General features: G+C 47.0%; 2 protein-coding genes across 2 annotated transcripts; both read right to left on the reverse strand.

Moving 5' to 3' along the window:
* Window positions 1-35,731: 35,731 nt before the first annotated feature.
* LOC143961620 (E3 ubiquitin/ISG15 ligase TRIM25-like) lies at window positions 35,732-38,274 on the reverse strand. Its single transcript, XM_077470943.1, has one exon. The coding sequence runs from the start codon at window positions 38,253-38,255 to the stop codon at window positions 36,690-36,692; it is 1,566 nt and encodes a 521-aa protein (XP_077327069.1). The 5' UTR covers window positions 38,256-38,274; the 3' UTR covers window positions 35,732-36,689.
* Window positions 38,275-54,795: 16,521 nt separating this feature from the next.
* On the reverse strand, window positions 54,796-60,668 carry LOC143961621 (E3 ubiquitin/ISG15 ligase TRIM25-like). The gene is made up of 2 exons (XM_077470944.1): window positions 58,290-60,668; window positions 54,796-58,258 (listed from the first exon to the last, which is right to left on the reverse strand). The coding sequence occupies exon 1, from the start codon at window positions 60,633-60,635 to the stop codon at window positions 59,073-59,075; it is 1,563 nt and encodes a 520-aa protein (XP_077327070.1). The 5' UTR covers window positions 60,636-60,668; the 3' UTR covers window positions 54,796-58,258; window positions 58,290-59,072.
* Window positions 60,669-64,116: the final 3,448 nt, after the last annotated feature.

A 64,116-nucleotide genomic window follows, 5' to 3' on the forward strand; every position in this document is an offset into this window, starting at 1 on the left:
TTGTCACTGAAGGCGCTAGAGCGATGAAAGCTGAAAATTGGGCTGGGAAGGAAGGGGGCGAAAGTGCCCTGTATTGAAGTGGTTAAGCACCTGCCATTCTGAAAGTTGGAGGAGTTAGAGATATGGGGCACTGAGACCCAGATTTTCCCCTGTGGTGGCTATCTGCCAGTGAAGCTGACCTTTGACCCTTTCATGGCAGGGAAAAACAGAGACTTGTAACACATTGGCAGGGGTCTGTCCTCACCCCCCAGGGGCCAGCAAGAGTTCCCTGATTATAGGGACCAATTCTGATCTTGTCAGAAGATGCTTTTTACTTTTATCGACAGTGCTCATGCCAGTCATTTATGTGTGCCCGGCACGGCTAAGATTCCCCTTCATGAGGACTCTTTGGGAGGAAGTTGTAGGTTTCATCCTTTGCCACTTCATTCCCACCTGTATCCAGGTTGCCGTGCCGGTGGGACGCTGACACTCCATGTTGCGTGGCATCATTGCGCATGTGCCGTGTGATTGACATGGCACACGCGCGTGGCAGCGCTTGCGCCATGTGGTGGCATGACATGACATGTAATTGATGTCCCTGCTTTACTCAGGTATGTTTAATTACTCTACTGGGTTCCATTAACTATGACTGCAGTTTGAACATCTTCCTTATACATTTTATTTTATTATACATGTCCTTTATTCTAAATTTTCCTTTTTCTGGGCCTAAGCACACATGTGACCCTTGCTGTATTTGAGTTTCCAGACTTCAACTCTCTTTGGCGTGATTAAGGATTGGATCCCCACACAGCATTTGATTATTCCCCCCATTTAAACTGACTTTAAACCAAAGTTACAACCGTGTGAACGGGATACGCAAGGGATTCCTATGTGACAGTGTCATTCTCTTTTTTAATCAATGTGGATACTCCTATGTACATGCAAATGGCTATGATGTAAGTGTTCAACACCCTCAGTATTGTATATATAATTATCCAGTAGTATTTGGAAGGGTTGTACTATGATTGATCATTTTGCATTTGAATTTTATAGATATTATACTTTCTGTGAAAATCCCTGATGAAGGAGGCAGCATTAATCTCTGAAATGCGTCGGGTTCAGGAAATTATATCGTTCTTTGCATTTTTGTATAAATTGTTTCCACAGTTATGTGCAATATTTTATATATGTTCTTCAATAAATGTGTATTTCTCTATTATTTCTTACTGTTTATGTGGTAGTGCTTTTAAAGTCCCACCCTAGGGGGTACTTTCCTCTTTCTTGGGACTTCCAACAGTTGTCGCCCAAGATAACTGAGAGGTATATCTCTGTATTGCAAACCTGGAGCTTTGGTCACAAAATTAACTCAGACAGTGTGATTATCCGCCGGGCCTAACATGAAAGACATTCGACATTACTACGGTAAATGCTAAAGGAGAAACCCTGAAGTTACGGGTCCCAGATATTACTGGTGAATGCTCTTGGATTGTGTTTCATTGACACCATACGGATTACAAGTGTGTGCTTTGTGGAGTTAAGACGCTATGCTGGAAACCACTCTACCTCTTGTACAGCAAACTCTTGTTGGCTGTATGGCCACGACTGTGTTGGACTGTACGCTGCTGACAGATACAGGGAGTTCCCACTTAAGTCATGCTGGCTAGGGCTCTGGAATTGCCAGTGTGCCTCCCTTGGAAAGTAGCACGTTGATCGGACATTCAGCGTGTTTGTTTCTTCAACCAATGAGGAAATTAATTCTCAGTCCCTGGCTCTTGTGTGGTCAGAATGAGATTACCACCGCAAGGGGACCTGTCTCAAGAAGTGCGGTCTCTTGCACCATGGCCTGGCTGCTTGTTGCCTGATGGCAGCCATGCCTTCTCTCTCTGGAGTTGTCCCGGAGAAGAAGGGAAGCTGCTGTGAAAAATTTTGCTCTACCCCGGGTGGAAATTTGATGGACTTTGAGGCTTTAAGGACACTGGGGTGTTTAGTTAGTTAGATAGAATAAGCTGTGGCAAAAGGGGCAAATTCTCACCTTACAATTTGAATGATGGACTGTCAAGTGTACCAGGATTGTTTTTCACAAGCTGGCTACCAGGTGGCGTGAGCCGTGCCAACCTGCATGATCCCTTGTTCATATTATGTACTCATCTGATAGGAAATGCTAAGAAGGTTTTCGGTAAGATAGCCATGAAAAGGGGTGGCATGCTCGGATGGGGATGGGGCCCAATTTCACTTGTATATGTGTTTAGATATAGAGATCATTGTACTTTAGGCATATTTTAGGGTGTATTTACACGACTTTGCTGCTCTCGACTGAGGGTAATTAACATTTACTCAAGACTCACTTATGTATATATTGCACTGTTATCATAGGCATAGGATGCATTTCTTTGCTGTCTGTTTTTTCTCTTTTAGGTGTTCCTGCACCCATTGCATCCTCCTTGGACAAGGAGAGACAGTGATTCGATGTGGCTAGCAATGCTAAACTTTTATGTCCCCCCACTACTGTATATATTAGATATATAGTTAGAATATAAGTCTACTGCTTATATTTTTCCCTTAACTCTTTGGGTGGTACGCCACACGTAAAATTGTATTTAATGTCTGCTATTTATCTGCCCTTGTGTGAACAGCTACTTGCTCATGTATATGTTATGAATATTTACTACATGTGGTACAACACATGTATTCTTATTGTTATTATTGTTCATTTCCTGTTTCCCAACTCATCCCAGTTTTTGCCAGGACATTCGCTCTCAGGCTTGAGAGTTCAAATTATTTTTCTGCAAACTCCAAGACGTAGTTTTCCTAGGAAGGGGGAGGATGTAGCAGCCTGATGTTTAGGCAGGGCTGCAATCAAATTTAGTTGCCAGGCCATAGTTGCCTTGGCCAATTGTTAGAAGATCAATTGATTTCCTCCTAATTCTGGAATTGCTGCACTTTTCTATTCTGTCACTAGGTGGTGCTGTAGCTGGTGACATTAGATAAGACAAAGGCATTGCAAGGACAGATTATGAATGAATGGGGTGTCTCAGCCAATTGGCAGGGGTTTCTTTAAGTCCCTTGGTCTGCTGGGAGAGCCTATTTATTTGGGTGTAGTCAGGTGATCTGTGTTCTGTGTTACCTGGATGGCTGTCTAGGTGGACGTGTGTTGTACTGCCCCGGGCTGCTAGGCCAGAAACCTAAGGCCTATCCCAAGGACATCTGGCTGCTAGGCTGTCTGAGGGCCTATCCAGAAGCAGGATATGTAGTGTAGGGTGGGGACCGTGGGCTTGTAGTCCAACCCGAAGTAACGGTTCCGTACGCCGGGGGAACCAGTCATGGTCGGAGGTAGAGGGGAAGCTGTTGCCACTAAGGGACCATCCACCTTGTTAATGGAGACCACTGTGAGTAAGCTGAGGCCAGTACCAGAGCAGACCTCTCGCCATTCAGCACTTGGGAAAACTTCAGCAAGTGCCAAGTCAGTGACCCAGCGGGACAGCAGAGGTGACGCTTGTGGAACATCAGTGAGTGCCAAGCCAGGGACCTAGCGTGTCAGCAGGGGTAATACTTGAAGAGTATCTGTGAATGCCAAGCCAGGGACCCAGCAGGGTGATGCTTGAGGAAGATATCGAGTGCTAGAAGTGGAAGATCTCAGGGGATCCAGTAGCTATTGGATCTGAAGTCTAGTGAGAGACTGGGAGCTCGTTGAGTGAAGACCCACAGTGAGTGATTGTGGGGTAATCTGAGAACTGTTGGTGTTGCAAATAGTTGAACACAATTACCATTAGTAACTGCTTTAAGAATGTTGCCATCGGAGACAGCGGTCCTACCTATACAGAAGTGGTGTCCGGCTGGAGGCCTTCACCTGTATAGCTGTCTGCCTATAGAAGTCTCGGAGTCTGCCAATTATCTTTGCATTTACCTAATGGTGTCCTGGCCCTAACCCTCTGTCCCACAGTTCTGTTCAAGAGACAATATATCTCATTCAAAAAGTGTCTGCCGTCTATCGTTTCATCTTATAGTACACCCACTATGCCTTGTAACCCACTCTACACTGAAGGATGTCAGCTCTCTCTAACTCTGGAAGTCACCATTAGGCCTCAAGGGACCCGGGACTTTGCTACACACAGGTTCAGTTAGGAATGGAATGTTTTTGCATGTTATACGTGCTTGCCAAGTTACAGTACACAATGATTCAACTGCTCAGAGCCTTATCTGAAGTTATTCAAGAGGTGGCATATCATCAAAGAACTTGGGTCCTTAACCACAGTATGAGGTATGTGTAACATCCCTACGGTAGAGGTTCATGAGTAACTGCAAATCAGCAATCGATCATTGACATGGTACCTGATAGGTGACAGGTTCTCTGGTAGCGAGGAGGTCAGTGCCATGACTCCCTCCCTTGTTGTCCATCTCCATCCACCACCAGGAGTGGAATGCCATTATGTAGATCTATGGCCTGGTCACTTGGTACAAAAAGAGAAGGGTTAAGTGAGAGCAGGTATAAGGTCCAATTTATGTGCTTAGCGGGAACCCATTCTGTTACTGGGAGTGAGGTAACAGAGGTACACTGACTGGGCCAGCCTGTCCCTCTGAATGCAATACAAACATCAGTACAAGTATATAGGACATAGGACGAGGAAGCTTAAGGGGGAACTTTGTACCTTGGGTACTGCACACGTGGCATGAGATGGGAGACCACCTTAACATTTGACTTTTCACTTGACCACAGCTTCTGCCTGGTCCCCGGGCATTGGTGAGCATGTCTTTGGACAAAGTATATCCCCACGTGCAAGGGTTAGTGATCTCGTTCTATGGCTGGCATAGTCCAAAAATAAAACACCCTGAGAGGGAACCTCTTAGGTAGCCCTTGCTTGGCACCCAACAAGAGAGGGAAACATGGAGAACGTGATGGACAACCTGTCTATCCCCCTTACATGCTTCCTGCCAGAGGTGCTAGAGGTAGGATTTTTGTGATAGCTGTTAGGCAGGTAAATTTAGGCAGGCCTATTCTGCATGGTAGGCCTGCTTGTTTTGATCTGGGGGCAGGGAGTGGTTAGTGTAGCAGTGGGTGTGACCACCTGTACTTCAGTCCTTGTGTGCCTTCCCTGCTTCCGGGGATAATGTTCTGGAAGAGGGGCAAGGCTGGGGTCTGGAGAGACAGGGAGCTCATGTGAGGAGCACTGACCAATCCCCACTTGGTATTGGCAGGGGGCAGGTCTCCCATATAAGCTCCGGTCCAGCCCACTGGAAGGGAGTTGTTGGCTGGGAGAAGTAGAAAATGGAGTGCTAGATTGTAAGCAGGAGACCTGCCCCCATCTGGGGGGGTGCACGCCTCGGCCGAGGAGCCAGGGAGAGCTGGGATGGAGCCTTGCCCATACACAGTGTCCCGAAACAGGAGGGCTATGGAAGCGATTGGAGCGCATGACCGGTTACGTTTTCTACCATGGACCCAAGGCAGGAGAAGGTCGGTGAGTGAGCCACAGTGGATATCTAGAGTAGGCATGCCAGGGGAGCTGGGTACGAGGCCAGAGGAGAGACTGTGGGGTTTGTATCAAATCAATGTGTCCTGCCTCCACAGGATTTGCAAGTTTGGGCTAGCTGGGATCAGTATCCACCAACCAACAAACGCTGCTGAACTACTAGGCCGCTGGGGAGGGGTACTACAGACCCCTGGCCTACTACTAAGCCAGCAAATTCATCAATTTCAGTAATTCAGTCAGCACCTGGGATTATTCAGAGTGATCCCTGGTGTAATAGGAAGATGATGGGGCAGAAAGACTAATGCTGCGTACACAGAACAAATGTTAGATGTGAGCTTGTTGTTAGAAATTTCGACAGTGTGTAGGCTCCATCGGACATTTGCCGTCGGAATTTCCGACAACAAAAATTTGAGAGCTAGATCTCAAATTTTTCGACAACAAAATACATTGTCATAAATTCTGAGCATGTGTAGACAATTCTGACGCACAAAAGTCCATGCATGCTCGCAATCAAGCAGAAGAGCCGCATTGGCTATTGAACTTAATTTTTCTCGTCTCGTCGGAGGTGTTGTACGTCACCGTGTTCTTGACGTTTGGAATTACTTTTGGCATTAGTATACCTGTAGTATGATGGGCTGCAATCAGCCAATCAGCAGGAGTTTCTCTAGCCACTGAGTATGCTGGGAAATAGTATAAATATTTGGGGTGTCAAGTGATCAGGGTCCTCCCACCCAGACCTTGGTCTGGTGTGGATGTGTAAGGAACAGCTGCTGTTCTGCATAGGCCTAGCCATGTGCTCAAGGCTCTGCAAGGGAGAGCCTGCTTATGGACTGGGGGCATGAAGGAAAGTATGGAGACCTGAGAGGAAGTACCAGCAGGGCCGGTGTTGTGAAGACGTGTCCGCCGTCTAAAAGTGCCCATGCAGGCACAGAACGGAAAGGCACTCCAGCTGAGTTGCCGATCAGCTGTAGTGAAGTCCCATAGCACATCGTAGGAGCCTTTTTTCAACGGGCAATACCATTTCTTGACCAGAATTTAATGCAAACAGCGGTGGGACACTGTATTTGTCATATTGTGCCACGCTGTTGCGTCACGTGTTTACACCGAGGCACAATCTGAAATCTACGGTGTCCCTCTGCTCTTTGCATAACTTTCAATTAAAAAATAATTGAAATGGTATCGCCCGTCGAAAAAAAAACGACCGGCAACTCAGCTGGGGCGCTCTTGCGTCCTGTGCACACGCGGTCACTTTTCAACGGCGGGCACATATCTATAGAACACTGGGGCTCCCCATAGGTGAACTAGGCTGCCACCTGTGGCACGTTGCTGCCTAGGGGGCACAGCCACGGCCGCTGACTTCCCCATTAGCCTGGCCAGGGGGAACATGGGGGGCCCTACAGAGGGCTGGGATGCTGACTGGCTCTCCAGAGAAAGCAGCAGCTGTGGAGGACATCCATCATGGTTGTTGCAGAGGAGGTTAGCAGCAGCTCAGCCTGTGAGGAGGGTACTAGGGCAGCAGAGGGGGTGGGCACGAGGACAGCTGGTAAGGCTGAGGAGGTGGGCATGAGGACAGCAGAGGAGGCGGCACTATTAGGATTACCACCTCATCCCTTTAAACCCAAACACATATGAATTACACAGGTTCTAAAGCAAATTTATTGCAGATAAGGCACCAAGTGAGTTTAATTACCACCTAAATCAGCCACAGATCCTGTATAATTAATATGTGTTCAGTTTTAAAGGGATGAAGTGGCAACCCTAGGCACCATGTCTCTGGACGTAGCTGCCGCCCCAGTGAATCCCCTGATCCTTTTGTAGTCACCTGCACGGCCCTATGCAAGACTAACAACACCCACACCCACTCAACCCCCCAACTAACACCCCCCCCCCCCACCTTGCAGGGGGGGTTTAGTCTTGCTTAAGGCACAAAATGGTCAAGCACTGGCCCTGAGTACCAATAGTTTCTCTGCCATGGGCCGAGGAACCGTGGAGAGCCTGGGAAAGCATCTGTACTGCTGTCTACCTTTTCTATTTTTGTCTAAGGAAATTGCTGGTCTTCTAGTCTGCTGCTTTATTTGACTAAAGCCTCATACACACGATCGGATTTTCTGCGGACAAAGCGTAGAACTTTTGTCTGAAGGGCATTGGCCAGGAATTTGTCTTGCATATGTAGCACTGACCCCCGAAGGAGCTGCTGGTTTTATTGGGCTTACCGTTACCTTCTTGACCTCTTCTCCATCTAGGGGTTCCTGTGAAAGATGGCCCAAAGAAATGTGGAAACTGACACCGAATCCTCTTTTGGGTTATTTATTTGAACCAGAAACAGAGTCTTTAGACAAGGGTAGAGGGTTAGGATTACTGTAAGTTCAGGTACTTTAGACTGCAAAAAATGGAAAGTCTCTTGTAGGAAAAATCCAGAGAATAGCGACCGTTTCACAGCTGTAGTTTACAACCCCCAGATAGACCTCCTCTCACTAGGCCTAGTAGCTGGCAGGGTGCTAAGGAAAGTCTCTGCTACAGACTTGAGCATAGAATACTTGAGTAAAAGTCTCTGCCACAGACTTGAATGTAAAATACTTGAGTAACTGAGGGACATAGACAAATTTAAAAAGCTATCATACGGTACCAGTAACTCTCAGCCAATCCAGAGATACTGTATGAGTGTAGATCCATGTAGTGTCCTTCAACTGAGCCTCCAGGCTCCTTGAGAGAAGCCAGCCTTGTGCACGGCCTTTTCCTGAAGAGTCCTCCCCAGTTTCTCCAGTTGTTGGGCCTCTCCCTTTGACGAGACGGCACCGGACCACCTTTGAATAAATAGGACCCGAGATCCATTCAGGCCTGTCCCTGCAGTTGCATTGCCTCGGGCTAGCCAGCCCAGAAACTTGGAAATGCATGGTTTCCGCACCCCAGGCCAGAAGGGCCATGGGGCTGGTCAGGAGGACAAGAACCAAACAGACAGAAAACAATCTCCGGAACCCGGAAGCATGTGATGTCAGTACCTTAAATACCAACTGCCAGAATGCACAGCTTGAGAACACTCCCACTGGGCTGGTTTCAAAAGAAACATGGCATTCAATACACCCAGCTAGACTGCGTACTTACCCTTGCCGGTGGTGACAGCGACACCTGCGGCCAAGGTGTAAACCCAGCTGGACTGGTACTGAAACCATAAATTTAGTAAATTAGCCCCAAAACCAAACTGTGGTTTCAGGAAAGTTAACTTTGAAAAAACCATAGCGCCTGCTCGTCAGGAGCCAGCGCTACACATACAAACGGCAAAGAATTGTTGGTCAACAAACACAAAACTATGTGGTTTTACAGCTCTTTAGCACCACCCTTTGGGCAACTTCTGCGAATGCTGTGTTATGGTGAGCATTGCTTCCGAGCATGCATGTTTGTACTTTGCAGTTTTCTCAGACGGACTTGTGTACACACGCTCGGAAAATCCGACAACACACAATTGTTGGCAGACAATTTTAAAGCATGCTATCCCACATTTGTCCATGGAAAAGCCAACAACATTTGTCTGATGGAGCATACAAAAATGTCCGGATTTTCCGACAACAGCCCGTCATCACACAATTCCCGTCCGATAATCCAATCGTGTATACGAGGCTTAAGGGGGCCCTGTTTCCTACCCCTCTCTCCCTGAATTGTTTGCTGTTCTGAGCTCTAAACTCAGTTTGTTCAATCATAAAAGTGACTGGCGCCCATCTTTTCTACCTTGTACACCACCCACCATGCCTAGCAACCTGCACCCAGAGGTGAAACGTCAGCCCTCGCTGTCTCTGGGGGTCGCCATCACGCCTCTAGAGGTCGGGGGTGCTACACGAAAGGCCCGTACACACGATTGGATATTCCCACAATAATTGTCCGATGGATGTGTTTTGTCGGATTATCCGACCGTCTGTATGCTCCATTGGACAATTGTTGTCGGAATTTCCGACAACAAATGTTGGATGGTCATGCTCTCAAATTGTCCGACAATAAAGCCTCATACACACGATCGTACTTTGTACAAACTTTCCTGTGGATTTTTGTACAAAGGGCGTCGGCTGAGAACTTGTATTGCATACACACGGCAGAACCTTTTCAGCCAACTTTCACCAAATCACGTGGTGTTTCTGTTCTTTTCCGCCCTGATCTTTTGCATTGATTCTGAGCATGCGTGTTTGTACTTTGTACAAAAGTCCTATTGTTTTCTGTACACACGATCGGACTTTGCTCCATCGGACTTTTGCTGCCAGAAAGTTTATCCGTTCGCACAGCCAACAAAAGTCAGATGTAAACCAAAAAAAATTGTCAGATGGAGCGTACACACGGTCGGATGTTGCCTTAATACAGATAATTTGTATGTTTGTTGTCAAAAAGTCTGATTGTGTGTATGGGCCTTAAATGTGTCCTGTCGGATTATCCGATTGTGTGCACAAAAATCCGTCGGACTGAAATCCAAAGTACAAAACACGCATGCTCCTAACCAATGCTAAACATCAGACAACAATAGCAGAAGTTGCCCAAAGGGTGGTGGTAAAGAGCAAAAAAAAACACATTGTTTCGTGAATGTTGGCTGAAAAAGTTCTGCCATCTGTATACAGAACAAGTTCGCGGCCAACGCCCTTCGGACAAAAATCCACGGATTTGTCCGATGGAAGTCCGATCGTGTGTATGAGGCTTAAGAATCTGAAATATTTCTGTGTGTGAGAGCCTACAGTGGCAGGAGGTGCCCATTATTGTCCTTTCAGGAGGTCATAATACACCCAATCACTGCGATTATTTCTCAAACTGGGAGCACCATTTGTAAAAAGAAATAAATGTCCTCCATAAGATGCCACCTATAGTCCTTCTCCCTCAGAGGAGGCAATGTGGTGGGTTCTGATTTGTATTATCATTGTGTGTGTGTAGAGGCACCTGGAAGGAACTCTGAATACATTACTGGTATTTTGTGAACACTGAGGAAGGGTCCGCTGAACATCTGGAAAATGCTGGAGGTGCGAGACAAACTATTGAAAGAAACTGAAAAAGAAACGTGAGGGTGTATGGAAATGAGAAGGTGAACTTTCTCCTTAATGTCCTCAGAACCATCACATTGTGGTGAACACATTACTGGGGGGGTGCCAGTTCTAGAGTAGGACCAGCCATCTTCATGTAGTTGGATTTGGAGTCAAATTAATAGTTGTCACAAAAATCTGAACACTACTAGGGATGGCCTTGCGGTTCGCCCGGCGGTCGGTTCGTGGCGAAATTTTCTCGTTCGCGAATCGCCAAAACGGTGGACTTCTGGCGCTGTTCGCGCGGCGGACATATGCATTTACATTGTGAAGAACTTTGATCCATGATGACACATCCATCATGGGGTACAGGACAGCCAATTGAGACATTTCAGCACATGGACAATTGGACATTCCCCCTACCTTATCAATAGACCTGATCTGGCGGCCATTTTACATTCTGTCTTTTGTCAGTGTAGGGACAGGATGCTGTGTTGAGCAGGGACAGTCAGTTTAAAGCGGAGGTCCACCCTAAAGTGGACCTTCCGCTCATCGGAACCCTCCCCCCCTCGGCGCCACAATTGGCACCTTTCAGGGGGGAGGGGGGTGCAGATACCTGTACAGTACAGGTATCTGCACCCACTTCCGGGATAGCTCTCTGCGGAAAGGGGCGTAGATTACGCCCCTTTCCGCAAGTGCCCGCCCCTTTCCGCAAGTGCCCCGCTGCCTGCTGGGAAACACACAGATCCCAGAGGAAACGGGGACCGTCCTTATTGCGCAGCGCGACTCGCGCATGCGCAGTAGGGAACCGGGAAATGAAGCCGAAAGGCTCTATTTCCTGATTCCCATACCCAAGATGGCGACGGCAGCACCCGAGAGACGATCTAGAGATCGGCTTCGGGTGCCGACATCGCGGGCACGCTGGACAGGTAAGTGTCACTATTTTAAAAGTCAGCAGCTGCAGTATTTGTAGCTGCTGGCTTTTAAAAAAAAAAAAAACGCGGAGTCCCGGCGGACTCCCGCTTTAATCACTAGCTATTACTATTAGGTCCACAAAAGTCCTTTTAAGGACTGGTATAGGTGTACAGTATATAGGGTTGTAACACACTTAGAATATACTTTCTTTCAAATATACAAAGTATATTCTGGTGCACTGCTGCTGACTGCTGTGCTGCTGAGTACACTGCTGACCGATTCTGCAGCTGTCTTTTGTCAGTGTAGAGACAGGACGCTGTGTGGAGCAGGGACAGTCAGTTTATTCGCTAGCTATTACTATTAGGTCCACAAAGGTCCTTTTATAGGTGTACAGTATATAGGGTTGTACACGTATAATATACTTTCTTTCAAATTTAGAAAGTATATTATGGTGCACTGCTTACTGCTGTTCTGCTGAGTGCTGACCGATTCTGCAGCTGTCTTTTATCAGTGTAGGGACTGAGGGACAGTTTGGTGTTTGGAGCAGGGACAGTCTGCAAATCACTAGCTACTAGGTCCACAAAGGTCCTTTTAGGGACTGGTATAGGTGTACATTATATAGGGTTGTACACGTATAATATACTTTCTTTCAAATATAGAAAGCATATTATAGTGCACTGCACTGCTGTGCTGCTGACCTATTCTGCAGTTGTCGTTTCTCAGTGTAGTGACTGATTGGCAGTTTGGTTTTTGGAGCAGGGACAGTCTGTAATTCACTAGCTACTAGCCACTAGCTAACTACTATTAGGTCCACAAAGGTCCTTTTAAGGACTGGTATAGGTGTACTATTTGGTGTGCAGTATATAGGGGTGTAATACACGTATAAAATACTTGCAAATACAGAAAACATAGTATAGTGCATTTCCACTGTGCAGCATTGTGACTGCTGAGCGGTTCTGCAGCGATACTATAAAGAGTGACAAACGCAATTAAAAAAAAAAGTATTATAGGGTGTGATAGACCAGTGGCCCCCCAAAATGACCGAATGAAGCGGGGTGTTATATACCTTCTTCCACATACATACTGCACTTCTCTAGAGACTTTTGTCACAGGGTCATTTAAAAAATGACAGGCAGAGGAAGAGGCAGGCCCTTCCGCAGGGGTGGTAGGGGTAGGGCAGGAGCAACAGGCTTGAGCCAAAGTGGTAAATTGCAGAAGGTGCGTTCAACTACGTCAAAGGACGCACCAGACTTGGTTGAGTGGCTCACTCAGCCTTACTCTTCTGCACCCTACTCATCCTCTCGATCTGCACCCTCTTCTTCACTCTCTGCTGTGTGCACCCCAGAAGACACTACCACCAACACCACCACCATATACCTTCCGCTTGAGTCACAGGAATTATTTTACATTCCATCACAAGACATTGCCAATGCGCAGTCACTCTTGGCATTGGATCAGGAAGAGGAGGTAGCAACAACCGCCACTCAGCAGTCTGACGACAGTACCCAGATCAGTCCAAGGAGGAGGTTGGTCCCCGGTGTTGCTGCCTACTCCGAGATCTCTAATTATAGCGGTGGGAAAGGTGACGTCGATGATGACGTGTCTAGTGATGTCACATGGGTGCCCACAAGAGAGGAAGAGGAGGGGAGTTCAGAGGGAGATATGGACCAGCAGATAGGGAGGAGAAGCAGGCGGAACTTAGATTGCACAGGAGGGACAAAGCAGACTGCTAATGTATCAGGAGCGAGGCATCAACCATGTACGGTCACATCTGGTGCTCCCAGGACGCCGGGACATGGCTCCGCAGTGTGGGCTTTTTTTAACGTGTCCGCTGCTGACAATAGTGTTGCCATCTGCAATCTTTGTAGTCAACGCATAAGTTGCGGTAAGCCCAACACTCACCTAGGGACGACCACCTTAAGAAGGCACATGAGCTGCCATCACCGAGCCCAGTGGGAGCAACGGAACCCACAAAGCCACACCCCAGGCTCTCACCATCCAGCCTCGTCTTCTACTTCTCCTCTCTCCTCACAATTGTCCTCCACTCCACCTTCCATCATGCCGTCCTCATGTTTTTCTGGAAAAAGGCAGGCTTCCATGGGCCAAATGTACGAGCGTAAAAAAATGATGACGCTGGATAACCCTCTTGCCCAACGGTTGACGGCTGACCTGTCAGAACTGATAGCTACTGCCATATAAACTGGTGGACTCGGAGGCCTTTAGAAAATTTGTGGCCATTGGAACACCACAATGGAAGGTCCCAGGAAGGAAGTATTTCTCACAGAAGGGCATCCCAGAGCTATATGGCCATGTTCAGCAGCAAGTGAATGTATCTCTGGCACACAGTGTTGGTGCCAAGATACATCTGACCACAGACACGTGGTCTAGCAAACACGGGCAGGGAAGGTATATAACTTTACCTGCCCACTGGGTGAACCTTCTGACGGCCATCAAGCATGTAACCCGTGGCACCCGTGTAGATTTGGTTTTACCGCCACAGATTGCATACAGGCCTGGCTCTTCTTCTCCTCCTCCTACTCCATCCTCCTCCCTCTCCTCCTCGGCTGACTCCTCCTTTTCCGCTGCTAGCGTCTCTTCTGCTGCACCGCCCAAGATCCCCAGAACCTATTCGACATGCCAGGTGAGACATTGCCATGCTGTGCTGCATCTGTTGTGCCTGGAAGCCAAGAGCCACACTGGCCCGGCACTCCTTTCAGCTTTGCGTTCACAGGCAGATCAGTGGCTAACACCGCTCAATTTGACAGTTGGTAAAGTGGTGTGTGACAACGGTGCCAATCTGCTTAGCGCATTGAAACAGGGCAAAATTACGCAGGTGCCATGCACGTCTTAAACTTGGTCGTGCAGCGATTCGTTGTCAAATACCCTGGGGTCCAGGACATTTTGCATCAGGCAAGAAAAATCTCAGCCCATTTCATAAGATCTTACACGGCCATGGCTCGCCTTGCTGACATTCAGCGGCGACACAATCTGCTGGTCAGACGTCTTATTTGCGATTGACTGACGCGATGGAACTCAACCTTCTATATGCTTGATAGGCTGCTCCAGCAGAAACGTGCAGTTAACGTCTACCTGTATGAACTCTGCGGCAGAACAGGTTCTGGGGAGCTGGGTTTTTTTTTCACCGTGTCAGTGGCTGCTCATGGGCGACGCATACAGACTTCTGCGGCCATTTGATGAGATCACCAAACTGGTCAGTCTCAGCCATGGCTCCATCAGTGACATGGTACCTTATGCCTTCTTTATGGAGTGCACATTGCGTCGTGTCATTGATCAAGCCCTGGAGGAGCAGGAGCAGGAAGATGAGGAAGTCGTAATGCTGGATGAATTCCCAGAGGGGGCTACTCTATCTGAGACAAGTCAACAGCAGGAGTCTGAAGAGGAGTCAGAGGAGGATGATGCCGGGGCTGATGAGGAGGAGCAAGAAGAGCATGCTTTAAACCTTTCTGGGATCCCTATTGTTGTGCATGGATGGGGAGAGGAGAACAAGGAGGATGACATTATCCTGGATGATGAGCAGGAGCCAGGCCACCACACCGCTTCCAGTTTAGTGCAAATGGGAGTCTTCATGCTCCAGTGATTTAACAGGGACCCCCGTATAAAAAGCATAAAGGTCAAGGACCAGCACTGGGTGGCAACATACTTAGACCCCTGGTACAAACACAAAATTGCGGAAATGTTATCACCATCACAGAGGGCTGTGAGAATGGAGAACTTACAGGCCTTACTTCGAGAAATGCTGCATTCTGCTTTTGCGTGCGCTGGCAGAGGAGGAATTCCCACTCCCAGAGAATGAGTTGCGGGTACCAATCCAACAGTGCCTGCAAGAAGAGGGCAGTTTGAAGATTTGTTGGTGACTTCTGATATGAGGTCATTCTTTCAGCCGACCCATCGACAGGTCTCATCCGGATCCAGCATCAGGGAACGCCTAGACCGACAGGGTTAACGTCCGATGTGGACGCTCTGAGAAGTGATGAACCCCTGGACTACTGGGTGGGCAGGCTTGACCTCTGGCCAGAGCTTGCCCAATTTGCAGTGGAACTGTTGGCCTGCCCCTCGTCCAGTGTCCTGTCCGAAAGGACGTTCAGCGCAGCAGGGGGATCGTGACCGATAAGCGCACTCGCCTAGCTCACGACAGTGTTGAATACCTCACATTTATTAAAATGAATGAGGCAAGCGAGTTGCTGGTATCAGTGCTGGTGTCAGTGCTCTCTATCTCGGTGCTGGTGTGGTGTCAGTGCTCTCTCTATCACAGTGCTGGTGTGGTGTCAGTGCTCTCTATCACAGTGCTGGTGTCAGTGCTCTCTCTCTATCTCGGTGCTGGTGTCAGTGCTCTTTATAACGGTGCTGGTGTCAGTGCTCTCTATCTCAGTGCTGGTGTCAGTGCTCTCTATCACGGTGCTGGTGTCAGTGCTCTCTATCACGGTGCTGGTGTCAGTGCTCTCTATCACGGTGCTGGTGTCAGTGCTCTCTATCTCGGTGATGGTGTCAGTGCTCTCTATCTCGGTGCTGGTGTCAGTGCTCTCTATCACGGTGCTGGTGTCAGTGCTCTCTATCATGATGCTGGTGTCAGTGCTCTCTATTTCGGTGCTGGTGTCAGTGCTCTCTATCACGGTGCTGGTGTCAGTGCTCTCTATCACGGTGCTGGTGTCAGTGCTCTCTATCACGGTGCTGGTGTCAGTGCTCTCTATCTCGGTGCCGGTGTCAGTGCTCTCTATCACGGTGCTGGTGTCAGTGCTCAGTCTCTATCGCGGTGCTGGTTTCAGACAGTGAGGGAGATAGCAGCGGAAAAGCCAATCAGCAGGCAGTGCCAGCACCATGGCTGAGAATCAGCACTGGACTTGCACCTCTGAACCACCTCAATGGAGCCCTGCATAGGTGGGGGTAAGGGCCGGGCAGAGGGAAGGGCTCAAGCACAGGTTGGCACACTGGGACACTGGCACAGGACTGCGCTGCCCGGACTGTGGCACTGATCATCTCCTGCACCCCCTTCATAGCCTGCCCTGACCTTGCCTCTCCTCCATGGCCTTCATGCACTCCTGAATTGTCAAAATTTCACACATAAAAAAAGAATGCTTGTCGTTGTTGATCCCATATTCACTTAATACTTTTGTTATGTTAGTGTCTATGTTGTGGGACTATGTGTGCACAGCTAGTAAGTATTTTGTGGCTGAAAATATGACCTGGAGGTTTTTAAGGTTCGCCTGCCATTAAAGTCAATGGGTTCCGCCGAGATCCTTGCGGTTGGCGAACTTTTGGCCGCGTTCGCAGTCCGCGTTCGTGAAACGTCCCGTCGGAAGTTCGTCCATCACTAAACACTACAATCAAATATTGCCATTTCCACAAAATCCACTAGGGTCAATTAGGACGGAGAAATGATAGTGGGGACAATGGGTACAATGACCAATAAATGACTACTGAGGGCTCCTTTCAACTATCTTCTCTATCTGTTTTTGTGTCATAAATATTGGCCTTTATTAAGTGGAAACTAGATATTGAGGAACAGAGTTGGACCTTTCATACACTGTTATGCCGTGTACACACGGTCGAACTTTCCGTCAGAAAAGGTCAGACGGAATAATTTCATCAGATATTCCGATCGTGTGTGGGCTTCATCTGACTTTTTTCTTCAAAAATTCTGACGGACCTAGAAATAGAACATGTTTCTGACCATTTTTTTTTTTATTTGACGCGGGGTTCCCCTTAATATCCATATCAGACCTGAAGGGCCTGGTAATTGAATTTGGGGGACCTCCATGCTTTTTTTTTTTTTTTTTTTTTTATCAATGACTTTCAATGAATGTTCTCTGTATTACGGAGCCAACAATTCATAATAGCTGCGAGTGATTTCAAAGGACTTTTTTTCCTGCATAAATGACACTTTGTGCAGGGACAGTTCTAAGCACCAGAAACATGTGCCCCTTCACAGGCATACTATAGACACCCCCCAGGTACGAAATTTAAAGAAATATTACACTTTTATTGTTTCACTTTAATCATTATTAAAATCACTGCTCCCGAAAAAAACAGCCGTTTTTAAAACTTTTTTTAGCATTGATCCATGTCCCCTGGGGCAGGACCCAGGTCCCCAGGGGACATGGATGTCTTTTTAGGACAGTAACTTGCATATTAGCCTTTACAATTAGCACTTTAGATTTTGAACGTTGGAGTCCCATAGACTTTAATAGGGTTTTAAAGTTCACACGAAGTATGCTGTATACTAGCTCTGTCGAATCTTCTTTATACATTCAACAGACACCATAAGCCTTCAAAGACAGATTCGACCGTAATTCATGTGGATTTCCGGACTAACGCAATTTTTGAACGAAAAATGAAATAAATAAAAACGAACTTCGGGAGTAACTAAATAAATACATTTTTCGCACGAAAACGAAATTCCGAAACAAAACATTTTATTCTGCACATGTCTAGGTAAGAGTCCAATTTTTACTTGTGTTACTGGGAAGTCATTACAGTTCAAGATTTGGGAACTACATTTAACCCAGAGAAAGAGACTGAACATTAACTTTTTGAGATTTTTGCACGTTTTGGACCTTTGTGTTTCATTTCACTATATTTTTCTATATAACTGCACACTTAGATTTTACTTCTTTATTTTTCGGTGTTTTTTTAGCACTGGTTATCTAACGTAGATCTTTTACAGGATTCATGTGATTCATTCTACAGTGGTGTGAAAAAGTGTTTGCCCCCTTCCTCATTTCCTGTTCCTTTGCATGTTTGTCACACTTAAGTGTTTCGGAACATCAAACCAATTTAAACAATAGTCAAGGACAACACAAGTAAACACAAAATGCAATTTGTAAATGAAGGTGTTTATTATTAAAGGTGAAAAAAAATCCAAACCATCATGGCCCTGTGTGAAAAAGTGATTGCCCCCCTTGTTAAAACATACTATAACTGTGGTTGTCCACACCTGAGTTCAATTTCTCTAGCCACACCCAGGCCTGATTATTGCCACACCTGTTCACAATCAAGGCATCACTTAAATAGGAGCTGCTTGACACAGTAAGGTCCATCAGAAGATCCTTAAAAGCTACACATCATGCCGAGACCCAAAGAAATTCAGGAACAATTGAGAAAGAAAGTAATTGAGATCTATCAGTCTGGAAAGGGTTATAAAGCCATTTCCAAAGCTTTGGGAATCCAGCGAACCACAGTGAGAGCCATTATCCACAAATGGCGAAGACATGGAACAGTGGTGAACCTTCCCAGGAGTGGCCGGCCGCCCAAAATTACCCCAAGAGTGCAGCGACGACTCACCCAAGAGGTCACAAAAGACCCCACAACAACGTCCAAGGAACTGCAGGCCTCACTTGCCTCAGTTAAGGTCAGCGTTCATGCCTCCACCATCAGGAAAAGACTGGGCAAAAATGGCCTGCATGGCAGAGTTCCAAGGAGAGAACCACTGCTGAGCAAAAAGAACATCAAAGCTCGTCTCAATTTCTCCACAACACATCTTGATGATCCCCAAGACTTTTGGGACAACATTCTGTGGACCGATGAGACAAAAGTGGAACTCTTTGGAAGGTGTGTGTCCAAGTATATCTGGCGTAGAAGGAACACTGCATTTCATAAAAAGAACATTATACCAACAGTAAAATATGGTGGTGGTAGTGTGATGGTCTGGGGCTGTTTTGCTGCTTCAGGACCTGGAAGACTTGCCGTGATAAAAGGAACTATGAATTCTGCTGTCTACCAAGAGATCCTGAAGGAGAATGTCCGACCATCTGTTCGTGTACTCAAGCTGAAACGAACTTGGGTTCTGCAGCAGGACAATGATCCTAAACACACCAGCAAGTCCACCACCGAATGGCTGAAGAAAAACAAAATGAAGACTTTGGAGTGGCCTAGCCAAAGTCCTGACCTGAATCCTATTGAGATGTTGTGGTATGACCTTAAAAAGGCCGTTCATGCTCGAAAACCCTCTAATGTAACTGAATTAGGACAATTCTGCAAAGATGAGTGGGCCAAAATTCCTCCAGGACGCTGTAAAAGCCTCATTGCACGTTATCGCAAACGCTTGGTTGCAGTTGTTGCTGCTAAGGGTGGCCCAACCAGTTATTAGGTTTAGGGGGCAATCACTTTTTCACACAGGGCCATGATGGTTTGGATTTTTTTTCACCTTTAATAATAAACACTTTCATTTACAAATTGAATTTTGTGTTTACTTGTGTTGTCCTTGACTATTGTTTAAATTGGTTTGATGTTCCGAAACACTTAAGTGTGACAAACATGCAAAGGAACAGGAAATGAGGAAGGGGCAAACACTTTTTCACACCACTGTATATATAGAATCACTCTTGATTTTTGATTGTCTCACAACACTTATATATATTTAGCGCAATATTATATATTTTCCAATTTTTTTCTCCATAGTGATATTTGATGGTGTTTTAGTTGCAGCTTTTCTTTTTTACTTTTCCCTAGCGCGATATTGTTTTTATTTTAATATTTACAATATATATACCGACTAGGGCTTCTCACCTTTTCTACTATGCAATCTTTTGGACACCTGACTAGATAATCTAGACTTATAGAGTTCATAGATTTATGGTATTGTCCATGCTCGGATGTGGGCATTTTTCTTTGGGGGTTTGGAGATATCCCCCCCCATGTTTTTCCTCCAGTTCCATCCCGATCTCCCTGTGATGTCACCGGTCTCTGGGAGGAGTTCTCACATCTCCTGATTCCCCCTACATATCTTTATACCACCACTCAACATCTGTAACCCAGCATGGAGGGGCTCAGTGAAGGTGGTGGTGAAGGTGTGGAGATGTCGGATCGGGTCACACAGATCATAAAAGGAGATCCGTCCGACCTCATAATCCAGATATATCCTGACTCTGTTACTGGAGATATTGGTGGGTAAGGGAACCTCATCACCATCATGTATCACCCCATAATAACTACCAGCTCTGTACAAACCCCAGGACTTGTTATTTTTTCCAATCCCTGACCGCCATCCTTCCCTGTCTATACTGGGGTAACACATCCCGACTCTCCATTTATCTGATCCCCCGACATCCACTTCCCAGTAATGTCTCCCTGAGGAGAAACTCTGACTGCTCAACACCTGATGCCAAAACTGAAATCTCTCTGTTGTTTTTGGGCGCTTCTGGTATTTATTAGACCTGGATACAGTTTTCCTGTCATCTGATATCTGTAGATAATTACCAGCTGTATTTACATCCAGTAATATGTCTGCAGCTCCCTGTATATAGAAGTATACATTTACCCCTCTTATTATATCAGATAATGTGTGTAATGTGTGTGATATCCCATCCACATCCAGACCCCCTCCATCATGGAGGAGCTCCTCATGTCTCTCTCTGTCCTCATTATCTCCATCCTCAGTATCACACAAGTCACCTGTGTCTGATTCCTGTAGGACAGTCAGTGGATCCGTCACGTTACACAGCTCCTCAATGTGACGCAACTTCCTGGACAGCTCCTCCTTCTTTATTTCCAGATCCCGGATGGAGATGGAGATCCGCTCTGCCCCCTCGGAGATTTCCCTCAGGACTCTCTTCTCCAGGTCTTCCAGACGTCTCCTGAGATCTCTAAACAGGGCAGTGACTCTCTCGGTGTCACCAGCTGCTTCTTCTTCTACTTTCCTCCTGTGTTCCTGCAGACTCTGGACTCTTTCCTCCATCTCCTCTCTCTTTGTCAGAAGTTTCTGCAGAACATTCCTCAGTGTCTCCTTCTTCTTCTCAGAAGCTTCATCTAGTGACTCCATCTCATGTTCTTTATGTCCTCCAATCATACAAGACACACAGATACAGGTCTCATCCTCAGTGCAGTAATACTCCAGGATCTTCTTATGGACGGAGCATTTCCTGCTCTCCATGGACAAGGTGGGGTCACATAAGACGTGTTCTGGGGACTTTTTGTGGACTCTCGGGTGTTTATCACACAGAGAAACCTCACAGAGCAGACAGGATCTAACAGCAGGTACAGGAGAGTCCACACAGTAAGTACAGAAGACCCCGGACTCCTCCTGATGTGGCTGAGCAGACAGGAAATTCTCCACTATGTTACGTAGTTTTATGTTCCTCTGCAGTGCAGGCCGATCCGGAAACTTCTCTTTGCATTCAGGACAGGAATATCCTCCAGACCCCCTCTGTGTATCCAGAACACGATCAATACAGACCCGGCAGAAGTTGTGACCACATCTCAGGTTTACAGGATCTGTATAAATGTTCAGACGGAACATTCCAGCTCAACTATCAGGTCAGCAGACGCCATCGCTGACAGCAGACGAGAGAAATAAAACTGAAAATCTCTGACACCGGAGAAGAATGCAGCTGGGGGGGGGGGGTCACTTCCTCCTACACAGGATGAGGCTGAGCCGTAGCTTCTGTAGTCATAGGATTAGTTGTATGAAGGGGCACAAATAATAAAAGGACCTCATTTAGAACAATGTAACTGTTCTGGAAAAATGCTCATTTTGTAATTCATACTCAATGCATCCATAGCCAGGGTACACTAGACAAGTGCCTCACATCTAGTGCTGTGTGCCCCAAGTCCTAGCACTGCCTTTACCTCCTGCCATTTCTTCTATTGTGCCACCTGTCAGACCTGCATTACAGCGACGCTGGAGTGCTTTGAAACTCCTCCTCAGCTTTATGCTGCAAGTCAGACAGGTGGGTGGAGACTGGAGCTGGCAGCTGCTTGTCCACCCACACTCAAACCTCTGAGAGTGCAGTGAGATCATATGCAGCTGCACACTGAGCCTATGGAAGGTAGACATGTACACGCTGGAAATTTTTTGATTTGTTTCATTTTGGATGCTTTAGTTAACTGAAGAATTTTGTTTCGTCATATTCGTTATGTCGAACCGATTCGTTTTTGGAATACGATTCATATCTTCGGCATTTGTTTTGTCTATTCCTTAGCCTGGGGGATTCAAAAATTTGCAATTTTTCCAAAAGATTGCTATATATTTGATATGTAGCAAAGTCACGGTTGGGGCCCTGAAGCCCAATGGTGACCTCCAGAGTTAAGGACAGCTGGCATCCTTCTCTGTAGAGTGGGTTACTAGGCATGGTGGGTGTAATGCAAAATGAACAGGTGGGTGACAGACACTTTTTGAATGCACAGAGATTTATTGGTTCTTAAACAGAACTGTGGGAGAGAGGGTTAGGGCCAGGACATCCTGACGTAGATACAATGTTATTTGGCACACTCCAAGACTTCTATAGGTACACAGCTATACAAGTGAAGGCCTCCGGCCTCCAGACACCACATCTGTATAAGCAGGATGCTGTCTCCTATGGCAACAATCTTGTAGTTGTTACTAACAGTAAAGGTATTCAACTATTTGCCACACAAACAGTTCTCTTTACCCCACACTCACTCATTGTGGGTTTTCGCTCAATGAGCTCACATGAAAACAAATAAATTGATCCAATTATAAATATTTTAAAATGTTTTATTATAGAACCATAAACCATTGTACTTTCCTTTAAACCATGAAATCAGGACTGGGGATATGGTGGGGAGGATCTTTGGGCTCATTCAAACCAAATATTCACCAATTCCAAAGAAATCAGTTAGCACCCAATGGAACATAGTTGTAGAGACTAGAGGTGTGGTTGATTCTTCCTTGGAGTTGGTGAATGTATTCTGTTGCTGAACCGTTTAAATATATGTAGCACCCTCGTCCTTAGAATAGGGTAACAGGTAAGTTTAGTTATGCTGGGTGGTAGCTGGCCTGGCTAAGTGGTAGTGTTTAAGTGTCAAATGACTTCTGTGCTAATTCCATTTGAATCTGGCCTTTCCCTTTTGTCAGTAGGTGGCACTGTTACTCTTGACATTGGTATGATGAGCTACAGTACATGCAAGTTATGGATAAACATACTTTTCTCAGCCAATTATATTTTCTGCGTTGCATGCTGGGAAAAGCTATTTAATAGAACAAAGTCAGGTGACCAAGTCAGGCTTCCTGCCCAGGGCTTCGGCCTGAGTGGATGTGTATATAGCTCCTGGCTGCTAGGCCCGAAGCCTGAGGCCTATCCAGGTGGCTGCCAGCTGCTAGGCCTGCCAAGGCCTATCCGGGTGTTCAAGTTCCTGATGAGGAAAGGCTGCCAAAGATCCAGAAACAATTCTAGAGGGATGGAGTTCTAAGGCAGCAGCAGAGGGGACTTTTCATGAGCTGGAGGCTATGAAATGGCTGGGGGGACGTCAGAGAGAACTCATCCAATGGAATCGGTGTATGAAGATGTGAGTAAAGTTCATTTACTAGAGGAGACAGCCTGTCCTACAAAGTACAGATTTGCTGGTTCAAAGGTTTCTTTTTCCTGTACTGCCTAATGTCACCTATTATTGTCTAAGGAGTTTGCCAATCTGCCTGTTGCTGATCGTTATTAAGGGTGCCCTATCCCCTCCCACATTTTTCCTGTTCTATTGTTTAAAGCATAAAAGTGACTGGCACCTAATTTCTTTCTTATTCATCACCCATCATGCCCACAATCCTGCACCCGGAGAATGTAAGTAAGCTATCCCTACCCCAGTAATTACCATCAGGCTCCAGGAAAATTGGGGTAGGCGCTACATCTGGCTCTCAACGTGAGGCAAAGCATTATTTTTGTGGTAATCGCCCCTAGCAATGGACTACAATCACACAGGAATTTTGTTTGGCTCCGTGGGAGAGTGGCAAGTAATGTTCGTGTACCTGAGAGACTGTGCTGTTGTTCTTGTAAATGACGTGGGGAAGAGCCTAATTGTCTTTATGCTCATGGGAGAGTGTCAGCCTGGTCTTTTGTCACTTTACACCAGTGCTGAGGGGGTTAAGGCAGACTCCATAACAGCTTTAGCACGTTGCTGGAAGAAAGAGGCATGCTCTCAAGTTTCTGCTGAGCAGCCGGACCAATCCTTTGGCAGGGGGAGGAGTCACTGCTCTGCAGAGGAGGGCAAGCGGTCGGACGTGTCACCATCTTGGATCCGCATGCTGAGAGACAGAGAAGCAAGTATGGTGTATCCTGGAGTTTCCAGTGCTGATTGGAAAATCTTTACACCAGAGTGCGCTTTATCCATAATGGTAACCTGGCACTCTACATGGCAGGAGGCTACGAAGCAATTGGGCTGCTATGTTTCGAGTGCTCAGTACTGGCTACCAATATCCGGCCCTGGATCATCTGCGGCCACTGCAGGGAATGGCTACTGGAGGTAGTCTTGTCAGCCTTATCGCCATGGGCATTGCAAGTAGATTGGGGAAATTGTGTTGCTATTGCTGCATTGGAACCAGCTTCAGTTGTAGCTGCCACGGCTGTTCTGTCCACTAAAGTATCCTCTTCTACAACCAAGGCTATTGCACCTGCCAGCATCACCGCCCATGCAGTGGAAGTGTCAGTTCCCAATGCCACCGTTCTGTGTAAGTCCTTTGTGGTCACCAATGACCCTGTTCAGGTGCCCGTATCTACTGCAACCATGCCCACTATAAAGCCAGGTGCCTCAGTGACCTTCCACGGCCGAGGTCACGTAAATTCCCTGATGATGGAGCCTCACAGGGAGAAAACTACGGAACCCTGTAACCCAGATGTGAATGAGGGTTGTGTGCCTGTTGGGGCAGTGAAACCCATAGCCACAAAGGGAGCCGAGTCAGGAAAGACTGTCACTGTGTGTTTGAGGCCTAACCTACTCCCGGCTGAAGAGTTCTCCACAGAGTCAGACTCTGATATATTGTTTGATGGAATCTCTGAGTTGTTCTCTGACACTGTGATCACAGTGATCCTGAGCAGCAGAGCCTATAGAGGAGGATTCACCTACCTTTACCTCCAGTAATAAGCCTGAACCATCCACCTCCACCTCTCCTGTTCATGCGTTGTTTCAGGCAAGGAAAGGGTCGCACAGGTGACGCCGCTGGAAAAAGGGATGACGCCGGAGAGATTGGTAAGGATGTTACCTTTTCTAAGTAGGTATCCCGATAGGGCGGCGGCGCATTTGTTAGAAGTTCATTTTAGGATTCTGAGTACAGTGCGGGAGGTCCCGCTGGTCTTGGAAAATTTGCGGTCAGCACGCCTTCATCAGGAGGTGGTGTCAGCCAAGTTGGCCAAGGAAGTGGCCTTAGGGCGAATAGCGGGCCCGTTTGTTGGTCTGCCGATGCTGGGTTTAGTTGTTTCCCCATTGGGAGTTGTACCAAAAAAGGAGCCGGGTCAATACAGGATGATTCATCATCTGTCTTACCCAAAAGGCGGCTTGGTAAACGATGGAATTGACCCACAGGTATGTGCGGTTACCTATACATCATTCGATGCGGCCGTCTCGTGGGTTCGAAAATACGGACGGGGGTCACTTATGGCCAAAACCGACGTGGAGCCGGCATTCAGGTTGTTACTGGTGCATCCCGAAAGCATGTACTTGTTAGGTTGTTGTTGGCAGGGGTCGTATTTTGTAGACCATTGCCTGCCGATGGGCTGTTCAATTTCTTGCGCGTTTTTTGAGGCTTTTAGCTCATTTTTCGAGTGGATCGTTGCAGGGGTTAGTTCAATTATTCATTATTTTGATGATTTTTTGTGTATAGGCCCGCCGGGTTCTCGATGTTGTGGACTCTTGCTGGGGACGGTGCAGCACTTGGCTGAGAGGTTCGGGATCCCCACTGTCAGCGGACAAGACGGAGGGCCCCAAATCTTAGCTGGTTTTCCTAGGTATAACTATCGATTCCATGGCCATGGAGTGTAGATTGCCAGAGGATAAGCTGGTGGCCTAGCGACAGGAGGTGAGTATGGCAAGTGTTAGGCGAAAACTTTGAAGATAGTACAATCGTTATTGGGCAAATTAAATTTTGCCTGCAGAATCATTCCCATGGGACGCATTTTCTGCCGACGATTGGTGGCTTCCACCGCAGGAGTGTGGGTGCCGAATCACTTCATATGACTGACTAGGGAGTTGCAGGAAGACCTGAAGATTTGGGATTCCTTTTTGGCATCCTTTAATGGGAGGTCAGTGTGGCAGGTGGGACCGGTCAGCAATGCGGACCTGGTCTTGTTCACGGACGCAGCAGGATCGGGTGGATACGGCACGTATTGCCAGGGTAAGTGGAGTGCGGGCCCCTGGCCAAGGTGTTGGAAAGAGGCAGGTTTCCTCCGGAATTTAGTTTTGGTGGAACTCTTTCCCATCATTCTAGCAGTGGAGCTATGGGGGGAAGAGTTACGTAACAAGAAGGTGCGGTTTAACTGTGACAATATGGAGGTGGTTGGGGCAATTAACAACATCTCGGCCTCTTCTCCTCCCGTAATAAGATTGTTATGATGACTGGTGCTCAGTTGTTTGCACATAAATGCGTTTGTGTATGCAGTTCATATCCCTATGGTCGACAACAAACTAGCGGATGCTTTGTCTCATTTCCAGTGGGAAGAATTTCGTGAGCTGGCATCGGAAGCAAATCGGGGGGGGGAGCCATGCCTGCCGGAGTTGTGAAAAGTTGTGCTGGAGTCGCCGCAGGATTGATAGTCCCTCAGCGCTGGAAAGTGAAAGGCCTATCAGAAAGTATGGCAGGAGTGGTTGGGTCTGGTGGAAGAGGTAGGAGGGTCGGAGGACCCGGAAGAGATACAAACATGGGCTTTGTGTTTTATCTGTCACAACTATTCCATCGGAGGTTCTGGGGCTGCGATGGGAAAAAAAGATGGCTGCTCTAGCCTTTTTGTTTCAATTGGAAGGTCATAGGGATTTTACAAAATCTTTTATGATCCGCAGGGCATTAAAGGGTTATAGTAGGGGATCCCACAAAAAAGACTTTAGGCACCCTGTGTCCTTTGCGGTGTTGGGGTAGATTTTGGCATGCTTGGGGAAGGTGTGCTCGTCCGTTTTTGAGCAAATACTGTTTCGGACGGCATTTGTGCTGGCGTTTTTCGAGGTCTTCAGAATCAACGAGCTGGTTTCGCCGTCAAAGCGGTTGGCAGGTGGTTTGCATCTGAATCTGGATCAGGAAGTCAAAAATGGATCAGGAGGGGAAAGGAGTCGGGGTGGAATTGTTCAGGGGGCTGGACAACCAGTTTTGTCCAGTTAAGGTTGTGCGGCAACTTATGGCGATTCGCCCGCCGGGGGAAGGGGCGTTGTTGGTTCACCGGGATGGATCGTGCCTATCTAGATTTCAGTTCTCGCCAGTTTTTAGAAAATGTTTAAAAGCGGTTGGTCTCCCTCTGGGGGAATATGCAGCCCACTCTTTCAGGATTGGGGCAGCTACAGAAGCCGCTCGGTGGGAACTTCCGATGGAAGTCATAAAGAAGATTGGTAGATGGGAATCAACTAGGTATAAATTGTATGTTAGGCCACATTTACTGTGATTCTTATCTTGTCTCATGTACGTTTTATTTGCTGTTGTTTTGGGATAGTGGTTGGGCTTTTGAATTTTTTGGATACTGGGACATTCGTATGTTTTTTGGGGGGTGAGAAGGGCGGATGTCAGGCCAGATGGGAGGCAGCTCAGGGTGACCAGGGAGGAAGGCATGGTTAGATGGATCGGGATTCCGGGCATAATGTGGCACAAGGTAGTCCCTGAGGTCCATCGTTTTTCCAGGTTGGACAGGTCCCCTGGTGCTTCATGTTGGGGGCAACGATTTAGGGATTAGGCCCATGCGGCAGGTCATAAAGGACATCCAGTGGGATTTTTTGAGGCTGCTCACAGCCTTTCCGGACATGATAGTAAGACAGTAGTGTGGTCCGATATAGTGGCCCGCATGTCCTGGAGGAGGGCTCGTTCATGTGAGAAGCTGAACAAAACCAGGATAAAAGTGAGCAAGGAAGTGGGAAGGTTCGTATGCCCAAAATGGAGGTGTCGTTATTCGGCATTGGGAATTGGAGGTGGACACTTGGAGGTACTTGAGAGGTGACAGGGTTCATTTGAACCCGGTTGGGATTGACCTTTGGGCATTAGGGCTGGAGGATGGTATACATAGGGCATTGTTGGCGTGGTGGCGGCCATAAGTGTAAGGTTTCACACTTGCGCCACGGTGGCATTGGGTCCTCGACAACAGGTACATATATATGGAGATATATATAGAAAACATGGGCACTTGAAAAGGTTGGGACCCATCCCAGGTATGGAGTCATCCTGGTTGGTCTGGTGTCAGTCCGGATTAACGGCTAATAAGTTATGGTGGTCTGTGGTCAGTTAGCGAGTCCTCGAGGAAAGTTGGCGGCTGGAGACAGATGCTAACAAAAGGGATAACAGGCTCAAAAAGTAATAAGGGGTCGTCAGGGACCAGCAGCCAATTACTTGTTTTTTTTGTAGCTGGAATATTTTAAATGTTTTACAATTGTTGAAAATATTTAAAATAAAATTGACAGTTTTTATTGGTTTTGTTAATAAAGGCTGTTAAGGCCATTTACATCCAAGCAGGTGTCCGTGTATTCATTTAGTACAACAGTAAGTGCCTGCATGTATTGGTGGGGCAGTAAAGTATCTGGCTACCCTAGTCAAGTCATTGCCACTCTACAGTGGAACTCTGTAATGTTACTTCAATACCTAAGGAGAATACCTGTCGGACTTTGGTGTGACAGAGCCAGCAAGATTGTTCACACTAAAGTTTGTACCTACTGAACTTTGGAGATACAGAGGCAGTATGATTCTTCAAAGAGATGACTTTGTGTTGGTGCACAAAAAAAAAATTCCCATTGGACTCTGGGGTTACAGAGACAATGTTATATTCTAGTTAGGTAGTCAGGTAGGCTGTGCTTTTGTGGACTGTTTACATCTGAAACCTATACAGTAGTACATGATCTGTGAAGTATTCAAGAGACTTTTTGTTTTACTACCACTAGACGGCAGCAAAGGAGCCAATCTGAGTGAACAGTAAATGTGTTATTCTCTTACAGTGGAGGGCCACCCTAAAAAAAAATAAAAAAAAAAAAATTTGAAAAAAAAATGTTAATTTACCAGAAACCCCTGTTGCTAGGCAGTCTTCCTAATCTGCCTCTTCCTACTCCGCAGTGATCTTCAGTCTTCTCTCCTCCTTGCGTAGTCTTCTGGGGAAGGTGGTGCGGTGTGTTCTGGGAACTGTGTGTGCCCCAGAACACAGCACACTACATTCACAAAGCGCCACACGACTCGCGCATGCTCAGTAGGAAACGGGCAGTGAAGCCGCAAGGCTCCACTGCCTGTTTCCCTTAGGGAAGATGGCGATGCCGGGACACGATACGAGGGACGTATCGGCCTCGGGGGGGGGGGGGGGGGGGGCGACATCGCAGGTGCCCTGGACAGATAAGTGTCCTTATTAAAAGTCAGCAGCTACAGTGTTTGTAGCTGCTGACTTTTAAAAATGTATTTTTTCTGCTGGAACACCCCTTTAAGTAAACGTTTGAAAGTTCCAATACATAGATAGGATGTGTATATTCTTCTTAGAAGGAGGTGTTACTCTCTATGGCAGGGGTAGGCAACCTTTTGAGCACAGTGTGCCGAAAAATGTTTTCAAAGAAACTGAGCATGCCGATTTTATAACCAAAAAATGTCAACTTCACACTCTCAATCATGAAAAGGATTTTTTATAAAGTAAATGCTGTAAACTACTTTAGTCATGAGAAATTAACATCCTGCATTCTCATGCCTCAGATCAGCCCCGATTCATGCACCTTCACACCTCAGATCACTGTCCCCCCTGCTCAGCTGCCCCACCACTGCCCCCCCGCCCATCTTCCCCACCACTGTAACATCCTGCTCAGCTGCCCCACCACTGTACCACCCTGTTCATCTGCCCCACCAATGTACCCCCTTTCTCATCTGCCCCACCACTGTACCCAATTTCTCATCTGCCCCACCACTGTAACCCCCTGCTCATCTGTCCCACCACTGTACCACCCTGCTCATCTGTCCCACCACTGTACCACCCTGCTCTTCTGTCCCACCACTGTACCACCCTGCTCTTCAGTCCCACCACCGTAACTCCCCTGCTCATCTGTCCCACCACTGTACCACCCCGCTCATCTGTCCCACCACTGTACTACCCCGCTCATCTGTCCCACCACTGTACCACCCTCTTCATCTGTCCCACCACTGTACCACCCTGCTCTTCAGTCCCACCACCGTAACTCCCCTGCTCATCTGTCCCACCACTGTACCACCCCGCTCATCTGTCCCACCACTGTACTACCCCGCTCATCTGTCCCACCACTGTACCACCCTCTTCATCTGTCCCACCACTGTACCACCCCCGCTCATCTGTCCCACCACTGTACCACCCTGCTCTTCTGTCCCACCACTGTACCACCCCGCTTTTCTGTTCCAACACTGCACCACCCTGCACTTCTGTCCCACCACTGTAACCCCCATTCTCATCTGCCCCACCACTGTACCCCCCTGCACATCTGCTCCACCGCCGTACCCCCATGCTCTTCTGTCTCACTACCGAATCACCTTCTCATCTGTCCTAACACTAAAATTATCTGCTCATCTGCCCCACAACTGTAACCCCCTTTCTCATCTGCCCCACCACTGTACCTACTGCACATCTGTCCTTCCACTGTACCCCCTGCTCTTCTGCCCCACCACTGTAACCCCCTGCTCATGTGTTCCATCAATGTACCTCCTTTATCCTTTGTAAAACCCTGCTCCTCTGCCCCACCCCTGTAACCCCCTGCTCATCTGCCCCACCAATGTAACCCCCTGCTCATCTGTCCCACCACGGTACCACCCTGCTCATCTGTCCCACCACTGTACCACCCTGCTCTTCTGTTCCACCACTATACCACCCTGCTCATCTGTCCCACCACTGTACCACCCTGCTCATCTGTTCCACCACTGTACCACCCTGCTCATCTGTTCCACCACTGTACCACCCTGCTCTTCTGTCCCACCACCGTAACTCCCCTGCTCATCTGTCCCACCACTGTACCACCCCGCTCTTCTGTCCCACCACTGTACCACCCCGCTCATCTGTCCCACCACTGTACCACCCCGCTCATCTGTCCCACCACTGTACCACCCTGCTCTTCTGTCCCACCACTGTACCACCCTGCTCTTCTGTCCCACCACTGTACCACCCCGCTTTTCTGTTCCAACACTACACCACCCTGCACTTCTGTCCCACCACTGTAACCCCCATTCTCATCTGCCCCACCACTGTACCCCCCTGCACATCTGCTCCACCGCCGTACCCCCATGCTCTTCTGTCTCACTACCGAATCACCTTCTCATCTGTCCTAACACTAAAATTATCTGCTCATCTGCCCCACAACTGTAACCACCTTTCTCATCTGCCCCACCACTGTACCTAATGCACATCTGTCCTTCCACTGTACCCCCTGCTCTTCTGCCCCACCACTGTAACCCCCTGCTCATGTGTTCCATCAATGTACCTCCTTTATCCTTTGTAAACCCCTGCTCCTCTGGCCCACCCCTGTAACCCCCTGCTCATCTGTCACATCAATGTACCTCCTTTCTCCTCTGCCCCAACACTGAACCCCCCTGCTCAGCTTTCCCACCAGTGTAACCCCCTTATCATCTGGCCCAACACTGAACCCCCCTCCGCTCATCTGCCCCATCACTGTACCTCCCTGCTTTTCTGTCCTACCGCTAAACCCCCTTCTCATCCCTTCGCCCACTGTACCTCCTGCACATCTGCCCTACCACTGTACCCCCTTGCTCTTTTGACCCACCACTGCAACCCCCAAGCTCATCTGCCCCATCAATGTACCCCCTTTTCTCATCTGCCCCACCACTGTACCTCTCTGCACATCTGCTCCACCGCCATATTATCATACTCTTCTTTCTCACTGCTAAATCACCTTCTCATCTGTCCTAACAGCGAACCCATCTGCTCATCTGCCCCACCACTGTAACCCGCTTTCTCATCTGCCCCACCAATTTACCTTCTGCACATCTGTCTCACCACTGTACCCCCCTGCTCTTCTGCCCCACCTCTGTTCCCCTGCTCTTCCGCTCCACCTCTGTAACCCCCTGCTCATCTGTCCCTCCAATACACCACCTTTCACATCTGCCCCACTGCTCTACCCCCCTGCTTTTCTGGCCCACCACTGAACCCCCTGCTCATCTGGTCCAACACTGATCCCCCTGCTCATCTAGTCTAATGCTGTACCCCCCTGCTCTTTTGTCCCCTTCTGTCCCACTGCTGAACCCCCTTCTCATCTCTTCCACCACTGTACCTCCCTGCACATCTGCCCCAACACTGTACCCTCCTGCTCATTTTCCCCACCGCTGTAGCCTCCTTCTCATCTGCTCCACCACTGTACCCTCTTTTCATCTACGATATGCGTGATATTCAGAGTGGTCAAAGGAAGCAGAGTTGAGACACATCTACCTGTCCTGGCACACTCATCCTGCTGATCCACCTCTCGCATCCAGCCCACGTGCTTGTATGTGATGTATGGGATGTATGAGATGTATGGGATGCTGTATGGGATGTATGTGATGTATGTGATGTCAAGCATCTGGAATGGATGCGCAATGATGAGCTTAGGTCAGGGGCATTTTCTGAAAGCAGTGGGCCTGTGTGCAGGATCATAAGTTGGGCCCCCGCAGCTGTGAAAAAATGTGTCGCTCTGCGCCACAGGAAAAGTTAGGTGTGATTTTCATTGTGCTGAATACTGGCTGTGGCTTAAAGAGACACAGAGTGCCGGGGGTTCAGTAGTAAGTGACACAAAGGTTCAAGAATAATTTCAACAAGTTCCCAGAAGCTCAACATCAATTCCACAAACTGTCACCTGATTGTGGTTTTCTCAATCACAGCGAAATCCCATATTTCTGAGATTGGTAGTGGCAACCAAGCAAGTCATCTTCCTCCAGATTGTGGACAGGGCTAGCAGGACTGTGATTGGCTTTATTAGTGGCCAATGACAGTCCTCCTCCTGGAAACAGGGACTGTCCCCATTAGCAGAACTACACCCAATCTCTTCCTCATCACAAAAGCTGACGATCACAGCTACAGCAAAGATAGAGATCCAAACAATGTTTCCCATCTTTTACAATGTGTGGGGGCACAGTGCCTCCCCCTCAGTGCAGGGGTGGTATGGGGAATTCTGAAATTGGAGTGCATTAGTGTCTGACTGACTGCTCCACTGATGGAGAGGGAGTCAAGTGCCGGAAAAAGGGGCTTTGTGTGCTGCTTGTGGCACCATTGCCGGGGGTTGAATGCCCCTGCTCTAGGGAGTAGATCCTGCTTTATACTGTTGATATTTCATTGTATAGTTGATTGCTAGGACTATAGAGTATAATAAAAATATACTATTGTGAGTATACCTTATACACTCTTGTCTTCCTTGGCTGAGAGCGGACAATGTTCTAAATAGATATGTGTAATGTATAGTGATAATACTTATCTTCTTTGGCTGAGGACAGACAGCATTTCAAACAAATACATACATTTTTGCTGTAGGATAGATATTACTATAGTGGTAGATATAGTATAGTATGTTGTTGAGATGTTCTATTTCCATATTGCATTTCTATACATTGCGTCCTCCTTGGCTAAAGAGAGACAGTGTCTTAAATTGGTTTAACAACCAATATTTTCTTTTAATTATCGTATAGTATATTAGATAGACAGTTAGGATGTGATGTCATTCTGTAATGTCATTGCTTTATTGCATGTTCACCTGTTTTCATGTGGAATGCCACCCATACTTGTACTTCAAAGTTTAACCTTTCCTTTACCCCTTCCCATCCACTTTTTTGCCAGGACATCCACTCTCAGGCTTGAGAGCAATTTTTATTTTTGCAGACTCCGAGGACGTAGTCTCCTTGGCTGGGTGAGAGTGTAGCACCCCCTGCCTAAAAGTAGGGCTAATGGTAAATTTAGTTATGCTGGGTGGTAACCAGCCTGGCTAATTTGTAATACTTAAGTGTTAAATTCTTCTGTTCAGTTGTGGCTTCTCCCTTTTGTCAGTAGGTGGCACTGTTGCCTTTGACATTGGTATGATGAGCTACAATATACGCAAGTTATGGATAAGCATACTTTTCCCAGCCAATCATATTTGCTGCTTTGCATGCTAGGAAAGGTTGTTTAATGGACAGAAGTCAGCTGATCATCAGTCTTCCCACCCAGGGCTTCGGCCTGGGTGGATGTGTGTACAGTTCCTGGCTGCTAGGCCTGAAGCCTGAGGCCTATCCAGGTGGCTGCCTACTGCTAGGCCTATCCAGGTGCTCAAGTTTATGCAGAGGAAAGCCTGCCAGAGGGATAGAGTTCTAAGGAAGCACCAGAGGGGATATTTCATGAGCTGGAGGCTATGAAATATCTGGGAGGGCTTCAGAGAGAACTCATCCAAGGGAATCGGTGTATGAAGCTGTGAGTAAAGTTCAGTTACTAGAGGAGATTATTCCTGTACTGCTGTCTGCCTTATCTCACCTATTTTTGTCTAAGGAGTTTGCCAGTCTGCCTGTTGTTGATCGTTACTAAGGGTGTGCCGTGCCCTTTTCCCCTCTCTCCCACATTTTTCCTGTTTGAGAAATAAACTTCTCTCTTGTTTAAAGCATAAAAGTGACTGGCGCCCAATTTCTTTCTTGTTCATCGCTCACCATGCCCCCAAACCTGCACCCTGACAATGTATGTCAGGTATATCTACCCCCGGTAGTCACCATCAGACTCCCGGAAAAATGGGGTAGGCGCTACAGTACCATAAACCATTAAACTTTCCTTCAAATCATGAAATCAGGACTGAGGATATGGTTCGGGGACCTTTGGACTCACCCACCCTGAATATTTACCAATTGCACAAAAGCAGTATCCACACTCAGAATTCCAGTCTGACAATCAACTTTATTGATACAACACCATCTGCACAAATTATAGAGACTAGAGGTGTGGTTGTTACTTCTTGGAGTTGGTGAATGTATTCTGTTGCTGAACCTTTTTCATTATATAATGATTATATTCAGGTCTTAGTAAAAAATGTAAAAAAAAATGTATTCCAGGCACATATAAAATATTGTTTATGAATATTTCACATTTACCAAGTGCACACAGCATTTGGTGCTATTGGGTCAGTTCTCCAGAACTCCTCCATTTACTGACTTATGTGCTGTGAAGTCTGTAATTTGATCTCCTGACATTCAGGCTACTCACAGCTGGATGATTCAGAGGAAGGACATGCCCACCTCCCCGCCGCTCTCGATCATGGGTGCTTAACCTGTGGCCCTCCAGCGGTTGCAGAAACTACCAGTCCCATCATGCCTCTGCCTTTGGGAGTCATGCTTGTAACTGTCGGCCTTGCAATGCCTCATAGCTCCGCAACAGCTGGAGGGCCACAGGTTGGGCACCCATGCTCTAGATCATGGGTCTTCAAACTATAGCCCTCCAGTTGTTCAGGAACTACAATTCCCATCATGCCTAGTCATGTCTGTGAATGTCAGAGTTTTACAATGCCTCATGGGATGTGTAGTTTCACAACAGCTGAAGGGCCGTAGTTTGAGGATCCCTGCTCTAGATCAAAGATCTCCAAACTATGGCCCTCCAGCTGTTGTGGAATTACATGTCCCATGAGGTATTGTGAAACTCTGACATTCACAGACATGGCTAGACATGATGGGAATTGTAGTTCCTGAATAACTGGAGGGCCATAATTTGGAGACCTCTGCCTCTAGTTCATACAGCTTTGTGTGGAGGATCAATGAGAGAGAGACAACACAAAAAAGTCAGCAGCTGCCGCTGGTCTGTCTGATCGGAAAGCCCAGAGTGCCTAGTGACACCGTGCCTTGTCATCAATGGAAATATTTTTACCAGTATATATATACAAGTTATAGAAAAAAAGTGACAAGATTATTTATAAATGCAGTGTGATCACTGTGATGGGATAGGATGTGGTCACCTCCCCTCTCTTTCCTCCTCCTATTCCATGTACACTGAGGAGTGGTGTCGGTGTCACTGTTAGCAGCACTGAAGTGTATGTCACTGTACAGCATGTTCTTCAATCTCCTCCTCGGCTTCCCCACCGATCGGTGAGTGTGATATTCTACAGAAACTCCTCATACATTATGTAAAACACATGAGACCGGAGAACATGCAAGACAGCAACGTCCATCGCAGTCCTGTCGACACCGACACGACATTGACACCACTCTCAGTGTACATGGATTAGGAGGAGGGAAGAGAGGAGAGGTGACCATATCCTATCCCATCACAGCGACCGCACTGCATCCTCCGAATCTGATCATTGCTGCCACCCAACACAGAGAGACCACATGTGGGGGAGGGACAGAGAGTGGGGAGGAAAGGTTACCAGTGTCAATCTTCTTGTCCTAGTGACTGTCCAATAGAAGTGACTCCAGGAGTCAGTTAGTTATCCTTTCACCAATCTCATTCCCCCCCCCCTCTCTTCCTGTGACGTCACCAGTCTCTGGACAGAGTTCTCACATTTACTAATCCCTACCACACATCTTTATACAACCTCTCCATACATATATCCCAGCATGGAGGGGCTCAGTGAAGGTGGTGGTGAAGGTGTGGAGATGTCGGATCGGGTCACACAGATCATAAAAGGAGATCCGCCCGGCCTCATAATCCAGATATATCCTGACTCTGTTACTGGAGAGATTGGTGGGTAAGAGGACCCCTTTACTGTCATGTATCATCCCATACTGATTATCGTCCCTGTACAAACCCCAGGACTTGTAATTATTTCCAATCCCTGACTCCTCTCCTCTCCTGTCTATACTGGGGTAACACATCCCGACTCTCCAGTAATCTGATCCCCCGACATCCACTTCCCAGTAATGTCTCCCTGAGGAGAAACCCCGACTGCTCAACACCTGAGACCAATACTGGAATCTCTCTGGTCTTTCTGGACGATTCTGTTTTCTATGTGACTTGGATACAGTTTTCCTGTCATCTGATATATGTAACTTATTATTAGCTGTGTTTACATCCAGTAATATGTCTGCAGCTCCCTGTATATAGGAGGATACATTTACCCCTCTTATTATATCAGATAATGTGTGTAATGTGTGTGATATCCCATCCACATCCAGACCCCCTCCATCATGGAGGAGCTCCTCATGTCTCTCTCTGTCCTCATTATCTCCATCCTCAGTATCACACAAGTCACCTGTGTCTGATTCCTGTAAGACAGTCAGTGGATCCGTCACGTTACACAGCTCCTCAATGTGACGCAACTTCCTGGACAGCTCCTCCTTCTTTATTTCCAGATCCCGGATGGAGATGGAGATCCGCTCTGCCCTCCCGGAGATTTCCCTCAGGATTCTCTTCTCCAGGTCTTCCAGACGTCTCTTGAGATCTCTAAACAGGACAGTGACTCTCTCGGTGTCACCAGCTGCTTCTTCTTCTACTTTCCTCCTGTGTTCCTGCAGACTCTGGACTCTTTCCTCCATCTCCTCTCTCTTTGTCAGAAGTTTCTGCAGAACATTCCTTAGTGTCTCCTTCTTCTTCTCAGAAGCCTCATTCACTGACTCCATCTTATGTCCTATGTGTCCTCCAATCACACACAACATACAGGCACAGGTATTATCCTCAGTGCAGTAATACTCCAGGATCTTCTTATGGAGGGAGCATTTCCTGCTCTCCATGGACAAGGTGGGGTCACATAAGATGTGTTCTGGAGACTTTTTGTGGACTTTCAGGTGTTTATCACACAGAGAAGCCTCACAGCGCAGACAGGATCTAACAGCAGGCGCAGGATAGTCCACACAGTAAGTACAGAAGACCCCAGACTCCTCCTGATGTGGCCGAGCAGACAGGAAATTCTCCACTATGTTATGTAGTGTTATGTTCCTCTGCAGTGCAGGCCGATCCTGGAACGTCTCTCTGCAGTCAGGACAGGAATATCCTCCAGACCCCCCCTGTGTATCCAGCACACGATCAATACAGACCCGGCAGAAGTTGTGTCCACATCTCAGCATTACAGGATCTATATAAATGTTCAGACAGACGGAACATTCCAACTCAGCTCTCAGATCAACAGACGCCATTGCTGACAGCAGAAGAAAGAAATGAAACTGAAAGTATATGATACCGGGGAAGAATGCAGTTGGGTGTGGGGGGGGGTCACATCCTCCTACACAGGGTGAGGCTGGGCTGTGACTTCTGTATTCATAGGATTAGCTATGTGAAGGGACACAGATAATAAGAGGGCCTCATTAAGAGCGATGTACTTGTTCTGGAAAAAATCTCATCTTCTACATCATACCCACTGTGTCCATATAAGCAGGGGCATACAGTGCCTTGTGAAAGTATTCGGCCCCCTTGAACTTTTCAACCTTTTGCCACATTTCAGGCTTCAAACATAAAGATATAAAATTTTAATTTTTTGTGAAGAATCACCAACAAGTGGGACACAATTGTGAAGTGGAACGAAATCTATTGGATATTTTAAACTTTTTTAACTAATAAAAAAAAGAAATGTGGTGCGTGCAAAATTATTCGGCCCCTTTACTTTCAGTGCAGCAAACTCACTCCAGAAGTTCAGCGAGGACCTCTGAATGATCCAATGTTGTCCTAAATGACTGATGGTGATAAATAGAATCCACCTGTGTGTAATCAAGTCTCTGTATAAATGTGTATGTGCCATGTGTATTTGGGGGGTGTCATTTGTGGTATACACATGCCATGTGAGAGAAATAACCTATTACAATGACAATTTTGTGAAAAAAAATCTTAATTTTGCAAAGAATTGTGGGAAGTAATGACAACATCAAAAAGCTCACCCTGCCTCTTACTAAATACCTTGGAATGTCTACTTTCAAAAATTAGGTCATTTGGGGGGTATTTGTACTTTCCTGGCTTGTTCGGGTCACGAGAAATGAGATCGGCCACCAGTACATCAGATGTGATTCATTTTTTATGATTTGCACCACAGCTTGTAGACTCTCTAACTTCCACAAAGACCAAATAATATCCACTCATTTGGGTTATTTTTTACCAAAGACATGTAGCAGTATAAACTGTGGCCAAAATTTATGAAGAAAAATTAATGATTTGCAAAATTTTATCACAGAAACGAAGAAAAATATTTTTTTTTCAAAATGTTCGGTCTTTTTTCATTTATAGTGCAAAAAAATAAAAAACCCAGAGGTGATCAAATACCACCAAAAGAAAGCTCTATTTGTGGGAAAAAAAGGGACAAAAAATAATTTGGGTACAGTGTTACATGACTGAGTAATTGTCATTCAAAGTGTGAGAGTACCGAAAGCTGAAAATTGGTCTGGTCACGAGGGGGGTTTAAGTGCCCAGTTGTCAAGTGGTTAAAGTTTTGCACCCCTTGGCAAGCGGAGCAAGGTATGCAGTAAAAGGTGCATTGTCATTTTATATGTTTTTAGGCATAATTTGAGTCTATGATGTTAGTTAAAAGATATGCTGTAGACAATCCACATGCTTGAACATATATTCATGCTTTCTTAAATGTTTAATGTTAATTTAGATACATTTGTATAGATAATGGAACACCAATTTGTAACTCCACAGTTGTAATTCTGTTGTAACCCCTTTTGGTGATCTCTGTAAACAAATGTATTGTATGTCATTTTACAGTTTTACGGTGTATATGGTGCAAATGGTACAAATGGCACTTAAAGTGTTTAAGGAGTCAAAAGATTAACCTCTGTGGTGTTCAACCTTAACCACTTCCAGCGCACGACGATGTACGTCGACAGAATGGCACGGGCAGGCAAATTGGCTTACAGGTACGTCCAATATTCAATACCGCCCTGCCGGCGGCGGCGCGCTCCCGCGCTGGTCAGGACCCCCGTGAGTCCGGTCGCGGCACCCGCGGACTCGATCGCCGCGGGCATCCCCGCGATCGTCTCACGGAGCGGCCGAATGGAGGAAATGCTGTGTAAACAACATTTCTCCATTCTGCCTAGCAACTAGTGACGCTGATCTCTGCTCCATGTGATTGGAGCAGAGATCAGTGTTCACTAAATGAAAGCCCAACCCCCCCACAGTTAGTAACACACCCCTAGGAACACTTAACCCCTACACTGCCACCCACTGGTTAACCCTTTCACTGCCAGTGTCATTTACACAGGAATCACTGCATTTATATAGCAGTGATTACTGTATAAATGACAATGGTCCCAAAAATGTGTCAAAAATGTCCGATGGGTCCCCCACAATGTCGCAGTCACAATAAAAATCGCTGATCGCTGCCATTACTAGTAAAAAAAAAAATTATAAAAAATTATTAATAAAAATGCTATAAAACTATCCCTATTTTGTAAACGCTATAACTTTTGTGTAAACCAATCAATAATCGCTTATTGCAATTTTTTTTACCAAAAATATGTAGAAGAATACGTATCGGCCTAAACTGAGGGAAAAAATTTTTTTTTTATATATTTTTGGGGTATATTTATTATAACAAAAAGTAAAAAATAATGCGTTTTTTTTCAAAATTGTCTCTCTATTTTTGGTTATAGCGCAAAAAATAAAAACCGCAGGGGTGATCAAATACCACCAAAAGAAAGCTCTATTTGTGGGAAAAAAAAGGACGTCAATTTTGTTTGGGAGCCACGCCGCACGACCGCGCAATTGTCAGTTAAAGCGACGCAGTGCCGAATTGCAAAAAGGGGTCTGGTCTTTGACCAGCAAATTGGTCCGGTCTGCAAGTGGTTAATGCACATCTTTGAGGCAAAAGAATAAACGCACTGCACCCGTCAGAAGCTCTCCTCTCATTGTTTACTCAAAGCCAATGGGGCCGCTACAGTGAAAACTTGTCGCTGAGGTGGAGACTCGACGCCACATCTCTGTCATCACCGACTGCGTCGCTGTTTTCATCAAACTGTGAGTAAGGGCTTCCTAACGCCTCGCAAGGACACGTGCAGACGCCATCTTAGCAACAAAGAACAGGCTGAAAAGTAAACACTTCACATGGACATTTAATTATTGCGGGCTGCTTTATACACGGCGGTCTGGAAATCACCTTCAATTAGTATACCAACCAAATAATTTATATTTTGCTAAAGCAACGATTGTTATTATATTCGTGATATGAGTGCCTAGTATTTAGAGACCTAGTGTCAAATTGTGTGCAACGCTATCTCCTAAGTTTCTAATCCACGAAAACGGTTTGTTAATTACGTAAAGGGTAAATTGTCTGGTTAAAAAATATCAGCAGAATATTCATTTAACAACATTTTGTTGTATGGTATGCATTGTTTACTAATCATTGTAAGTTACAAGTGTAAATGCCTATTTTCTTTCGTAGCCTATTGGTAGCAAGTTTGACTCTCATTTAGATAAGGCTTGAGGCACACACACACTTGAAAAGGCAAACGCACACTAAAGCAAAATGTTGGCAAACGCACACTAGAACAAAATGTTGTCACCCACTAAAGAAACAGACAAACCCACTGAGTCACAACAAGTGCGGTCCAGCTCCAGAGAGCGAAGATTAAGAGAAAAAGGCCAAGAAACAGTTAAGAAAAATGAAATAGCATTCAACAAGGCGTACGACTCTTGGGAGGAGCTAGCGAAAGAAATTAGGACAAAATTTAAGGACTTCTGCCCAGCCGAAGACCTTGATACAAGAATGAAAGAGATTAAAGCCAAAGAAGCGTTATGCCGCGTACACACGACCGGACTTTTCAACATCAAAAGTCAGACGGAATGATTCCGGCAGACCATTCGATCGTGTGTGGGCTGCAGCGGACTTTTGATTTGCAAAAGTCTGACAGACTTTAGAAATGGAACATGTTTCAAATTTTTCCACCAGAACTCCGCCGGATCCAGTTCCTACCGAGAAATCCGCTCGTGTGTATGCTAGTCCGACGGACAAAAACCGACGTGAGGGCAGCTATTGGCTACTGGCTATGAACTTCCTTATTCTAGTCCAGTCGTACGTCATCACGTTCGAATCCGTCGGACTTTGATGTGATTGTGTGTGGCCAAGTCCGTTCATTCGGAAAGTCCGTCAGAACTCTGTCAGAACTCTGTCAGAACTCCGTCAAAAGTCTGTCGGACCTAGTCCCTCGAAAAGTCTGGTCGTGTGTACGCGGCAGTAGTACACCAAAAGTATGAGTCCATTTGCCGTAATAATTTCACTAGCCCATACTTTGTTAAAATAATGGATGCATGCACCACGTTAACAACTGAAATCTGCAACCTCGCCAGCAACCGGTTAGAATGTGGAGGAAACCTTTAGTGATCAACTTGAGAAGAAAAGAGTGAGGATGGTACTTAATAAAGAAGAGCACGAGTCAGTCTTTGGGAGCACGGAAACAAAAACTGTCCTCTCAGAGTCATTACCAGACTCTAGCTCGAGCTCAAGAGCCACTTCCAGATCTTCTGGCAAATGCGCAGACGCAGAAGCCGACCTTGCAGACAAGATAGAACAGACAAAGGCGATGCAATAGATGCGTGAGCAACAAGTTAAGCTGAGCAAATGAAGGCAGAAATTAAACTTAAAGGGGTTGTAAAGGTAAAATAAATTCCCCTTAATGCATTCTATGCCCCCCAGCCCCCCTGTTTTACTTACCTGACCCCTCGAAAGTCCAGCGCTCCCCTCCGACATCCTCTTCGCCGCTCAGCCTGCCCGTTGATTGGCTGGAGTGGATGGATTGAAAGCAGCGCAGCCATTGATCGGGGGGCGGGGCTGAGTGATACGGTGAGCGGCTATAGGTGCCGGCTGTATCATGGGAACGCGCCCACAAGTGCTTCTCACCATGCGAGGGAGCTCGCATGAACGTGAGAAGTACTTGCGGGGGGAAGCAGAGACAGCCGCCAAGGGACCATGTGACCTATCTGACCCCTACACTGACCCCCTGACACATACACTAATCCACCTGACTCCTACTTTCTGCACTACTCACATCACACTGACCCCTACACTGACCTACCTGATAATTACACCGACCTACCTGGCACCTACACTAACCCACCTGACACCTACACTGACACCTACACTGACCATCACACTGACACCTACACTGACCATCACACTGACACATACACTGACACTGGCCATCACACTGACACATACACTGACACTGGCCATCACACTGACACATACACTGACACTGGCCATCACACTGACACTGACCATCACACTGACACCTACATTGACATTGACACCTACACTGACCATCACACTGACCCATACACTGACACAGGCCATCACACTGACACATACACTGGCCATCACACTGACACATACGCTGACCATCACACTGACACATACGCTGACCATCACACTGACACATACGCTGACCATCACACTGACACATACACTGGCCATCACACTGACACATACGCTGACCATCACACTGACACATACGCTGACCATCACACTGACACATACGCTGACCATCACACTGACACATACGCTGACCATCACACTGACACATACGCTGACCATCACACTGACACATACGCTGACCATCACACTGACACATACGCTGACCATCACACTGACACATACTCTGACCATCACACTGACACATACACTGACCATCACACTGACACATACTCTGACCATCACACTGACACATACGCTGACCATCACACTGACCCATACGCTGACACATACACTGACACTGACCATCACACTGACACATACACTGACACATACACTGACACATACACTGACACATACACTGACCTACCTGACTCCTAGTTCCTGCATTACTCACACACAAACCCCCTCCATACAGCTCAATGTAGATTAGGGAAGAACCACCCTCCTCCTTACCTCTGCTCTTTGATGCTTCAGCGACCATAATCAGGGCCTCTCCTCAGCACTGGGTGTGAAGAATTGTTCAGAAGTCTATGCCAGCGCCGTCCACCCGTTCCGCCTCCACGATGTCCCGCCAGGGCCAGGCCAGCGCCGTCCACCCGCTCCACCATGTCCCTCCAGGCCAGCGCGTCCACCCGCTCCACGATGTCCCTCCAGGCCAGCGCCATCCATCCACTCCATGATGTCCCCGCCGGGCGGGAGGTCAGCTGACAGACCTCTCAATGCTCCCATCTCTGCCGAGCCCCGCCCCTCCGCTGCACTCATAGAGACACACAGCGCCGCTCCACAGGGACAGGCTGGAGCAAAGGAGTCCCTGAGCGGTGCTGTGAGATAAACCCATGTGAGCACAGCGGGGCGCTCAAGGGGAAACATGGGGGATTGGTGGCGCCGGCGGCACACCACGGGGAGCGAGCGATCAGGAGAGCTGAGCTCACACTGGACAGAGGCCGTGGTTGCGCCCTAGGTAGTAGTGCACCCTAGGCGGCTGCCTACTTCGCCTAGTGGTAGCGCCGGCCCTGACACCACTTGAGGTGTTAAGACCACAAGAAGAAGGTAGTCTAATTCCAGGACTTGCAAGTCTGCTCATCCCACCGTCTCCCTATACCTAAACCAACCGTATTTACAGGTGATCCTTTAAAGTTCATAGATTAGAAGATATTCTTTATGGCGCTGATTGATCAAAAACCAATCCCTGTGTGTGAAAAAATGCTGCACTTGAAGAGGTATCTCAGTGGTGAAGCTCATAAGGTAGTGAAAGGTTTCTTCTATCGGAATTCAGAAGACGCTTATCTGGGTGCCTGGGGAATCCTACAGGACAGGTATGGAGGTCCATTCATAGTCCAAAGAGCTTTCAGAGAAAGGCTGACTAAATGGCCAAAGATATCAGAAAACGACCCTGTAGCATTAAGAGAGTTTGCGGATTTCCTTCAAGGCTGTGTGGAGGCCATTCCCCATGTTAAAGGCCTATCTATTCTAAATGATTGTGAAGAAAACCACAAAGGTTGTGCGTAGATGGAGTTGCATCGTTGTGGACGAATTAGACAAGTCTCAAGAATACCCAACCTTTGCTCGTTTCACAGAGTTCCTGCAGTAGGAAGCCAAGATAGTATGCAACCCCATTGCCTCCCCCTTCCTCCTCAGTACCAAGACCACAGATGAGAGAATTTCCAAGAGAGCCAAGGCGCTCAACACAAGCACTCAAATGAAACCCTCCACCTCCAGTGATCCAGATCTCAGCTTCAAGGCCAAAACCACCCTGCCCAGTCTGCAAAGACAAAAATGCACGGTGTCGCTAAATGTCTGACTTTTGCAGTAAGGACCATCAATGAAAAGAAGGCCTTCATTTATGAATACCACCTCTCCTTTGGTTGCTTAAGAAAGGGCCATACTTCAAAAGACTGCAAAGGAAGACACACATGTAGCATATGTAGTCGTCATTATCCAACCTGTTTGCGCATACAGAGAAACACTGAGCCTGTCAAAACACCAAACGATGATGCAGTAGCTACGGGAGATAGAGTAAACAACAACGTTCCCAAATTTATACTCTTGCCACCTCCTGCATTGTTCCAGTTCTGTTGTCAGCTGCAGCGGAGCCTCAGAGAGAAATCCTCACTTATGCCTTACTTGACACGCAGAGTGATTCAACCTTTATTTTGTCAGACCTGGTATTTAAGCGAAGTGTGAGCACCAAGCCGTTACAGCTAAAGCTCAGCACCATGACAGCCATTGATACAGTTGTATCAAACCAAATTACTCACTGTCTGCAAGTGCGTGGCTTCAACTCTAAAGCTATAGTCCAACTATAGTCAAGCCTATACGGGAGACTTCATTCCAGTAGATAAGTCTCACATCCCTACCAAGGAGACTGCACTTCAGTGGCCACACACAGGGCCGGAGTGGGACAGAAATTTGGCCCTGGACTTCATCCAGACCGGCCCACTTACATTTTGAGTATCCCATCAGCAGCCCACTTACATGAGAGTGTCCCATTACCAGCCCCCTTACATCAGAGTGTCCCATCAGCACCCCTTTACATCAGAGTGTCCCATCAGCACCCCCTTACATCAGAGTGTCCCATCACCAGCCCCCTTACATCAGAGTGTCCCATCAGCACCCCCTTACATCAGAATGTCCCATCACCAGCCCCCTTACATCAGAGTGTCCCATCACCAGCCCCCTTACATCAGAGTGTCCCATCACCAGCCCCCTTACATCAGAGTGGCCCATCACCAGCCCCCTTACATCAGAGTGGCCCACTGAGCCATCGGCCCACCGGGAAACTCCCTGTAGTCCCGATGGCCAGTACATGCCTGGCCACACCTCAAGCATTTGGCAAACAAGTTACAGCCACTTCAAGACTGCAAAGTCGGTCTGCTGATAGGTTACGATTGCCCATCAGCACTGGCTCCATTGGAGGTCATTACAGGCTCAGAAGATGAACCCTTTGCTCAAAAAACTATGCTCGGCTGGAGCATCATAGGATCAGAAAATCCACATCTTGATAGACGGGGTAGCCAGAGCTTCGTACACAGAGTCGCAGTAAAAGAAATGCCAATGCCTCCGGTCACTGATATGTTAAAGGCTCTAGAAATTGACTTCTCTGAAGAAATTATGAAGATAAGTATGTGTCTCAAGATGACGTTCGTTTTGTGAAGCTTCTCTCTGAAACCATAATGAAAAGGAAAGATGGACACTATGAGATGCCGTTACCCTTCAAAGACAACAGTCAACCAACACTACCAAACAATAATAGGCTGGCCATCATTCAAATTCAACATCTAAAGAAAAGGCTAAAGGCCAATAAACAGTACTATGAACACTGCACTCATGGAAGAGACTATCAGAAAAGGTGATGCAGAGCCAGCCCTTTCATTATCAGAGCAAGAAACAGTGTGGTACATCCCACATCACGGGGTTTATCACCCCAAGAAGCCAGACAAGTTAAGAGTCGCCTTTGATTGTTCAGCAAAGTTTTAACAACACCTTAATGACAGGTCCTGACCTGATAAATTCTCTAGTGGGGGTCCTCTGTCGCTTCAGGAAGGAAGCAGTTGCTGTGATATGCGACATTGAAAGGATGTTTCACCAGTTCTACATCCCTCCAGGAATTACTTAAGGTTCCTTTGGTGGGAGAACAGCCAGTTAGAAACAGAACCAAAAGAATACAGAATGGCAGTTCACCTCTTCGGTGCCAGTTCATCTCTAGGATGTGCCAACTTTGGCCACAAGTATCTTGCACAACAACACAAGGCAGAGTATCCTTCAGCATCAGCCTTCATTGAGAAGAACTTATATGTCGATGACGGCCTAACCAGTGTTTCAACAATCAGTGAAGCTACAAATCTAATCCTCGAAGTGCAAGGATTATGTAAAAATGCTGGCTTAAAGGGGTTGTAAAGGTTCGTTTTTTATTTTCTACATAGGTTCCTCTAAGCTAGTGCATTGTTGGTTCACTTACCTTTTCTTTCGATTTCCCTTCTAAATGTTTTTTTTCTTTGTCTGAATATCTCACTTCCTGTTTCTCCTCAGTAAACTTCTCACCATCATCCGAGCTGGTGGTTAGTCATCCAGAACAGCTTACTGAACAGCTTACTGAGGAGGAACAGGAAGTGAGAATTTCAGACAAAGAAAACAAAGAAAAAAAAACATTTATAAGGGAAATCAAAGGAAAAGGTAAGTGAACCAACAATGCACTAGCTTAAAGGTACCTATTTAGAAAATAAAAAACGAACCTTTACAACCCCTTTAAGACTGCATAAGTTCAACTCTAATAAAAAGGGACGTCCTGTCTTGTGTAGCTCCATCAGAAAGAGCAACAAATAGTGAACCGCTCAAACTTAACCCAGACTCAACATCAGAAGGACAAGTACTTGGCATTTAGTGGTCAATTGAAGACAACACCTTCAGTTTCAGTGTTGACATAAAGGATCGACCCCCAACTCATCGTGGCATCCTTTCAGTCGTAGCCTCTCTTTATGATCCTCTAGGCTTCATAGCTCCCTTCATACTGAGTGGCAAGTGCATTCTCCAGGAGCTTTGCCGCAGGGGCATCAGTTGGGATGAAGCATTTCCTTAGAGCTTAAAGAGGAAGTAAAGGCAATTTTTTTATTTTTTTTTAAATGCACCCTGTAAGGCAAAGGCATAATGAGCTAGTATACATAGCATACTGGCTCATTATGAATAACTTACCTGAGAAGGAAGCCCCCAAAGCCGTCCTCCGTCTTCCTCTTCGCCGCTGCCATGTATCCCGGAGCGACTTCCGTGTCTCGCTTGTAGTACTTGTAGGTTCAGCTAATCATTATTTTTGTATAATTCTCCTTTAAGGGGGCGTGTCCTATACCTACATACTTTTGCTAATAGGTGTCCCTCATTCCCATCTCAAAAATTTGGGAGGTATATGATTGGTGGCAGTGATCTTAGTGTGTGTGTGGTCCTCTCATCGGGAGTTGGTCTTGGTCCTGGTGCCCTTACACTTTGTGATCAGGCTGAACAGGTACAAATACTGTAGCTGCTGACTTTTAACCCTTTCACGACTAAGCCTTTTTCTGGCATTTGGTGTTTACAAGTTAAAATCCGTATTTTTTGCTAGAAAATTACTTAGAACCCCCCAAACATTATACATATTTTTTTAGCACAGAATTGTTGCGATTGTTGCAAAATTTTATGTCGAGAAAAAGAGGGGGCGAATGGCAAATGTAGCGCTAGTTGTGTGCCACATCCACAATATACAATAGAAAAGAAAGAAAGTTCCCCTGGTTGGACTTTTTAGGCAACACATGTATTATATAAAAAATAATATCAACGTAGTATAGTAAAAAACTTGTTTGCTTATATTTATTAAAGTTTAAGCACAATAAAAAAATAGAACATTGATTTTACTGAACACAGTCAGTGAATATCACCATAACAAACATGCGTATAATGAATCCTCCCAACACCCAACGCGTTTCGGAGAGTTCCTTCTTCAGGACAGAGAAAGGAGAAGAAAAGGAGGGGGTTCATATATTGCCTACACACGGTCACATCAAATTCCGATCATTTGTACATGGCATCAGAGGCCTGGGCACGATGTTATGACGTCACTTCCGGGCCGGCGGGCCGGTGGAAGTAAACAATGCTGGGGACTCGGCTGGAAAGGCCAGAGACAGTTTATTTATTTATTTTTATCTTGGTCTTTCCAGCCTGGAGGAGAGATGTGGGGTCTTATAGACCACAGATCTCTCCATAAAGAGTTAGTTAGACAGCAGTCCATCCTGGGTGAGTGTCTACAATTGTCCCTGTCACTGTACATTGCTCACTCACATCAGCTCCTACCCTCAAGGAGCCCACAATCCAAGGTCCCCATTCATATACTAGGGCCAATTTTGGACAGAAGCTAATTAACCTACCTGCATGTCTTTGGAGTGTGGGAGGAAACTGGGGTACCCGGAGGAAGCCCATGAAGGCACAGGGAGAACATGCAAACTCCAGGCAGGTAGTGTCGTGGTGGGGGATTCAAACCAGCAAACCTTTTTTACTGCTTAGGTGAGAGTGCTAACCACTACACCACTGTGCCACCCCACCAAATTGGGCCCAATTAGCCATTTTCCCTCCCCGTTGTCGTTAGTGTTACATAGTTGCAAGAGGATCTGTCACGCAACATTCCTATTACAAGGGATATTTACATTACTTGTAATAGGAATAAAAGTGATAAAAAAATATTTGAAGAGAAAGTGTAAAAAAAAGTAAAATAAAGAATAAAAGAAAACGTAAAGTCCCCCCCGTCCCCGTCCCTGCGTGCTCGCGCACAGAAGCGAATGCATACGTAAGTCGTGCCCGCATATGTTAACAGCGTTAAAATCACACATGTGAGGTATCGTTGCGATTGTTAGAGTGAGAGCAATAATTCTAGCACTAGACCTCTTCTGTAACGCTAAACAGGTAACCTGTAAAAAATGTTTAAAGCGTCGACTATGGAGATTTTTAAATACCAAAGTTTGGCGCAATTCCAAGAGCATGCACAATTTTAAAGCGTGACATGTTAGGTATCTATTTACTCGGCATAACATCATCTTTCACATAATTAAAAAAAAAAAAATCGGGCTAACTTTACTGTTTCTTTTTTTTTATTATTCATGAAACACGTTTGAGAAATTGCTGCGCAAATACCGTGTGACAAAAAAAGTTGCAACGTCCCCATTTTATTCCTTAGGGTCTCTGCTATAAAAAAAAAAAACTTGAGGGTTCCGAGTAATTCTCTAGAAAAAAATTATGATTTTTACATGTAGGAGCGAAGTGCCAGAATTGGTCTGGGTGGGAAGTGGTTAACTTGGACATTTGTCTGCCTTTTTTTTAACGGAGAAGTCCAGCCTGAGCTTGTTTGGCTGGGCTCCTCCTATGGGGTCACCGCAGTGCAATTCATTTTGCACTTCTGTGACCCGTTTTTGGCAGGGAGTGGTCTGAAGTCCGCTCTCTGCTGACGTCACCAATATCCGTCCAGGCACCGCAATATCCCAACTCTGGGAGTCTTGATGCGCCCGGTGGACTGGTAGCCGTTTCAGCCTCTCAGCGAGCCTCTGAGACGGCTGATCCCTGCCCCCTTCACAGCTCAGCGTTCCAACCAGCGTGGAGGAGGAGAGCAGGAGAGCTGCTGACTGACAGGCAGCAGCTCTCTGTTTGGGGAGGCGAGAGAACCGAGCCATCGACGGTGTTCGCTGGCTCGGTTCTCAGTGAAGAGGCAGCGGGGGGGGGGGGGGCAAACGGCAATAACCCCCAAAACCATACTTCTCTTTTCCTCTTTCAAGCTGAGGCGCTTGTAAACTGCCAGTAAATCACTGAGCACTTTTTCAGGCGCTTTTGAAGAGCTTTCAATTAATTTCAATGGAGAGGGGGTGTTTTTTTCACCGCTCTGTCAGCGTACTGCCCCAGTGTGAAAGTGTTCATTGATTTTAATGGAAATACGTTTTCGTGAGCTTTTCAGGTGCTTTTTTTTTAGCGCGGACGCGCCTGAAAAGTGCCTCAGTGTGAAAGTGGTCTTAAAGTGGAGGGCCACCCTAAAAAGAAAAAAAAAAATGACAAAAAATTCCTCCTCCTCGGCGAGCGGCCCCGTTGTCTTCTGGGACATGTGTGTGTCCAAGGAAACAACTGGGGGGCATTCACAAAGCGCAGCAGGAAAAGGCCAGGGAAGCCGCAAGGCTCCACTGCCTGTTTCCCTCAGTTAGGATGGCGGAGGCGGCAGCCGATCCGATGGACGGATCGGCCTCGGGGTGGCCGACATTGTGGGCTCGCTGGACAGGTATGTGTCCTTATTAAAAGTCAGCAGCTACAACGTTTGTAGCTGCTGACTTTAAAAAAAAAAAAAAAAAAACGGCCGGAAAACCCCTTTAAGCTAGAACTTTGACCTTTGCACTTGATGACATCATCACATGTGGGTGGTGATGATGGGAGGGTTTTTTAGGGTATATATGTTGTTTTGTGTCACTTCATTGTTGTCGTGAGGACTGAGGAAGGCGAGCTTGTGCCTCATCGAAACCTCCAGATAAAACCTCATCACTGAGTGTTCGCCTTTCCAGACCCGTGAGTGCCGCATTATCGTTTATATTATATGGACTTCATGCTTTGCTGACCACCCAGGACCATTTTATCTCAGATATGTGTGCGGTGACATCTACTGGAGTATATATAATATATACTGTACAGTGTATACAGTATACTATATATGGTGTCAAGATGGCACAATGGTGGCAGCAGGTTGTAGAACAGTCTGTGTTGGGGCTGTTATGCCGCGTACACACGATCGGAATTCTCATCGGAAAAAGCTCTGATGGTTTTCCCAATGGAATTCCGACGGAATTTGGCTCAAGCTGTCTTGCCTACACATGGTCACACCAAATTCTGATTGTTTATAACGCGGTGACGTACAACACGTACGACGGGACTAGAAAAAGGAAGTTCAATAGCCAGTAGCCAAAAGCTTCCGTCTCATAGTTGAATCTGAGCATGCATGAATTTTGGCGTGTCGGCATTGCATACACACGATCGGAATTTCCGATAGAAAGTTTTTCCGTCTGGAAAATTGAGAACATGCTATAAATTTTTGGCTGGCGGAAATTCGGACAGCTACATCCCGATGGAGCCTACACGCGGCCGCATTTTCCAAAGAAAAGCTCTCATCTGTCTTTTTCTGCCCGGAATTCCGATCGTGTGTACGCGGCATTAAAATCTATTCATTGGTAATAGGGGGGAGGTGACATGGACACCATGTTAGTGTTAGGACCACAGATACCAGGGTGCCTTGACGTGGCTCTGTGGCTCACGCATGCGTTTGCAAATGTGTGCGGACTAAACCCCTGTTTTTAACGCATACTGTTAGACAGGTTAATTTGGTTGTCTGCGAGCTGGTGGTAGGTAGGCTTTGGTTTTTTCCCTGGGCATTCCCCAGACCTTGTTGTTACCTGTTGTTTAGCCTTCCAAAGCCACTTACTGCGATAGCCAGCTATAGATGAGGGCGGTGGGCAAGTTCTTGATAACACGGTAGTGTTTGCATTGGTCCAGCAGTGCACCAACACCTTTGCTGCCATTGTGCTCTTGCTGGGTGTTTGGTGTGTTCCTGTACCTTTAAGGAGGGGTGGCTCCCCTTCAGTCCACCTGCCCTCATCTAACCATCAGAATGCATGTGCCTCCACTGCGGGGACACCATGTTAGTGTTAGGACCACAGATACCAGGGTGCCTTGACGTGGCTCTGTGGCTTACGCATGCATTTGCAAATGCGTGCGGACTAAACCCCTGTTTTTAACGCATACTGTTAGACAGGTTAATTTGGTTGTCTGCGAGCTGGTGGTAAGTAGGCTTTGGTTTTTTCCCTGGGCATTCCCCAGACCTTGTTGTTACCGGGAGGTGACTAAAGCTTTCCACTTCTCCGACCCCAATTCTTTATTAACATCAATTTCTAGATCAGGGATATGCAATTAGCAGACCTCCAGCTGTTGCAGAACTACAAGTCCCATGAGGCATAGCAAGACTCCGACAGCCACAAGCATGACACCCAGAGGCATGATGGGACTTGTAGTTTTGCAACAGCTGGAGGTCCGCTAATTGCATATCCCTGCTCTAGATACTTGTAACAATGTCATCATGCCATGTTCTCTCTTAGATAGGAGGATGGGCATGACAGCACTTGGATGGCAAATTGGGCCTAATTAGGCTACTTGTCCAGTCTGGAGACCCCAAAAAACAGCATGCCTTATAAACTGAGTGTCATGGAGGCTCCCTTTACATTTCTAAAATAAATGTTTTATACATGTAGCACTAACCCCCAAACGAGCTGCTGGTTTGAATAGGGCTTACCGTTATCTTCTCCTCCTCGATTTGTGTCTAGGGGGTTCCCATGGTAGATGGGCCAGTAACTTGAGAGACTGACGACAGAATCCACATGAAGGGATTTTTATTTGCCAAACGAGGACAATGAACAGTCTCTTAAAGTGGGATCAGAGGGTTAGGAAGGAAGTTCAGGTACTCTTAGCCCTTGTACACACGGTCGGACATTTCGACAACCAAATCCGTCGGATCTTGTCCGAAACTGTTGCATACACACGGTCAGACAAAGTTGTCGAAAAATCCGATCTTTCAGAACGTGATGATGTAATTTCGTTACGATGGGACTACATTCAGGCTAGTAGCCAATAGCTTTGATGTAGGAATTTGATCTGAGCATGCGTGGCACTTTGTCCGATCGGAATTCTCTACACATGATCGGAGTATGTCCGATCGGACCAGTTTATCGGAAAATATTTCCAGCAAGTTTGAAAATTTGGTCCGACGGATATTCCGACGGAAACAGTCCGATGCATACCACACACAGTCGGATTATCCGACAAAACGGTCCGATAGGACACATTCCGACGGATTCTCCGACCGTGTGTACAAGGCTTTAGTGTCAAAGTCAATAATGAAGGACTTGCTTACTTTGACTGCATCCAGAGAATAGCCATTCACAACTGGATGATCACTCAAGTTGGACAGTCCCTCTCTCACAAGGCCTAGTAGCCAACAAAGTGCTTACTAAGGAACAAGTCTCTGCCACAGACGTTGTAGAACATACAAGGATAAGTCTGTGCCACAGACGTTGTGGTAGAACCCATAGGAAAACTAAACTTGTAGAACACTCGCGTGATACCTGGATCTTTCAGCCAGCTTGGCGATACCCACGAGACCGGATTCTCTTAGGTACTTCAGCTCCTCCAGGCTCTTGCTAAGAAGCCAACCCATATGTGGCCTTCTTCTGGATAGCTATGAAGTCACTGGGTCTCTCCCAGACCGGAGACGGCACCCAAACACCTCAGAATCCTCCTTTAGTTTCCTTACCTCGGGCTAGCCAGCCCCGAGACGACAAGTCAGATGGATCTGCACCCCAGGCCATAGCCTTCCTGGGGGCTGGTCAGGAGGACCAGGACCATGAAGTCAGCACATCCTTCTAGAGCGGAACCCAGAACCACGTGACGTCCGCATCTTAAGTACCCTCTCCCAGAAAGCACAGCAAGAGCGCCACTCCCACTGGGTGGGCTCCAAGAGAGAGTAATCTTAAAGCAACCAACCAGACTGTAGTTCCATGCCTGCCAGAAGGGACAGCGCCCCCTGTGGCCAGGCTGAACATTCCATAGTCCAGTCAGACTGATGCTGAGGTCCAAATTTAAACAATTTTACCCAAACCAAACTGCAGTTCAGGGGTAACCTTAAATTGAAACATAGCGCGTGCTCTTCAGGAGCCGGCGCTACATATAAATGAAAACAAATTCACGGATCAGATTATAAATGTTTACATTTTTTATTATAAAACCATAAATCATTGTACTTTCCTTTACACCATGAAATCAGGACTGGGGATATGTTGGGTTGATCTTTGGGTTCATCCAAGCCGAATATTTACCAATTCCAAAACAAGCAGTAGCCACACTCAGGATTCCAGTCTGACAATCAACTTTATTGATACAACACCATCTGCACAAACTCCTCCCTCTGATGGGTTAGCGCCCAATGGAACTTCAATGTAGAGATTAGAGGTGTGGTTTCTCCTTCCTTGGTGTTGGAGAATGTATTCTGTTGCTGAACCATTTCATTATATAATGATTATGATCGGGTCTAATTTAGAAAATGTAAAACTTTTTTTTATCCCAGGTAAACATAAAGTATTGTTTATGAATATTTCACATTTGCCAAGTGCAGACAGCAGGTGGTGCTATTGGGTCAGTTTCTCCAGCTCTCCTCCAGTTACTGACTTATGTACTGTGAAGTCTGTAATTTGATCTCCTGCTATTCAGGCCACACCCAGCTGGATGAGTCAGAGGAAGGACACACCCACCTCCCTGTCCTCTACTTCATACAGCTTTGTGTGGAGGATCAATGAGAGAGAGACAACCCAAAAGTCAGCAGCTGCTGCCGGTCTGTCTGATAGGGAAGCCCAGAATTTCCAGTGACACCGTGTCATGGAAGCGCCCTGTCATCAATGGAAATATTTGTACCAGTATATATACAAGTTATAGAAAAAAGTGACACAAAAAGTGATTTATAAATGAGTAAATTATTCCCAAATACCTTTTTTTTTTTTTTTTTTTTTTTTTTTTATAAAGTTGATCCAAACACATTATTGTTCTTTTTAAGCATTTTGTATTATAGTAAAATTTAATTAAAAATAATAAAAATCTCATGCTGAGACTTTAAATGAAACCTGTACTGAGGGGACTATGGAGAAGACACTGCTGGACCCCTTCTGAAAATGCTGTTTGCCTGGCTGTCTCTGGTATTGTCTCAGTACTTTGAGACACTGACCTGGAACAATCATGCAGATGAAGAAATCCAAGTTAATTCAAAACGACCAAATGGAATACTTGTTCTGGGTCAGTTACCTAGAAAGTATGGAAGCCATTGGATCAGAATGACAGCCAGGGAACTAGTATTCTTTAGAAGTAGTTATCAATGGCGGCCACCATACTTCCTCCATACAGATTCCTAGAATACAATTGTGTAGGATGCAGACAGGTTAGTGTGTGATGATATATTAGCAGTATGTGTCTCTTTTTATGTCCTGTACATCCTGAGGAAGGTGAGAGCTCTATGCTGCTCTGTACACACACACCCCGGGTTATACCCCTCCTCTTCCTCTTTTCCTGATATTCTACAGATATCCTCACACATTATGTAGAACACATGAGACCACAGTGGTGGCTTGTCCATAGGGCGCCACTGTGGGCCCCCTCCAGGCAGCCACAAAAAAGAAAAAATGTAAATAAAATAAATCCATCAGCGCTGCCAGTGGAAGGAGATACCAGAGGAGAGGACAACAGCAAGGTAAGTACCGCCGGGGTGGGGGTTGAAGTGGCAGAGGCTGCATTGGGGGGGGGGGGGCAGAGGCTGCATTTGGTGGGACAGAGGCTGCATTTGGTGGGACTAGGGGGGGACAGAGGCTGCATTTGGGGGGACAGAGGCTGCATTTAGAGGGGGACAGAGGCTGCATTTGGGGGGACAGAGGCTGCATTTGGAGGGACAGAGGCTGCATTTAGGGGGGACAGAGGCTGAATTTAGGGGGGACAGAGGCTGCATTTGGGGGGGACAGAGGCTGCATTTGGAGGGAACAGAGGCTGCATTTAGGGGGGACAGAGGCTGCATTTAGGGGGGACAAAGGCTGCATTTAGGGGGGGACAGAGGCTGCATTTAGGGGGGGACAGAGGCTGCATTTAATGGGGCACAGTCAGGCTGCATTTGGGGGGGACACAGGCTGCATTTGGGGGGGGGCAGAGGCTGCATTTAATGGGACACATGCAGGCTGCATTTGGGGGGACAGAGGCTGCATTTGGGGGGACAGAGGTTGCATTTGGTGGGACAGAGGCTGCATTTGGGGGGACAAAGGCTGCATTTGAGGGGGCAGAGGCTGCATGGGGGGGCAGAGCCTGCATTTAATGGGACACAGGCAGGGTGCATTTGGGGGAACAGAGGCTGCATTTAGGGGGGACAGATGCTGTATTTGGGGGAACAGATGCTGCATTTCGGGGGGGGACAGAACCTGCATTTGGGGGACAGAGGCTGAATTTGGTGGGACTAGGGGGGGACAGAGGCTGCATTTGGGGGGATAGAGGCTGCATTTAGGGGGGGACAGAGGCTGCATTTGGGGGGACAGAGGCTGCATTTGGAGGGACAGAGGCTGCATTTAGGGGGGACAGAGGCTGCATTTGGGGGGGACAGAGGCTGCATTTGGAGGGAACAGAGGCTGCATTTAGGGGGGACAGAGGCTGCATTTAGGGGGGACAAAAGCTGCATTTAGGGGGGGACAGAGGCTGCATTTAGGGGGGGACAGAGGCTGCATTTAATGGGGCACAGTCAGGCTGCATTTGGTGGGGACACAGGCTGCATTTTGGGGGGACACAGAGGTTGCATTTAATGGGACACATGCAGGCTGCATTTGGGGAGACAGAGGCTGCATTTGGGGGGACATGGGCTGCATTTGGAGGGACAGAGGTTGCATTTAGGGGGACAGAGGCTGCATTTGGTGGTACAGAAGCTGCATTTGGGGGGGGCAGAGGCTGCATTTAGGGGGGACACAGGCTGCATTTAGGGGGCAGAGGCTGCATTTAATGGGACACAGGCAGGCTGCATTTGGGGGGACAGAGGCTGCATTTAATGGGACACAGGCAGGCTGCATTTGGGGGGACAGAGGCTGCATTTGGGGGAACAGAGGCTGCATTTACGGGGGACCAGAGGCTGCATTTGGGGGACAGAGGCTGCATGTGGGGGAAAAGAGGCTGCATTTAGGGGGGGGTAGAGGCTGCATTTGGTGGGACTAGGGGGGACAGAGGCCACATTTGCAGGGACAGAGGCTGCATTTGGGGGGACAGAGGCTGAATTTGGGGGGACAGAGGCTGCATTTGGAGGCACAGAGGCTGCATTTGGAGGGACAGAGGCTGCATTTAGGGGGGGACAGAGGCTGCATTTGGGGGGACAGAGGCTGCATTTGGAGGCACAGAGGATGCATTTGGAGGGACAGAGGCTGCATTTGGAGGGACAGAGGCTGCATTTAGGGGGGGGCAGAGGCTGCATTTAGGGGGGACAGCGGCTGCATTTAGGGGGGGACAGAGGCTGCATTTGGAGGGAAAGAGGCTGCATTTGGGGGGATAGAGGTTGCATTTGGGGGGACGCAGGCTGTATTTTATGTGACAAAGGCTGCATTTGATGTGACACAGGCTGCATGTAAGGAGGGACTCCGCTGGGGGCACCTGATGTAAGGACGGCCTCTGCTGGGGACACCTGATGGCATCCGGTGGCAGGCGACATGGCAAGTGACACGCTCAGGGCTCCCACTGATTCTGCATTATGGTGAGTTGAATGATTTAATTTTATATTACAATGTATTAATAGAAATAATGCACTTAAATCATCCTGACACCATAACAACCATGGTGGCGGGATGATTGAAGTGCTAACACCAGGTGTTTGGAATATCTTTATCTTCTGATTGTTAAACTTTCTAGAATACCCATATTTCTATTGTTGTGTAGGATCTGGGCCTGCTGTCCCTCCATCCCTCTCTCCCTCTCCCTCCATCCCTCGTTCATCTCAGACGCTAACCACACCACCTTAGAGCCACACCTACTATTTCGCTCAAACCATGCCCATTTTCACCAAGTGGGAGGGGTTAAAGAGGAAGGGCGGGGTCTGGCGCCCCCCCCATCCTAAAACTTCACCAGCCGCCACTGCCGGAGAACATGCTGCACAGCAATGTCCAACTCAGTGCTTCCAACACCGACACCAACAATGACACCACTCTTCAGTGTACATGGAATAGGAGGAGGAAAGAGAGGAGAGGTGACCACATCACAATGACCACAGTGCATCCTCTGAATCTGTTCATTGCTGCCACCCCACACAGAGAGTGTACATGTGGGGGAGGGGAAGGAGGAAAGGTTCCCAGTGTCAATCTTCTTGTCCTAATGACTGTCCAATAGACGTGACTCCAGGAGTTGGTTAGTTAATTATCCTTTCAGCAATCTCATCTTCCCATGACATCACCTGTCTCTGGACAGAGTTCTCCTAATTTCCCCCACAGATCTTTATACGACCTTCCCATACATATATCCCAGCATGGAGGGGCTCAGTGAAGGTGGTGGTGAAGGTGTGGAGATGTCGGATCGGGTCACACAGATCATAAAAGGAGATCCGTCCGACCTCATAATCCAGATATATCCTGACTCTGTTACTGGAGATATTGGTGGGTAAGAGGATCTCTTTACTGTCATGTCTCAACTTATACTGATTACCATTCTTGTACAAACACCAGGACTTGTTATTATTTCCAATCGCTGCCTGATCTCCTCTCCTCTCTATACTGGGGTAACACATCCCGACTCCCCAGTTACCTGATCCCCCGACATCCACTTCCCAGTAATGTCTCCCTGAGGAGAAACTCCGACTGCTCAACACCTGAGTATACTGAAATCTCTCTGGTGTTTCTGGGCGATTCTGGTTTCTATCTGTCCTGGATACAGTTTTCCTGTCATCTGATATATGGAGAATATTATGAGCTGTATTTACATCCAGTAATATGTCTGCAGCTCCCTGTATATAGAAGTATACATTTACCTCTGTTATTATATCAGATAATGTGTGTAATGTGTGTGATATCCCATCCACATCCAGACCCCCTCCATCATGGAGGAGTTCCTCATGTCTCTCTCTGTCCTCATTATCTCCATCCTCAGTATCACACAAGTCACCTGTGTCTGATTCCTGTAAGACAGTCAGTGGATCCGTCACGTTACACAGCTCCTCAATGTGACGCAACTTCCTGGACAGCTCCTCCTTCTTTATTTCCAGATCCCGGATGGAGATGGAGATCCGCTCTGCCCTCCCGGAGATTTCCCTCAGGACTCTCTTCTCCAGGTCTTCCAGACGTCTCCTGAGATCTCTAAACAGGACAGTGACTCTCTCGGTGTCACCAGCTGCTTCTTCTTCTACTTTCCTCCTGTGTTCCTGCAGACTCTGGACTCTTTCCTCCGTCTCCTCTCTCTTTGTCAGAAGTTTCTGCAGAACATTCCTCAGTGTCTCCTTCTTCTTCTCAGAAGCCTCATCCAGCATCTCCACCTGGTGTCCTTTATGTTTTCCAGTCACACAAAATATACAGACACAGGTATTATCCTCAGTGCAGTAATACTCCAGGATCTTCTTATGGACGGAGCATTTCCTGCTCTCCATGGACAAGGTGGGGTCACATAAGACGTGTTCTGGGGACTTTTTGTGAACTCTCAGGTGTTTATCACACAAAGAAACCTCACAGCGAAGACAGGATCTAACAGCAGGTACAGGAGAGTCCACACAGTAAGTACAGAAGACCCCAGACTCCTTCTGATGTGGCTGAGCAGACAGGAAATTCCCCACTATGTTACGTAGTGTTATGTTCCTCTGCAGTGCAGGCCGAGCCGGAAACTTCTCTCGGCATTCAGGACAGGAATATCCTCCAGACCCCCTCTGTGTATCCAGCACACGATCAATACACACCCGGCAGAAGTTGTGTCCACATCTCAGGTTTACAGGATCTCTATAAATGTTCAGACAGATGGAACATTCCAACTCAGCTCTTAGATCAGAAGACGCCATCGCTGACAGCAGACGAGGAAATGAAATGAAGTTCTCTGACACCGGAGAAGAATGCAGTTGGGAGGGTCACTTCCTCCTACACAGGGCGAGGCTGGGCTGTGAATATGTGTAGGGCCTCATTTAATACTAGTCATTATGTACTTGTTCTGGAAAAAAGCTCATCCTCTACAGCATACCCACTGTGTCCATAGCCAGGGGCACAACTAGAGTTGAGCACAGCAGATACATTCCCCAGTTCTAGTGCTTAGTGCCCTGCGTTCCGGTACAGCCCTGACCACCCACCATTTTTCTCTTTTGTGTCACCTATCAGACCTGTTTTACAGAGCCGACTGAAGTGCTCTGAAATTCCTTCTCTGCTTTGTGCTGCAGGTCTGAAAGGCGTCAGGCGGGGATAGGAGCCGGCAGCTGATTGTCCACCCACACTTCAGCCCTCGGGGCGTGCAGTGAGATCACTCAGACGGTGTGAGGGGGTTGTGAGGGTGACAGGTTTAAAATGGTTGCTTGCTTGTGGACTCTGGAGGGGTTGTGTGGGCACTAGTGGCAGATTTACAAAATACAACCTGCAGTTGTCAGCTCAGATGCTGTCTGCTTGCACCTTGTCTTACCATAGGAGAGACCAAGCTTGGTGAGTGAGCTGTAAATACATTCTGTACTCGAAACTCCCTCCTTATTTTTTCACTCGCTCTTTTTCTCCCCTCTCTCTCCTTCCTCTCACCCCATGTCTCGCCTTCTTACCCCCCCCCCCCTTTCTCTTCCATCCGTTCTCTCCCATTCTGTACACTAGAGGTGCACATCTTCACTTTTCTCACGATTTGATTCCGATTATCCTGTCAACGATTCGCGGTGAATCACGATTACTGCCCGTGGTTTTCAAAAAAATTCAAGCAATCAGAACTCTTTGTTTTTTACATGCAGGCACTCCCTGCATGTAGAAAAGTCTGAACACAACAGACAACAACAGTATTCATTTAGGACAGTAAATACTAAATGGCACTGCCCCCTTTAAATTCCATGTCCCCCCTCCCATATATATGATATGGCCATTTACAATCCACAGCACATACAACCAACTTACATTATACAACCCCCCCTGCATTTCCAGGAGACCCCCTGCCTCTCCCAGGACAGCCCTGCCAGCGTGCTCTAAGGCCCCTTTCACACTGACGGACGTGATGGCGAGCAGGTATAATGAGAGGATTCTATTCTTGCTCAATCAACTCAGCCTTGTCTAAACGTCCACCAACCCTTAACATACCATCAGTGTCAATGAGTGGATTCAGGTTGGCAATTGGACTGTTTTTTGCAATTTCCCTCATGTCGCAGATACATTTAATTTCTGAGCCAAAGACACTCTGTTGTACACTGCATATTATGATCAGTTCACCTTCAGCAATGTCTTTTGCAGAAAGAAGCTTTTGGCACATGTGCCAAGCTTGACAGTGAGCATCTGCGGGCTTTGTGTGGAAGCAATTTGCAATATGAACTAACCTTATGATGGTGCGTACAAGCCTTCTCCACTTGGAGAAACGTTCAAAGGTCTATTGGTAGTGGAGTTGGTTAGGCGTGATCATTGCCAAAGATCCCTTTCATAAAGGCGATGAAATGGTCCTTCATTTCAGGCCTGCTCTTTAGTGTTCGTTGAAGTGAGTTGAATCTGGATAGAGCCTGTTCACGATTGGTTGGGAGTTTAACCCTTGTAGCACAAAGAGGTTATGGTGCAACCCAGCTGTAAGCCCTTGTACACACGGTCGGAGATTCCGACGGAATGTGTCCTATCGGACCGTTTTGTCGGATATTCCGACTGTGTGTGGTCTCCATCGGACTGTTTCCATCGGAATATCCGACGGACCAACTTTTCCAACTTACCGGTAAAATGTTCCGACAAAATGCTCTGATCAGACATACTCCGATCATGTGTAGCCTACTTCGATGGACAAAGTGCCATGCATGCTCAGATCAAATTCTTAACGTCATCACATTATGTACAATCGGATTTTCCGACAACTTTGTCCGACCGTTTATACAGTTTCGGACAAAATCCGTCGGACAAAATCCATGTCCTTGTCCATTATTTTGATGAGCTCTCTGTCTTTGACTGACAGGGCTATTTTGTTGCCTTTGCTTGTAGTACAAAACACTGAGATACCTAGGTTGTCATCACAAAGGTAACATCAGGTACTTGGATGATGTCAAGAAGCTTCTCTTTTACTTCGTAATGGTGAGGACACTGTTTGAGGTGGGATGCACGTCTGTGTCCTAACATGTATGTTTTGAAGGATTGGATCTCAGATGACGTAAGCATTCTATCCAAGCATACGTCGCCCACGATTACCCAGCCTAGATCGAGTTTTTGTGTGTAAGGGGCATCATCAGGTCCATTGCACTGCTGGCGTACATTGTGTACTCTGAGAATGTATCTTCCTAGCAAGATCAAGATTTCAGCATTCATGTTGATAGGAAAATCCCAGAACTTTTGACCACAAACACAAGAACAGTTTTTTACATATATCCTGTAGCTAAACAATTGTAAAAAAAAAAGAGTATCTCTGCTTAATGAGAATACGTTTTGATAATCATAACTAAATATTTGATAAATAAATCCATTTACCCGCTCACATTGTGGGATATGTAGTTTGGATGAGGAAGTGACTCTGATGGCGGAAACAGCTCTGGACTACAGGAGATGCAATGCAAAGTGCGCAGAACAGCCTGCTGGGAGGAGAGATAAAAGGGCAGACACGGCCTGCTTTCAGCCTGTCTGGGCGCCATTGTGAACTTGCAGGAGGTCTGTGTGATAGGGAGTGAGAGACTGCGGCCTATACAGCAGAGAACCGGATCGCCTGCCTCAGAGAGACCTTGAAAGGCAGCACCGCACAGCAAGCGGACCGGCGCTACACTTGTGCTTAGGTTTAGTCACCTTGTAATGTGAGTGAATTTGTATCTTAACTACTTTCTGACCGCTGGCAGTCAAATGACGGCCAGGCGGCGCACCCATTGTGGCGGGAGGCCGTCATATGATGGCCTCCCGTTTAAACAGGGAATGCGCACGATCGTGCGTGCGCATCCCTGTTTCTTCGGCGGCGGCGTGTTATGGAGACACTGCTGCTGACACCCCCACTGTGCACCGGGTCGGATGTCAGCGGACATGTATCCGCTGACATCCATCGCTCCATAGACCAGCATGGATCGCCCGTTCAGGTCCGCCGTCAAAAATGAAAGCGGGTACAGCACCTCGCCAACTGCTTCTGGAATCGTTGGAAGATGGAGTATCTTTCTACTCTGCAAGGACGTAGGAAATGGCAACGGCTGAACTTTAATATACAAGTCGGAGATCTCATTCTGTGTAAGGACCAGCAAGCTGAAAGAATCGAATGGCCCATGGGACTTATTGTAAAGAGCTTTCCTAGTGATGATGGTAAGGTACGTAAGGTGGAGGCAAAGGTTTCAAGACTAGAGATGGCCTTGCGATTCGCCCGGTGGT

Source organism: Lithobates pipiens, unplaced genomic scaffold (assembly GCF_037356315.1).
Source record: "Lithobates pipiens isolate NorthernLeopardFrog02 unplaced genomic scaffold, aLitPip1_a1.2 Scaffold_8, whole genome shotgun sequence".
Lineage (NCBI taxonomy): Eukaryota > Metazoa > Chordata > Amphibia > Anura > Ranidae > Lithobates > Lithobates pipiens.

Bases quoted from the DNA above. Each gene is read 5' to 3' on its own strand.
- LOC143961621 (XM_077470944.1), bottom strand. From the start codon at position 60,635: ATGGCGTCTTCTGATCTAAGAGCTGAGTTGGAATGTTCCATCTGTCTG.
- LOC143961620 (XM_077470943.1), bottom strand. From the start codon at position 38,255: ATGGCGTCTGTTGATCTGAGAGCTGAGTTGGAATGTTCCGTCTGTCTG.